We start from the raw sequence: 71856 nt of genomic DNA, 5'->3' as shown, positions 1-71856 counted from the left end.
GGCTCTGCTAGTCCATCACTTGGCCTTGGGTCCTTCGTATGGGAAATCCTAGAAAGGCTGTTACTCTGGACAGTGATAATAATTCCGTATTTGTTGTTCCTTCCCTCTTGCCTCCCCCACAGCCCCTTGTTTTTCTCTGATGGTGAAGTGAATAAATGCTGCTGCTGCTGACGCTCTTTTCCCTCCACCCAGGGGCTCAGGGCGCTGACATGCCCCCTGGGTGTGCCTGTGCGCAAGGCTGGCTCTGAGGCCTTGCCCTAGCCACTCTTTTACCTTCCAGCAGCCTGTTTGATGGGAGAACTGGACTCAGAGCCAGAAGAACGACATTTGAACCTGCCCTTTGCCACTCTCTAGTCACCTGACCTGCAGCAAAAGATCATTGATATTCTCTGAGCCAAACCTGCAGTGGGATGTAAAAGGGGCGGGCCTGTAGGAGGGGCTAATTAATTTGGATGGGCACCCATTCACTCTCCCTACCTCTAGGGCAAGCTCAAGGCTAAGGACTTGCTCCCGTATTTTCTCTTTCCCTGATGCTAAGTTCTACTGTCGCTCTTATCACCCATAGGCTTACCGGTTACTTTTAAAATTTTAATTAATAGACTATATTTTTTAGAGTAGTTCACAGTAAAATTAAGCTGCAAGTACAGAGAATCCCCAACATACCCCTGCCTCCTCCACCAGAATCCACAACGACTTAGTGCATTTGTTGCCATCGATGAGCCTACATTGACACACATTATGCTCCAAAGTCCAGGGTTTACATTAGGGTTCATTCTTGGTGTTATGCATTCTATGGGTTTGACAAATGTTCAATGGCATGTACCTGCCCTTAGAGTACCATAAAGGATAGTTTTGCAGCCTAGAAGTCCTCTGCCTACTCATTTCTCTCCTCCTACCAGAACCCGGGCAACCATTGACCTTTTTACTGCCCCCATAGTTTTGTTTTTTCCAGAATGCCATATTGCTGGAATCATACAATATGCTGTCTTTTTAGATTGACTTCTTTCACTTAGCAGTAATATGCATTTAAGTTTCCTTCATGTCTTGTGGCTTTACTAGCTGATTTCTTTATCTTACTGAATAATATTGTGTTGTATGGATGTACCACAGTTTATCTGCTCACCTCCTGAAGGACATTTGGTTGTTTGCAAGTTTTGGCAATTATGAACAAAGCTATTATAAGCATTCATGTGCAGGTTTTTGTAAGGAAGTAAGTTTTCAACTAATTTGGGTAAATACCAAGGGGTGCACTCACTGAATCATATGGTAAAACTATATTTAGTTTTGTAAGAAACTGCCAAACTGTGTCCCACCCATTATTTTTATGGGTAGAAAACTTATTTTTTTCTCATGATCTACCACATCGTATTTGTACAAAAGGTCACACATGTTCCCTTGGAAACTCCACTCCTTGTCATGTTTGGCTGGGTTGCAGTGTTACCAAGGCAAGGTCAAGATTTCATAAACAGTCAGGAGCCAGAACACCCAACCTATGTTCCTACACTGACTTGTTGAGTCATCTTTCAATAATAAATCAGCTCTTTCCTCAGTAACTCTACTTCCCCATTTAGTCAAAAGGAGACTCTAGCCGCACTCCACCTGTGCTGGAGTTGCACACAAGTTCAGATGAGTGCAAACATAATTTGTGCTAAATAAATATAGCTATTATTATTATTACTCATAAGCCCAAACTTGTAAGACAAACATTAGAAGTTGTACTTGAATGCAACTTGGAGAGTTGGTGTTTGGGTCTTGGGACCCCTCTGAGATTTATAAAAGGTTTCAGTTGTGGATTTGTCTGCCTACCTGGCCACATTGAATTATTCATAAAGATTAACCATTACATCAATTGAGCTTCTGTGTGTGTAAAGAGTCCTTTTGAGATTTTTAAAAATAACTTCACTTGATATTTATTTTACTGGATTGTGACTATATATGGATTCAAAGTTGCTTTCTCCCCTAATGTTGGTGTTACCTTGCATCCTTTAAATAGGACACCACAAACAGTTGCTAGGAATTGGCTACAGAGATAAGCAGGAAGATCTGAGTGGAACAGGAACCTGGTGAGGAACAGCCCCTCACTCCAGCTGCCTTGCCCATCCCCCGCTCTGTGCACCGGCCTCCCAGAAGAAATTCCCCACATGCCAGCGTTGCCCCTCCTTGCCGCTGACTTGCAGCAGCTGTGGTGCAATGGTGAGACCCTCTATTATCACTCTGTTATTATTTTGGTGGTTCTTTTAGAGATAAGCCATTTCAGGGAGAACACAAGTGGGGCAGAACTGAGCACTGTGGGGAAGGGTGTCACTGTTGGAGGTGCCACCCTACAAAATAAGGTAACGTTTGTGTCGCTGGGTTTCTCATTTTCTTACCTCACCTCTGGCATGCTGGCATCGGTATACTTGTGCCCTAATTGTTCATCCTCTCCCTCCCACAAAAGGGACTGCATCCAGCTTTCCTTGTGTCATCCTTCAGAGCCTTTTCTCAAAAGATTCACATGGTGTCTGTGTATTTCAGGGCCCATTCATTCACTCATTGCATTTACTGAGCACTTACTGTGTACCAGGCACTGTCCTTCTAATTAGAGACACACCAGTGAAAAAGACAATGTTTCGACTTCCCCGGAGCATTAGAAAGAGTGATATATAATAACATGTCAAGTAGTCGTAAGGGCTGTTTGATAGGGCAGACTTGGGGGATGTGGTCTTTGAGTGTGTCACCTGAACACGGGCCTGAGGGGCATCATTTATAGGCAGAGGGACAACACGTGCAAATGCCCTGAGGTGGGTACATCCTTAATGTGCTCACAGATTAACAAGGTGGGTGAAGAGCAGGGGTGAGGGACCGGGTCTGATTGGGGGATGGGCACAACATGCCTGACCTCAGTGAATCCATACTCCTCCAGAAAACCACTGAGTGATTGGAGCAGTCTTTACGTAAGCTGGGTGGGAGGAATTCAGGGACCACAGAGCCTTGGAAAGCATTTATAATTAACAGCCATGCTTGAGAATGGTTCTGTCTTTCCCAGAAGATGCCAATCCTGAGAGCAGAAGCTCTCTCTGTTTTGGTTTCCTGTGGCATCAGCTAACACGGTACGTGTCTGACTCAGTAGGTACTTCGGACTTGTGTTGGATTAGGTGGGACTCCGGCAGACACAGCCAATCCCTGGAACTCACTAAATTGACAACAACCATTTCAACTGTTTATAAGCCACCTCAGATGGCAAGCAGTCAATATTTTGGAATTTTGCAGTGGCCCATATTTGAATAATGCAGACGGCTATGAAGCTGGTGTGAAGGAAAGAGGCACGTGGCTCCTGGGGAGTCTGCAGCAGCAATTGTCTGGAAAAACAGCTACAGGGCGAAAGGTCAGGCGAGAGAGTAGAACAGGCACCAGATTTAGAGTGTGAGGCTATGCACAGCAAAATCTGGGCTCCAGATAAGGATACTATTCAGGAAAGTGCTGGATTAGGAATTTGCAAAGATCTCAGAATCCATTTTCTGTGAATGTCAAGGGTCCATTGAATTCGCTTCTCCTACCTGAGAAACTCCTTGTGGACCAGGCGGCCTCACCTCTTCTCTCTTGTGATAGCACTTTGACTGTGCTTACAGGTGACCCTCTAGGACCCTAAGAACTTTATTTTTATCTATGGCTTATCTCATGGATTAAACCAGGTTAATACAAGTGGCTATTATCTTTCTTGGTTTTCTCTGTACTGGGAGGACTGAATGAATATTGTTGATTGAAGGAATAAATTCGGTGAAGCCATCATAAGAAATGAAAAAAGGCTTAATATGATAAGAAGCAGCTAAAATAAATGAAAAGTCCCTACTATAGCATTGGAGCTTTCACACTAATTATCTTTTAAAATAAGCTACTCAGTTCTAAGTTGAAATAACTAAGTTGAGGTTGAAATAACTTGCAGAGCCAGAGAATAAGCTGTTTCTCATATTTCAATACAAGATCTTCATTCATTCACTCAACAGATATTGTTAAGCGCCCTTAGTGTGCCAGGCACTATACTAGATGCTAAGGATACAGCGTAACATGGAGATTACAGTCTACTTGGAGAGACAGACAAGCAATTAGGCCGTTTCACCACGCCACAGGCTCTCCTCAGCAACCACAGCAATATCCAGGCTCTCCCCAAGCTGATGGTTTCAGAGATGTATCTTGTAAGTTCAGGGCCAAAGCCTCATGGGGCTCTCAGAGGGTTTCAGTCTGTTCCCAGACTCATGGCAGTCCTCTGGTGGCTTTTTCTCAATCATGCTTGACAAATGGACACATGCTGTCTTATTGGGGGATGATGACTGCTCCAGGCATCTCTAGTCCTTCCCTGCCAGTTCTGCAGGGGCAGAGGGCTGGCTTTAATGCCCCACTGGCTGGTCGACTCTAAGAAGTGAGTGTGGCTTACTGTCAGACACCCCTTCCTGTGCCCATGTCATGGACATTCCTTGGTTCCTTTAGGGAGCTGGGCCGTTAGATTACATTTCCTGTGTTCCATTCTGTCTCCCCACTATCTATACCCCTGCTATGGACTGAATATAACCCCCACCCCCATTTATATATTGAAACCCTGATCCCCAATGTGGTGGTATTAGGAAGTGGGGCTTTTGGGGAGGGGTTAGGGCATGAGGGGGAGTCCTCATGAAGGGGATCAGTGCCCTTCTAATTAGAAGAGACTCAAGAGAGATGATTTCTCTCTCCACCATGTGAGGACACAGCAAGAAGGGAGCTGCCTGTAAACCAGGAAACAGGCCCTCACCAACAACCCAACCACGCTGCCACCCTGACCTTGGATTTTCTACCTCCAGTGCTGGGAGAAACACATGTTGTTAAAGCTCCCCAGTTCATGATATTCCATTATAGCATCTGGGCTGGACAAAAACACACCCCACACTGCTTGTCGAAAGTTTACACTGGCTTCTCCAGGAGAAAGGTATAAAGAAGGGAGCTAAAGGGCCAGGCAAACACAGCCACTGTGTGATGAGTGCCAGCGTGCCAAGAACCCTGACTGCAGTTTATATACATCGTTCGTGTTCCCTCCAATTGCGCAGTCTGTAGAACCCAGCAGATGGAGATCCGAAGCCCAGCCCTGCCATTTATTAGTGCGACTGCGGGCAAGTGACTCAGCTCTGAGGCCGAAGCTCCCAGCAGAGACGGTGGAGCTGAATGGTCATCGCACGCATCAGACCCAGCTCTGCACTTACGAGCTGTGCGGCTTGGCAAGCTGCTCTTCTGAGAGCTCCCTCTTCTTCTTCCCTGAAGTGTAAATGGTCGTAACAATACCCACAGCAATAAGGGTGGTGGTGAAGGTCAAATGCGTTCATATAAGACACTTTGAGCAGTAACCAGCTTGAGGTAAAAACAAACTATTATTTCACATCTTATTGAATAATTAAAAAAATAACTTCAGCCTTAGCTGGTTTGCTCAGTGGTTAGAGCATCAGCCCTTGGACCGAAGGGTCCTGGGTTCGATTCCAGCCAAGTGCATATACCTTGGGTGAGAATTAAAAAAATAAATTAACTTTAGCACAGTCTTTGGCAAGAAGCACACAGCAGTCCAGTTATTATTGATATATTTTTTTATCATTACTTATTTTGTGCTATTTTAATAATATTATTAGTGTCATTTTTATTATTTCTTATTACTATTATTACTCTTGGAGTTACTTAGGGGTGGCGGACCTGCGATCCTCCCTGCTAAATTACTTGACAAGAGAGCCACGAAGGAAAAGGGCTGTAGCTTCTCGCTCAAAGCACAGTCCAGATGTGAAGCACGGACATCACCTGGGGACTTGGATGAAACACAGAAGCTCAGGCTCCAGCCCAGACCCGTGACTCAGGGCCTGGCTTCACCGACTCCCAGGTGAGCCAGGGGCAAGTCTCAGGCTGGGGAGCACTGATGCAGCGCAGGGGTTCTCCACCCGCCGGAATCACCTTTGAAACAGGCTGATGCCTGGACGCCCACCGCCCTTCTCCTCCAAATCTCCCTGTTAATTGGCTGGAGGGCAGAATGGTGACAGCTCCCTGGCCATGCCCTGCGCAGCCCAGCTGAGAACCCACGGGGAGGGGGGCTGCGGGGCTGGATGGGGGTTCGCTCTCCTCAGACACTGCCGGGCAGAGAGCTGGTTTGTTTCCTTTCTCCTCTGGCCCACTGGAAGTACACAGGGGTATGGAGAGGGCACATTCTTCACCCCCGCCCCCGCCATTCCCCGTCTTCATTCCAGCTCATGGGACACGTGACAAGGCTCTGTGCAGGCCCCTTGGCCAACGTTTCTGTTTCTCTTTGTCTCGGGTCACAGTGTCCAGGCTGTGCTGGGCCGGCGCTGCTTCTCTCACCCACAGTCAGAGGAAACCCAGCCAGAGAGCAGACCTTTCCTGTGCGCCCTTTGGCCCCCGGTGGGAAACTCACAGTGTCGTGTCCCTCCCCTCCCCGGCTCAGGCGGGTCATCTAAGTGAGCATTGCTGTCAGGACGACGCCTCAGGCCCCATCCTGAAGTCAAGGACTCTCCCCAGGCTGCCTACTGTTTTCTGGGAATGAGGGTCCTGGAGTTGTCACTTTCTGAATTTTCAAGAGAAGCTGCACAATTGGAATTTTATTTAAAAATCTTCACATTTTAAAATGTTGGTAAATAGTTCAAAATTTTTATTTATTTATTTATTTATTTATTTACGTATTTATTTTGAATATTTTTTTAAAAATTGATTTCAGAGAGAGGAAGGAAGATGGAGAGAGAGAGAGAAACATCAATGATGAGAGAGAGTCATCAATCGACTGCCTCCTGCACCTCTCCCACTTGGGGTCAAGCCCAAAACCAGGGCATGTGCCCTGACCAGGAATTGAACCTCAATCTCCAGGTTTGTGGGTTGACACTCAACCACTGAGCCATGCTGGCTGAGCAAGTTAAAAAAATTTAAATAAAATATTTCCAGAGGCTAGAGTTGGCCCATTGACCTCAGAGATAGGCCCCCTGTTGCAAAGTTCACCTGGGTTCCATGAGCCCATGGCAGCTAACCTAAATGATTTTGCTCTACATTTGGAGCTCATCAAAAAGGTGAGACACCTCTAAGTCGTGTGGCCAAAGGTTTGTAATTCAGGCTACTTGTTGGTTAGGTGGACCTTCTGCTGAAGGCTCACCCTACATATGCCTAGGCCTAAGCATGGCTGTTTCCAACTCTCACCATTTAAGATCACTGTATGTCCATCTATGGTGACAGTGGACCTCTGCCTGACCTGGGCCAGATGTCATAGGAGTTGTGTAGAGTTTGTCATATTTCCCTAGAACAGCAGATCGGCAGGAAAGAAAGAAGGATTTATAATCTCGGTCTTCTCCCTCTCTACCCCTCCTTCCTCCCTGAATAATAGCCTGGCATTGACAGAGCTCCTTGTTTCCTGCTGCCACATCTGTCCCAGTGACCAAATGTTTCTCCCTCAATGTTCTCTTTATACAGGATGATGTGACTTGTGTTTGTTGCTAATATTAGATTTGCAACAGATGCCCTGACTGCTGGGTTCTGGGTACATGAGGAGCAGACAAATAAAGCGAAGACAGAGGGCTCAGATGCCCAGTGATTTTCACAGCAGAACTTGCTGCAAGGGACAGGGGTGCCACTATGCTAGCAAGGTGATGGCGACAGGCTTGTGAGAGATGTAGGAGATGAGTTCACCATCTACATAACTTTGGAAATGTAGGGAGAACTCTAGGGGGAAGCAGGCAGGGAACATAAAACATCAAGATATGGCATCTTCCCATGGAGACAAACAGTAATATCAAGGTCTGTGGTGAAAATGACAAGTCATCAAGACACCACTGCTGGCCAAAGTCAAGACCCAGGAGAGCCTGAGAGCAAGTCAAGCGGACAGTAGATAGGTCAGTGAACGTGGCTGACGTCATGATTCTTTCTGCTCCTTTCCATTGTTTCTCAATAAAGCCCCTTTTTAGACAAATTAAAGGAGGGTGGTTACATACCATGAACCTCTTGGGTTTTAGTGTGAACCACTGGGACTTTCTTAGCCCCTCTCTCGTCTTCAGAATGCTCTCATCTCACTTCTGCAAGATATTTTAAGAGTGTCTTAATATCTATGTGTTTTCCCCCTCAAAGTTTTATTTAGTTGCCTGAATCCTGTGGAAGTTCATGTGTACAGTAAGATAGAGATTGTCTCTGACTATTGCCTCTTAAACGTGCTACGTCCATTGGTCAAAGCTGACTAATCAAGGATCATCTGGTCTCAGAAAGGTTGTGCTGAAAAGGTTCTGTGCTCTAAGTGTCTTATCTTGATTTGGAATTGAATTTTCAAGTTAAATTCTGCAGCTAACCTGTCTATAAATGGAATTTAATCTTTTTGAAAATAAGACCAGAGCCCTAAAATACCTGTCTTATAAATTCTAGATTTTTATAATTGTGATACCCCCCCCCCCCAAATGAAAGTCTGGCCTCCTACCTATAAAGCAGGGGTGGGGAATGTCCGGCTCGTGGGCTGTACATACAGCCATGAAGTCATTTGGTCTGGCGCTGCCAAGGCAACCGCAGGAGGGACTTGAAATTCAATAAATCTAGGAGCTTTTTTCATAGTTAATTTTTAAGTTGATGATAATTTTTTATGGCCCATGAATGATGTTATAAATATTCAAATGGCCCTTGGCAGAAAAAAGGTTCCCCAGCCCTGCTATAAAGGAACTATATGGAAGAAATGAGCTAGCATTTACTGAGTTTGCTATAGGGTTAAGTGCTTCACATTTGTTATTTCAGTCAATTCTCATATCAACAATACGAGATAGGTGTTATTGTCCCATTTTGCAGATGAGGGATTAAACTCAGAGAGCTCAAACAGCTTGTAAAGAGCAGAGCTCAGGTTTAAACCAAAGTTTCCTGATGCTCCAACCTCTGCTTTTTCCATTTATCTGCACTTTTGGAGCTTCTGTACAATTCCCAGATGCTGTCACATGCACACTGAGACAGACACACACAGACAGAGATAGAATTGAATGTTTTCCTTACATTTTTTCTAGTGATAAAAATAGGCAGAAATTGTTTTAAATTGATAAGTAATTATAATGAGATGGATACTTGGGCAGATGGATTTCCAAAAGTTCCCTGTTGAAAAGAGAGATAACCTGGTAGCTTGGACTGTGAATTCCAGGGCAGCTGAGACCATGTTTTATTCACTCTGTGTCCCAGCAATTTGCCCTGAGCCTGGCCCATGAGGAGCGCTCAGTATTTGTTGAATGAATGAATAACTGTCTCCTCTATCCATATCAGTATTTGGAAGAAAGAGACCATCTTTCTTCTTTGAAACAGACTTTCTTCATCCACTGGGCTGAGCGTTGTCTTCAATAATACTGTCATAGGCTGAATGCTTGTGACTCCCAAAGTTCATATGTTGAAACCCAATGTGTGACTAAGGTGTTTAGAAGTAGAGCCTTTGGGAGGTGGTTAGGTCAGAGAGCAGAGCCCTCATGAAATGGAGCCCTTATCAAAGAGGCCGCAGGAGCTTGCGTGCCCCTTCTGAGGTGTGGAGACACGTGTCTGTGAACCTGGTGGGCTCTCACCAGACACCGATTCTGCTGGCAATTTGATCTTAGACTTCCCAGGACTGTGAGAAATAAACGTTTGTTGTTTATAAGCCACCTACCCAGCCTATGACATTTTATTTCAGCCTGAAAGGACCATGACAAATACTAAACAATATTAATAGGGGTTAGGCAAGAAAGCCAAGCCAAGCAGTTCATCCGTGTCTGGAGAAGATAGATTTTGGGCCTCTTGCTTGACCAGAACCTCCATTTCATGTCTGTGTTATGGGGAAGGATGACTAAGTGCCTCAGTGATCCATGAACAACTAGCAAAAATGAAATCTTCCTGAGAATTTTCCTAAAATTTATACTTACTAAATCTATAATGGTTTCCAGACTTGAACTGAATTTAATGTTATTTGCTTTAAAACAGTATTTTGCTTTTTTCTTTTGTAAGATAGTTTTTCTATATACAATTTTAAATATATAAAAATAGAATAAAGTAATTTTACTTATCATGCAAAGATAATTATTCAACTCTTGTTAGCCTTTTGTTATCCTTTGCATATGTTCACACAGTGTGATCATACCTTGCATAACATTTTTTATTCTACTTTTCCAATTTTCTTTCCACCCCCCACCCTGGAAGGTGTTCTTTGTTTTTTTTCTTTCTTAATACAAAGACAATATATATTCTAGTTAAGTAAAAATATACAGATGAAAAATTTAAAAAAATATTCAAAATAAAGAAAATTTAAATGGCGTAGTTTAAAACAGAATGTTCTGCATTCTCACATTGATATTTTTAAAAGAAACATGCAGTCAGCAAGGAAAAAAAAATAACCGGGGAAGCTCATTCTGATCCTCTTTCTAAATACACAGCATCCACTCATGTCTGCATGTCTATTATCTGAATAAACTCCTTTTGGGACCCAGCAGTGGAGCTGAATTAAGGTTGGTGGGAAGATGCTTGGGAGTCACTCTTTGGACCAGCCTCCAAGGCTCATCTTGCTAAGGCTCTCGTGGCTGAGGGTCTTTTGCTGGCCTCTGGACCTTGCTTCCTCCTGTTCCTCCCCACTGTCTCCTGTTTGTATCCTGTGAGCCACCACTTGACATTTTGGAGCAATAAATAGATTAGATAGATAGATGATAGATAGATGATAGATAGATAGATAGATAGATAGATAGATAGATAGATAGATAATAATCATTGGAGCTCTGGGGCAAAGTCAAGTTTACACAAACTTTATGTTTCTGATAGAGCTCCAAGAACACTGCTGGAAGCAGATGGATCCTGGATCCCCAGCAGGAGCATAAGTCCCTGGTTTCATTTGTACTCTGAGGTGCTTGTGGTTAAAAGGTTTAGGTTTGACACTAGGCAGTTTCAAAGTCTAGCTCTGTCACTCACTACAAATTATGGGAGCTTGAGCAAGTTGACTCACTCTCAGAGCCTCAGATTCCTCATCTGTAAAATGGGATCCTATGCCCACTGCAGATTGCTGTAAGGGCTTAGTAGCTAAAGCCTTAACCCATCTTTTAACAGTGTCCGTCATATGCTCAGGGTTCAATTAGTGATGATTATCATGTTATCTTGATGGCCTCTTTAGAGACCAGCTGGGAAATCAAGTTATTCCTGCCTGAAGTAATCCTCTAACATCTAGACAAATATACAAAGACAGTTAACAACCCTAAGTACCTGGTAGTTCTATGGGCTAGATGCCTGTTTCAGCGCAGACTGACGGAGAGAGATTGTGTATGTGTACACATGTGTGCTGCTTCTGGTGTAACTGGCATTCTCTAATATTACTTTTAGCTGTCATCTAAAGTGTCACTTTGCTAGAAAGAAGACAGCTCTGCCCACAATTTCAGTTGAGCATGACTCAGCCTCCTGTCGGCCTGGGTGTCAACATCCCTTCTGACTCAGAGGCCTTCAGCCTCTCACTAGAGGATATGAGCCAGGCATGCTTTCTTAAATTCAGTCATTACTAGGAAAAGAAATCAGGCATTCTAACCCAAATAGGAGCTACTCCTCGATCCCCTCCCCTCTCTTAGTAATCTAAATGGAGTTAATTTCCTTATTGTGGGTCAATATCTTATAAGTGCTAGACAATCTTCAGAGAGGAGAGCAAAGAAGTAGCTTCAGGGGCTTAGAAGGTAATTATTATTCCAGTTGGTGAGCCATTGTTTCAAGTACCTTACCATAAAGTGTGACTTTTTACTATTCATTGTCTTTCCAGAGCTGCCTCTCCCCAGATTAGCCTAGATGACCCTTCTCTGCCCTCATGACACATAGTACTTCCCTTAAAGAGCAGTCCTCACTCTGTACCATAATTGCTTGTCTGTCTATCTTCCCTACATACTTCACCTGGTGCAAAGGTCTGTGTCAGCTTTGCACTGGAACGGAGCCGGATACCGTGTGAAGTCAATGTGACCCAACTCACTGGCTGCGTGAAAGTTCCCAGCATGGGCCTTCCCCGGTCTAAGGCGGAGCAGCTCACAGAGGTTGCCCATGAGTGCCAGCCACCAGGCTTAACTTTGCTTCCCCTGAGTAACTGGCATTCATCACAATGGCTAGCTCATGGTGGATGTTGTTTAAAAAACACACATTTTGAAAATAAATGAATGAATAAAAGCCTGAGACTCCAAATGAAGTTACATAGAGAAAGGTTTTTTTCTTTCATTCATTCATTTACTCACTGTATTGAATACACTATGTTTACGTCTAAGGGAAAAGGTAGCAATTAGATACAGGGGAAATGCTAGTTTCATAAACACAATTAGAAGGGGCCTTTAACCTCACATAGGGCAGGAGGGGGCGAGGGATGAGGGCGCACTTATTAGGAAGGGGGGAGACTTGAGGAACTAATGCTTATCTGGATTGTGTAAAAAGAAAAAAACAAAAACCTAAAAGTAAATGAAAGAGGTGAGGGGATGAAAGTGTGTGGTGAGAATTCCAGGCCATGGGAAGTAGTTTATGGTGCAAAGGCTCAGGGACTAGAGAGAGCATCGCACATTCGAGGAACTGCGAGAGCACAGAGGGCCCGGTGGGAGTGGCAGGAGATGAGGCTCGAGAGGGGTCTGGGGACCAGGTGCAGAGTCACCCTCCCAAATGAATGGGAGGTGATTGAAGGGTTGTAAGAGTAGGATGACATCATCAGATTTATTTTAGGAAGTCACTGCAGCTGGAAAGTGGATTGGCAGAGATGAAAGAATAAAGCCTGGGTGTGCGAGGCGAAGGTGGCTTGGTCTCAGGTGGTGGTGGTGGTGGAGGGGATGCAGTGGTCATCGGAGCACTGAGGCAGTGAGGGGGTGGGGGTGGAGAAGCACTTCGTTGGCTCATGTTTTCAAACAGCTTGAGATGGAAAAAACCAAACAGCAGAAGTACAAGTAGAATATCATTTTATTCCACATCGGCCATTACTTTTCCTCCTCAGGCCTTTGCTGTTGACAGACATTCGATTGGCATGGACATGAACGAAGAGGCCCAAGAGGATCTGGTTTGAAACCTCCTGCCCCATGAGAACACTGAGTGGAAAAGAAAAGGGACTGGAGGAAAGAGGTAGCAGTGAACCATCAATGGACTATGTGTGGTACATAAAGATGCAGCTAAAGAGTCTTCCCCTGGAATGAGCAGCCTGCAAAAACTAAAATTAGATCAAGGCACTCCTACCCTGTAGTGTGTTCTGGAATCTTGGGGTGAGGACATTTGTAATTTGCAAAACTATGTTCAATATTACAATCATTTTATATTTGGAAGGCAAGCAAACAAAAAGAACCTCTTTTGCTTGGTGCTATAAACTAAAGGTAATAAAGCAGACAAAATCATCCTGTGGTATGTGCAAATGTTCTGCGTGTATATGTGTCAGGGGCCTGGGGGAAAACTGGAACGTGCCCTGGGTTCGGGATGAATGGCAGAGACATTTATGCTTATCCAAGGGTGGGACAGGAATCCAGAAGGTTTGAGAAACAGTGAATTAAAGCAATATAAATACTTTAGTTATAAAGACCAAGAATTTATTTTATTTTATTTTCTGTATTTGTTAAAATATAACATAAGCATCACATTTGACATCTATTATCCAGACTCTATAGCAGCCACTGGGATCTAGAGACAAAGAAGACATCATCCTATCCCCAGGAGCACATAATCTAGCAGAGAAGACAGACACAGGAATTATTAATACCTTAACATTATCAGTACCATAACAGAAGCACTTACAAAGAACACAGGGAGAAGAGGGATTGATTTATAGTTGCTTATATAGTTCTTTATAGTTGACAACATGAATCGACATTGGGGAACATGTATAACCCCATATAATAATATAAATATTAAAAAATGCTATAAAATCTAGAATCCTCACAGCTTCCTAGGAGAGGCATTATCCACAAGAGAGGCCATGACCAAGGTCTACAAGGATGAGATGACTTGGCTGAGATACAAGTACTAGATGGCCAAGTTCATCAACCCCAGATCAAAGGGAACTCCAAGTTTAGCCTCTTCTGTGACATCATATTAAATGTGCCTGGGTGTTGTTGTTTTTTTTGGTGGTGTTGTTTTTTGTTGTTGTTTGTTTTTTAAATGAAGATACAAAGTTAAGTTTCATTTTAGGAACCAAACCTAGTCAACATTTTCAGGAATTGAAGCCTGTATGTAATTTGTTCTTAAGCTTCAAAATATGTTCTTCTGACAATCAGTCTCCTGCTTTGTAGGTTCACCTTACAGATTTGCTGTGACTCAGATGAAAGGCCACGCTTGGGAACCAGACAGACCTGGCTCAAATGTGGCTCAGGACTTGCTGGCTATGCCATCTTAGATAAGCATCAACATACTCTTGTCCTCAGTTCCCCATGTGACACACTGGGGAAATAAGATTAGGTAAGATGTAAGTAAGGGCACCTGGCCCTGAGTAGGTGCTCTGGCTCTACCTCTACCACCGCTGTCATCCGAGCTACCATCCCTCACCTGGATTATTGCAAATGTTTTTCTTCATTCATTCTGGACCACTCCCATCTGCCCATTTCTGCACAGAGAGCAAATGTGATTGTGGCACTACTGTTGAAAGGTGAAAATCCTCAATATGATTTATACTATTTCTTTCCACACTGTAGGTCATGAGCCATGAGTGGGTCATAGAAACAATGTTGTAGATCACCACTGGTGATTTTAAAAAGCAGAATACAATAGAATAGAAATGTCAGGTTGCAATGCCAATCATGAGCGTAAGTATTATTACATGAAACTTATTTCCTCATTGAGGGTCCTGTCAAACATGTTTGAAGGCCTCTGGCCTATGATACCCTGAAGGATATGACCCCGCCTCCTTCTGTAGTCGCATTTCTCATAATCTCCCAGTTCTCTGCTCTAGACCCACGCCAGCCTTTCTTAACTTCTGCAACACATGCTGTTTTACTCTTTGCCCATTTATGTCATCTACTAGGTCTCAGCTCAGACCTCACTTCTTCAGGGCAAAGCCCTAAATCCCTGTGGGGGTCAGGTTCTCACAGATCTATGGTCGGTGTTTAATTATTCCTTGAATAGCATGCTTCTGTGATTAATGACAAGCTTCCCCACGAGGCTGTCGTCCTCACGACAGCAGGACCCCTGTCCTTGTTTATCACCGGGCCCAAGCGAGCACACAGGCCCTTGGTGGGGCGAATGATGCCACGAACCAAGCAGCCTGTGAGCCAACGCGGTTGCTGGGTCTCCATGTTTTGGTACTGGTTTTGTTTCTAAGCCTTGCACCAGATGAACCACAAGAGCTCTACTGTCTATCATTTTAGCCAATTCCTAGAGCAGGATTTCTTATCTCAGATCCCCAGGCTTCTGATCTGCTAAGGCTGCATCGAAGTTGTGTTCCCAGGCAGGCGGTTGAGCCTTCCGTTGGGAGGGGGGAGACTAATTTTCATCGGATCTTTGGGGGGGGGGTCTCTGCCAACCTTCTCCAAAGAGGCACAGTTCTTTGGGCATCTCACACCGCCCCGCTGCCTCCCCAAGGGTCCCCGAGGCGCGCTGGCTCGGGAGGGCTCGAGGCGCGCAGCCTGGGGCCGTCCCCTCCCCGCCCCGTCCACGGGGCCGACCCGCTCGGATCTTCCTGCCTCGGGCGCGCGCGCTCCCGCCGACCGCGGAGACGAGGCGGGGCGGCGACAGGTGCCCTGCGTCTCCGGGCCCCGCTGCAGCCCCGGGGACTTTGTGTGCATGCCCCGAGCCGCGGCCGTGGGCCTCTGCAGCCACCATCTTCAGGGAAGGAGGGTGCTCGGGAGGCGCGGCCTCGGGACGCGGGCCCGCCCCCGCCGCCCCGCCGCGCGCTCGCCCCGCCGCGCCGCGCCCGGCTCCCACTTCCCCTCCGCCCGGCTCGCGGCCTCGCGCTCCCCGCCGGCCCACGGAGCCCGCCCGCGGCCCCCGCGCTCGCAGAGGCCGCCATGGGCCCCGCGCGCTGGCTCGCGCTGGGCAGCCTCCTCGCCCTGGGCGCGCTGCTGGAAGGCCGGCTGGTGGGCGAGGGCGACGCCGGCTTCGGCGAGTGTGACCAGTTCTTCTACGCGGAGACCCCGCCTGCGGGGCTGGCGGCCGAGGGCCACGTGAAGATCTGTCAGCGCTCCGAGGGCGCCGCGCGCTTCGCCACCCTGTACAGCACCCGGGATCGCATCCCCGTGTACTCGGCGTTCCGCGCCCCGCGCCCCGCGCCCGCCGGCGCGGAGCAGCGCTGGCTGGTGGAGCCGCAGGTAAGCGAGGGGGTGGCCCAGCCTCTGCGCGGGGCTGGCCTCCGGGGGCGCCTTGCAGCCGCCTCGGGGGGTTGGACGGAGAAAAGCAGCCCCCGCGCTCTGGGTGGCAAGGTCGGGAAACCGGGGTTTCGGACCCACCCACTGCGCCCTGGGAGTTACTGCCCATCTCTCTCCCGTCATCGCCACCGCGGGAGCTCGGGGATCGTGGTTCGAGCCTCCGCTTTAGCCGAAGGGGCCTCGGAGGTCCCAGGGGGAGGCGGTTCTCGCTACATGTCTGTGTAGACAGCCGCAGTGCTTCATTCATTTCCTGAATAGTGAGGAGCGTGAGACCAAGACCCCGGAGATCCTTCAGATTAGCGGGAAGGCTCGTCTGGGAGCTCACAGGCCTTGGCGCTGGTCATTGTCACAATTTTTAGGGGGTGGATGGGCATTTTCATGCCCATTTTGCAAAAGGGGAGATCAAGGCTCAGGGGCAAGAAGAGATTTGGGGAAGACCACCCAGCCGGTAAGCTAGGGCAGGCCTTTTGGCTAGAAATTCACTGCCTTTCTACTAGGGAAAAGATTCCCCTCTGCAGAGCCCCCCCCCCCCCCCAGCCTGAAAACCCTTCCCTATGCACACAACATCGAGTAAATTCTACCTGAAGTTGTGTTGAGGTAGGACAATAAAATGAAGGTTTAGGTTTTTAGAAATGAATGGGATGGTTACAAATAACGTGGAAACATTGGCTACCTTCAATTAATGCAAAGGACAAACCTGTTTTTCCTGACTCTTTATGTCTGTATTATCAGACCACTTGGAAATCATGTCAGCTCTCAAGGTATTGTGTCATGTTTGGTGAGGGTGACCAAACACTCCGAGAGGCCCTGCTGAGCCTTACGTAGCACGAAGCTGCCCCACCTCAGCTCAGCCAGCCTCCCCTTTGGTCAGTTCTCCATCTCTCACCAGCCTCCCACCTGCCTCTGCACCTGCCCCTGCCCCTGCCCCAGGGGCCGAGTCCACCCTAGCTGGCAGAGGAGCTAGGCCACTTAACCTCCCCATTCATGGTGGCCACAGCTGTGCAGGACCACATGGGTGAACTGGAGACCTGCTTTCAGGTGCTTCATTCAGGACCCGGGGGTGTGATCTCTCTAATTTCATTCAGATATTTCTAGCTCTGAGAGTTTGGCCAGGGCTCAAGCAATCTGCACCTCAGTCTCCTTACCTTTTCCACCTCCATTTCCCCTCCCTCACCTGCTGAAGTCAGAACCTATGAGATCAGGCATGTGCAAAAAGCCTTTGTAAATTGTGCACACTTAAGACATATAGTATGTAAAATTAGTTTGCCCCAGCTGCACCCCGAGCGCTCTGTACTGTCCTCCAGCTCATTAGGCATTGTGATTGTGGGCCTGTGAAGAAAAGAGATGATCTGGCCTTTTCTCCTTGAGGAGCTCATGGACGCCTTGGGAAGACAGAACATACATGTGAGGAGGACACATGCTAAATAAATTTCAGTTCAATTCAATTCAGAACATACTTGGTAATCTCCTACTGTGCACCAGGCACTTAGGGTGCCAGGAGAATAGAGTGTAGCTCTTGAACTCAGAGGCTTTCTGGTCTGCAGGTGAAGCATGCTGGGTGGAGAGGTGGCTTATATGAGTTTTTCCATTGACTAGCTGTAAACTTGGAGATAAGAACAGGATGGCTCTGAGGAATAAACGAGTTACTATAGACAGTGTTCTCTGAGAGGTGCCTGGCACCTGAGTACTAGGTCCTTGTGACATAAGCAAAACCCCATAATTTAATAAAGGTAAACAAAGTCCTATTATAATTAATCTGTCTTGGAGGTGATAGGGGAGAACCTTAGGGTCGGGGTGACATTTGTGCTGTGCCTGGAAGGATGAAAGCAGAATGCAGAAGGGAGACCGGAGGAGGAAGGCGTTAGGAGCGGAGGGAACATCACAGGAGAGAGATGAAGATTAAGGGATTAGTGATTAGTGTAGGGAGTGGTTGGAGCAGCTGTAAAGTGCATGGATTACAGTCTACTCACGTGTTCAGAATGAAGGGGAATAATGGAAGGGAGGGGTCAGGTGTGAAGGAGTAATCAAGGAGGGCGTAGGGAGGCAGCAGTTATTGAAGGAGTCACAAAGGAGCAAGGTTCGGCAGAGAGGAAGCAGACAGACCCTCACCTCGCCCTGAGCCTCTTGGGGGTGGGAGCGGGGAATGAGGAATGGGGACTGAGGAGATAAAAGAGCTTGGGGAAATAGTTGCAAGTGGCAGCCCTAGAGGTGAGACATACAGCAGTTCGGGAAAGTACAGGAGCCAGAGTTCTTAGCTGGGGAGGTCAGAATGATCACAGTGGCTGATGCCTCCCTCTGCAAGATGGACTTGTGTCCCCCTGACCCCCTCCCTTCCCTCCCCACTACAATGTCAGGTGAAGTCGGCCAGGAGCCAAGGGCTATCGGGAGGGGGGAGAAGCTGCAAGATGAGATGCAGGCGGGCTCTGGAGCACACTGCAGCAAACCTGACCGCCCTGCGGCCTGCTCCCCAGGCTGCCTCACTGCCAAGGTCCCCACTGCAGAAAGACGCCCAGGGCTCAGCGTGGACTTCTGGCTGCTTCAAAGCTATTTGAATTCTGAGTCACCTGTGCCCACATCACCTTTTAATGAGGTCAGCGTTACAGAGAGGCTGAGCAGACAGGGGAGGAAAGGCAGAGGCCAAAGGAGCTTTGGGCTTGCCTTTGGTTATGAGTCAGGCAGGGCTGCGCTGGCCCTGGGGCTCCCAAAGCCCGGTTCAGTAGCTTTCATGGCTGTCCTGTAGTTTCTCTTTGAAAAAACAAAAGCCCTAAATTGAAGGATATAGAAACTGAGTCACTCTTATACTTAAAACCTTTAAAGTATTGGCTGCCCCACACCTGCAGGACAAAGTTCACCCTGCAGAATACAGTTTACAAGGCCCCTATGCCCTGTCTCCAGCCCCAGGCTCCTTTCCTGCTCCTCCCCATTCTCACATGTGGACTTCTAACTATCCAGCTGCCTTGAGTGCCCCTCCTAAAGCGTGCTGTGTGTTACATCGTTTCTTTGCTCAGGCTCATTCCTTTGCCCCGTATGCCCTTTCTACACTGCCCGCATCCTGCTCCTCACTTCTTCCTTCCCTACTCCAGCCTGTAAAACTGCCAAGGTGTCACCTCTTCCCGAAAGAATTGCCCACCCGAGTTAGGTCCATCCCTCAGCGCTCCTATAATTTCTCTATTTTTGTACTTCCCACGTTGGTTTATGATTACCTGCTTATGTGTCGGTCTTCCCAACGTGAGCTCCGAGGACTGCACCCTACTCATGCTTGTATTCCGAGTGCCCAGGATGTAGAAAGCACTCAATAAATATTGAATAACATAATTTGATATTAGGGTCAGGCAGGCAGAGAGCGGGTGAGATGTTCAGCTTGGGCTTTCTTGGTGGGGAGCTTACTGCTGCAGCAGCTTGTCCTATAGCTGGCCAGTGGCCACTGCTACAAACATAGCCCATGTGCAGAGCTGGAACCTTCCTCGCAGTCCACCCCATCAGTCCTAGCTCTGTCCCAAGTGATCTGGATCTCTGCTCTGGATAACAGCTCCTTAGTGTCAGACACACGACCCCATGTCTGCCCGTGTTGGGGGAACTTAAATGGACTCTTCTGAGGAATAGAATGAGAGCTTTAAAAGGGAGCAGAGAAAACACAGCTGCTTAGGTTTTCTTGTTGTTAATCTCCACCCAAGGATTTTTTTTCCATTGATTTTTAGAGAGAGTAGAAGGGAGGGAGAAAGAGACAGAGAGACAGAGAAACGTGAGAGAGACACATCGATTGGTTGCCTCCCGCACGCACCCCGATGGGGCTGGCAATCCAACCTGCAACCCAGGTACATGCCCTTGACTAGGAATTGAACCCGCGACCCTTTGGTGTGGTGCTGGAACTCTAACCACTGAGCAACACTGGCCAGGGTGAACTGTCTTAGCTTTTATATGGAATGTGGTCACCTTTAAATTGAGAATGAGGAGAAGGCAGAGAGAGAATATGTGTTCCCATTAGTATGATGCCAGTGAGGTGGAGGTTTCTAGTCATGACTCCAGAGACCTGAGAACTGGGTTCTAGTTTAATACAGGGAGCCTCAAACCATGTAGTTTCTCAACTCCTTTCCACTGATGGAAGAATTTGTGGATGAGGTGCCAGTAATGCCTTTCTGAAGTACATTGTCAATTCATGCTAGAAGCTAACATAATACCCTATCATTTTATAAATGTGAATACTGGAAGGATATGTATGGTTTTATATTCAGCTTATACTTATTTAATCTTGCAAAAATACTGTGAGGTAGATACCATTTACTTCATTGTAGAGGTGAGGAAACTGGCTCAGAGAGGTTAATTGATGTGCCCAAGGTCACACAGCTTGGATTTGGATTCATGACTATTTGCTCCTAGTCCATGCTCTCTCCTTACCATATTCTCTTACCTCACAGTAGATCCACTACATTAGTGGTGGTAGGAATTTAATGCTCATCTTTTATGGGAATCTTAATTTCTACTCCATTTCTGTTTCTCAACAGTTGAATTACAAGTGAGAGCACATACTTGGTCACATTGGTGTTGATGTAGTTTCAGTGGCTCTGCAGTGGAAGGGACATTCTGGTGAACTGCAAAAGCATCCTCCTAAAGCGCCCAGTGAGGTCACATTTCAGATCTGAGTAATTGCATGTGAACAGTTGTCACAACTTAGAACCTTAAGTTCTTGATCTTTAATTTCCACCAGTGTCTATGGCTGTACCACCCTGAACACACCCAATCATGTCTAATTTCCACCAGTGGCTTCTTGCCTACACACCCTAGAACTGTTAGACACACTGTCAAATTTATTCCAACATCAGTCCTTTTCTCATTGTGTCAGAGAACAAATAGATAGTAGACTTCATACACTTAAATTTCTGTGTAAGGGATGCAGCAGATAGGACAATTCTGATTCTTACTCCCTGGTTAAGAGACTCAAGTTCAGGTTCCTGCTTTGCCATTTACTGGCTATGTGATCTTAAATTCTTCCAGTATGATTTTTCCCATCTGTTAATTAAAGGTAGTAAATGTTAATTTCAGAAAGTGATTTTGACAAATAAACAAGATAACACACATAAGCATGTAGCATAGTACCTGAAATATGGTAAGGTCTTAGTAAATACTCACGTATATACTCATGTATGTTAATTAGGTGTTAGATTCACACACACATGAATGTTGGAATAGATAGGCGACTCTTACAATTCTATAAATCTTTTCTAAAATGTAAACTAGCCCTCTGTGTATCTTCTCAAATGCAAGGCCTATGTCCCACATTCAGAAAGTGCATGGTGGAAGATTGAATGAATGGAAAATTGAATGGATAGATTTAGGTAACTGAGAAAACAACAACAACACAGGTGCCAGAAATACCTCTACCCTCCCTGTCCTGATCAACCAAGAGCTGTGTTGTCACAACACATTCAGTGAGCAATTACATTCCAATCTATTATGCTGAGCCTGGCTAAGGCTGGGAAGCACCTGACTGGAAGGGCTGATACCAACGTCAATCGTTCACAGTTTCTTTACTGGAGCGCAAACAGCAAAAACTCGAGTCATGGGGGTTATTCTTCATTGCATTTTCTTCCTTTTCTGGCTTTTTATTTACCTCTAAATTCAGTGTTTCCATTTGATTTGTGGTCAGTCTCAGGAGCAAGTTAAGCTACTTGCCCTATATTGGCAGAACATTTTAGGGACATTTTGTCCTGAAACAGTCTAATGGTGGTGGATCTGTGCGCCATTCTTTCAGTTCAGACTTAAATGTGGACAGTCCAGGAAAGGAACTATCGTTTATTGATCCCATACTACATGCAAAGGTCTTCACAAATTAACTCATTCATACAGTCTAGGTATTATGCTCCATGTTTTATAGTTTAGGAAACTGAGGTTCAGAGTGGTTACATAACTTACCCAAGGTCACACAGCTGCTGGATGGCAAAGCCTGGACTGAAGCTTGTGGCTGCCCACCTCCAAAGCTCTTGCTTTACTTTTCTCCGTAGTATTATTTCTTCTCTGTCCTGCTGTCCTCCAATCACAATATCAGTGTTTTCTCTCCATATTCCAAATTGACTGACTAGATTTGCTACTTTATTTTTGTTTGGATGAATTAATTCAGTTCTTTGGATGATGTATAGCTTTGCTTCTAACACACAATTCTGAAAATTCCACCTCTGGATTGTCATTAGCTCAGCTGTTAGTTCATGCTGATTGAATGGTGCTTTCCTTGAGAAATACAGGTTTTATTCTTGGGGTTTCAGATTTCTCTTCCTTTTATGCTGTCGGCTTGACAAGTGAAAATTTGAGAAAATAAGTCCTCCCACTTGCCAGTAGCTGTCGCTTCCGATGATCTGGTCTTGCTCCTAGAATTACTGTTGGTTCATGAATGTTTTCTCCTTCAAGTTGCATATCATGCCTCCCGATTGGTCACATGCCCTTGTGTTCCATAGAACCTGACATCAATGGCAGCGATAATTCGTCGCCTGCTGATATATCTATTCGGCCACTGAAAGGAAGGAGAAATAAAGAAGAAACTGACTCATAGGGCGAACCAAAAATAGAAGCAGCATTTAGTATTCCAGTCATGCGCTTACTGACCCAGTGCCTACGGAATTGTGGCTCAATCAAAAGGGTCTAGCTGAGGGTGTTTTACATTTTGAATCAAAACTGAAAATAAGGGTCTTTTATTTTGCAGAGTAAATAGTGTTTGAAAATATAAATTAAATTGCATGTTCCCATTGACTTGCACCTTAATTTTAAGGATTACTCTCTCTTGAGTTTTGACTGACGTTCAGTTGGCAGGAATACCTAATGCATTCACAAAACCCTGGGGCCTCCTTTGATTAATTCATCAACAGATATTTATTCCAGCACCTGCTATGTGCCAGGCACTGTCCTAGGCCCTGGGAATACATCAGTGACTCAAAAATCCCTAATCTCATGGAGCTCAGTATCTAATGGAGGACATAGGTGATAAAATAAATAAAAGGCATAGCTTATTAAGTAGTAAAAAGTATTAAGGAGAAAAATAAAGCAAGGTAGAAGGATATGAATTATCAGGGAAAAGGTTAAGTTTCCAGGGAAGATATCACTGAGGCGGTGACTCTGTACAGACCTGAAGGAAGTGACAAAGCCAGTCATGCAGGTACCTGGGGTATGGATGGTTTAGCAGAGGGAACAGTAAGTGCAAAGGCCCTGAAGCATGAGTGTTCCTCCAAGTTTGAAGAAGAGGCCAATGTGGCTAAAGAAGGCCAAGGAGATGAGGTAAGACAGGTGGAGCAGGAGATGGCAGGCCATTTAAAGCCTCCTGGATGATTTGTAGGAAATTTGGTTTTTATTCCATGCAAGACAGGAAGCCATTGTACCAACTTTGAGCAGAGAGTTTTGGTATGATCTGATTTACATTTTAATAGCATTATTTTGGTTGCCGCATTGAGAGCAGACTGTATGGGTTCAAGGACAGAAGCAGAGAGACCGGAGAGGAGATTTCAATAATCCGGTAAGAGACAATGGTGGCTTGGACCAGGGTAGCGGCAGTCTAGTTCTGGATATATTTTAAAGAAAGAGCCAAGAGCCTTTGGGGTGAGAGAAAGGAAGGAGTCACAGATGACTCACGGACTTTGTCCAGAACAACTGGAAGAATGGCATTGCCATGAATAAGATGAAGATACTAAAGGAGAGGCTGGTGTGAGACGTGCTAAGTGTGAGACACCTTCAGGCTTTCAGTGGAGCTGAAGTAGGGGTCTGGAGCTCACTGGGTACTTACCACACACTGGGCACTCTCCTAGACTTTTTTTCCACATGTAATCTCAATCCTCACAACCACCATAGGAAATAGGTGCTGCTGTTATCCTCCTTAGACAGAAGAGGAAACTGAGGCACAGAAAGGTTCAATTATTCCATTTTCATGGAGATAGGAAGTGGGGTTTGAACTTGAGCTGACACAAGGGAACACAGGGAGCTGCTGCCTCTGTTACCAAACCCATCAAGGTATTAGGAGAACGTCTCTTTAACTCTCCTGAATGAAGTTCCTCTTTTGAAAGTTCACACATTCATTTACTAGGATCCTATAGAGCAGAGCGTGTTTCCAGCCCCATAGCCTTGTGCCAGTGAATGTCGGGTGCTCACAGCCTCCGGTGTACCTTCGTGCTGCTTTGGGCTGAGGGTGCTGTTGCCCCCTTTTGCAATTTCGCTCTATTCTCATGGTGGTGGGCACTTCCTATGGTCATTACGCTCACAGACATTCTCCTTAAGGCACCAGATAGGGGTGGAGGGGAATGGATCATCTAGAAACTCTGCCAAGCAACAAGTATTGTTCCCTCGTTCACAGTGAGTGTGGCAGGAATAAGGGAGGGGCCTCATATCTGTGGGGGCGTGGAGCTGTTGCTGCTGGGGGTGGATTGGGCACTGTGCCCGAGCCTTAGGTGAGCCCTGCTCCTGACCCGAAGCCAATTGCCCGAGGGTGAGTATAAACCACACCCTCCAGAGATCCACATCTGGAGCAAAGGTAGAGAGAAGACAGGCTGATCTATCCTTCAGCCCTACTTGGTCAGTTCAGGAGCTCCTCCCATGCACCCAGCCTGGGAGCAAAGCCCAGGGAAGCAAAGCCGGTTGACAGCACATTCTGAAACTTAGCCCCGCAGTGCAGTAAGCCCTGCTTTGGGATCGGAAGAGGGCCTTTGCTCCAACTCAGAACACCGGGTTTCCTGAAAGTGCAGAAACTCTCTTTTCCTCTATGACTGGAAGTAAGCTGAAGTCCGTCCCCTGTGCAGGTCCTTAGGTCTGTCCTCATATCCCAGGTTATCTGGCTTCCACCCGTGCGGTACATGAGCCTCTGCTGTGTGTTTGGGAGATGGCAGTGTTGGTTTCAGAAAATCTCCTGGCCATCACCTTACTATTTATACCTAAGGGAAGACGTCCATCCACATCACATCAGTTTGTTGTTTATTCAGTTCACCAAGACGCATGATTGAATAGGCACCATGTAAGGAAATGGCCACTATTTATGTTTCTGAAACACTGGGCATCCACCATGGTCTGAGGACACACGGAAACACGGGGGAAGGAAAACCAAGTTTATGAACCGTAAAAGATCTTTCCTCGTTCTTGGCTGTCTCTACTGCGTCTGGACCTCGGCACCCATGATAATATCGGACGGCTCCCTTGTGGCTGAGTGGTCCGTTTGGGATGGTTGGTGACTTTGCTTCTGCACCTCGACTGGACAGACTTCACCCCTGTGATCCCCACCTCTGCTCTCTGAGGTCCAGGCTCCCATCGTCTTTGTCTAGGCCTCTCTGCAAAACTGCTCCCTGACTGGTTAATCCCTGCTGCCTGGGTCTCCCCTAGCCTGTCTCCACTCCGAAGCCAGAGAATCCTCTCAAAGCACTAATCCCATCATGTCTTCAGCAGTCTCACCGGCAACCTTTCGGGACTCCCCATTTTTTTTCAGAGAAAGATAAGCCCTTATCATGGTCTCCAGAGCCCTTCCTGCTCTGTCTTGCATTCCCCTCCCAGCCTTATTTGGAGTCACAGACCTCACCAGGCCTTTACCTCGAGCCACTTTGGCTTATTTCTGTGTCTGTTTTTAAAAAAATTTTTTTTTAATTTCCATGTTTTCTTCCATCATAGGGCCTTTGGACCTGCTATTTTTTTGTTTTTGTTTTATTGTCTCCCATGATATTCCCAGCTATGTCAACCACCCAGAATACTCTCTAGGAGCACCTAACATACCTTTTTTTGCTAGGGTGTTACAATTATACATTTATTTACGTGACTAATTGAGTTCCACCCAACTAGACTCTAAGGCCCATGAGGGCAGGGCCCAGGGCTGTTGTTCCCCATTGAATCCTCATTGTCTAGCACAGGGGCCAATAAACTTTTTCTCTAAAGGGCCAACTGGTAAATATTTTAGGCTTTGTGGGCGATATAGTTCTGTATTGCAACTATTCAACTGTGCTGTTTGAGCACAGAAATAACCACAGACAATACATAAATGAATGAGTGTGGCTGTGTTCCAAGGGAGCTCTATTTACGAAAACAGGTGGTAGGCTGGATTTGGCTCACAGGCTGTGGTTTGCCAAGCCCTGGTCTCGCATAATGTCTTCACTTAGTAAGTGGTTAATAAATGTTGAAGGTTGAGCACTCAGCAAATATGGATTGAACAGTGGCAGTGAAATATGAAGGTTTTCAATCCTATTCCTATTATGACGTGGCCGCCCTAGATCTAGACCTATAATTTTCAACTAACCTTCTTAATGTGGTTGTGGTTGTCATTATTTATAATATTTAGGGGTTTTGGGTTATACAAGTAATGTATGCTTATGATAAAAATTTTTTGAGCATTTTGGAAGTATATAAAGAAAAAGATCTCACTTCTCACAGATAATAAATCTTTACAGTTTGTGTGTGTATGCACGCGCATGCTAACATTCCAGAAATGTCTATCATTCAGAGACACATGTATATTTGCATATCCTTTATTCTAGTCAACAAGTTTCAGCACACACTTCTGGACTCTGTGAAGCCACATATAACAAGCTCTCAAACCACCATCACATCCATGGAGTGGGAAGGTGAGGGGGCTCTTTTGATAAATACAAACAAGTTATTTCATTTAGAAATAGAAGACCTAGGCATTTCGAATGCAAAGTCCAGTTTATCACATTTTTCTTTCAAGCTCACATCACATATAACTCATGGACGGCTTAAAATAATCCCACCTTCTTTCCCCTCCCCATGTCCCGAGCAGACATATCCTTTCCTCTTGAAGGAGACAGAGGCCCAGGAGTCACTGCCCAAAGTCACAAGGCCAGTAAGTGGCAGGGCTGACAGATGGCCTCATTTCTAATCTGGTGTTTTAGTTCTAATTCTAAACCCTGCCTCTGTATAGTCCACGTTTACAGGATTTTGAAGAAGAGTAACATTTCAAAAACTCAGGAGAAAAGTCAAAGAAATGGACATGACTTTGCCTGAGGGCAGACTTATTAGCCTCAAGTGAGAGTTATGCTGTGGAAAACGGGCTAAGGGCTAGGTCCCCTTCTCAAATGATATTTATAATGAAGTGTAAGTTTTGCCTGTTGCCTTTGGAGAAAGGCTCTCTCTTATAGCTGTAATCTTGTATGGAGATGGCCTAGGGGCCTGTCCCAGTTTTCAGGTGAGGGTGAGTCCATAATCGAGGTGGCATCTTGCAGGCCGCAGTTCTGTGCCCAGGTAGCTCACTGACCAGGCTCGTTACTGCTGTTGCTTTTGCTGCCGTCAATATTGGGTACCATTCTGTTCCTCCAGTCTGGCCACAGGCCGGGGCCCATGTGTTTTCTCTCATTCATTTACATAATAAATGTGGTTGAAGCCAATCAGAGACAAGAATTTATCATAAATTTGTCCTCTATGAATGAATTGGGTTTAAGAGGTAGGCAGGTGGGCATGGAATTACAGGGATCTTCAGTGACAGAAACAAGCTGACCCTGTTCATTATCTGTTCATTTATTCATTCCTGGTCAGCAGATCTAGAATTTTAGCATAGGAAAAATGAGTAGTAAGACATCCAGCTGCTGACTGATACTTTTATCAGTATTATCATTATCATCAGCAGCAAAACCACTTATTGAGTTCTCAGGACTAAGCCAAGAAATAGAGCCTAAGACATGGTGCTGGAACAAGACCCCGCCCCTGCCTGCAGGTGTCCTGTTACTTAGTGGGGAAGGCAGATTGTGACCAAGAAAAAGTGGTTTATTTGTCTCTTGCTACACTATTAGCCCTGAAGGGGCAAAGACGGAAACAGAGTGGTTAAGAAAACAGGTTTTGTAGAGAGACAAAACTGGCTTGCGTCCCAGCTCTGTCATTTACCAGCTGTGTGGCCTTGGACATGTTACTGAATCTCATGGAGCTCAGTTCCCCATCTATGGCACGGGGCTAATAAGTTGTCCCTGTCCTGCAGAGGAGTTAGGACGATGCGATGTGACAGTGTGTACAAGAGGCACTCTGCACTGTGTCTGAGCACTCAGTGCAAATACATTAAGTATGTTGAATAAATAAGTAACCTTTGCTTCCCAGGTTATGCCTGCCTTGGAGGTCACCAGGATGAGGCTTACCATGGCCCCAGGTCCCACCCAGTATTATTGCTGAAATGGTTCCTTGGTCCATGCTGGGAAAGTGAGAGGTGGCCAAACAGGAGAAGAAGACGGGCTGGGCCAAGCGACAGATGCAATACAACTGGCGCTTTGTCAATGTTATGCCCACCTTTAGCAAAAAGAAGGGCCCCAATGCCAACTCTGAAGACCTTTGTCATCCTGGCTTTGTCTAATAAAGCCACTTAGCCCTGTCAAAACAAAAGAAAAGTCCACATTCCTGCTCCACTGCCACCTTCCCTGTGACTGGTCTCAGTTTTTTCTCTGAGTTCAATTGCTCCTGCACTGTCCTCTATGTTACATTGTCCACTGATACCTTCCCTGAATTTGGTAGAAGTTCTTCTCTCTGTCCCCTGGGGTACCCCCCTGATCTGTTCCCAGACTTCTGGGACCACAGCAGCCTTGTATCTTCATTTGTTCCCGAGATTTAATCCAGGTATCTAGAAGGTTCCACACCTACAAGGTCCCTGCCCCAATTCCCTCAGGGAGCTTAGTGAGTGAGTTCTCATAAGAATAGGACTCCTGATGTTTCAAGCTTGTTGGTGCATGACCCATAAGCTTACCCAAGCTTACTTGGGTGAAGGGTAGGGCTGTTGTAAGAGATCTCTGGTAGAGTTACAGGCGCAGGGACAGAGATACCCAAAGGCCTCAAAGGAATCAGAGCCAAGAAACTTCTACAAACCAAAAGGTCACACTTAATCTTCAGATTCTTTCTCCTACACTCTTTCTTCTACCTGCTTTCCCATAGATCAGCCTGACAACCAGCCCTAAACCATATCTAGCAACTTTCACTCCCTGTTAGTCGCTGGGTTCCTTGGATAGAAAACCCGAGAGACCCATCTGGTTGGTTGCTGGCCAGATTGGCTGTTCCTTGGTTGTGACTGGCAAGGCAAGGGGGTGTGTAGGAGGGGGCCATGCAGTAACAAGTGCTGCTCCTTCAGAGATAGTGTCAGAACTACTCAGCTAAGTCAGAAGTAAAAGTTGACCGTGGCGTATTGATTGACAGGGGCTGGTATACCTGGGGGTTGGCTGGGAGGGCCCAGAGTAAGCAGCCAGATTAGATTAATTGAGGGACCCTCACTACTCAGCAGAACCTGTTCTGTGTACCATCCATGCGTGTCATCCATGCTACCAATGCCCTGAGGTGGCTGTGACCTCCTAGGACTGAGTGAGTTGGGTTCTTGGGAAAGATCTCACTGTAGCTGTATCAACCAGGGTCCTGGCCAGAAATACATGGAACTCTCGAATTAGTTTAACCAACAGAACTGAATGAAGAAATGATTTCTAGAGAATTAAGGGAGTCAACAAGATATGGTGAAGCGCCTAGGACCTAGCCATCACAGGAAGCTGTCACCATCCCTGGTCTTTGGGGTCAGGGGATGCCTGGTGGGAGCCATGAGAAGCTCATCTGGAGCCAGAACTGCAGCAACCAGGTGGGGAGGGAGCAAGGGAATAAGTACTCTGCTCTTTCTCTTTCCTCCCACCGTCCCGTTGGCTGCTCCAGTCAGAAACCAGAGGGCAAGAGAGCTCAGATGATGTGGTCCTTAAAAGTCAGCCTCCTGGGCCACAGAGCAGGGCAGAGAAGAGTGGAGAATGGATCTGGGAAGCCAAAGGGACTGAGCAGCACAAGAGCTATGAGGTCGAAACCCGGCCTTGGCATCCAAGTAGAATGTAAGCAGCAGAGGGGAATGGTGAAGGCGTCCCCAGCCACTGATGCCATGGGCAGTACAGAGAGAAGCGGGGAAGCATTTACATTATAGCCACGTAACTGACATGGCAGGGGACAGGCCTTGGCCTGTTTTGGTTGAATGGAGGAGTTCTGAGAGGACCCCATGAATATGCCAGTTTATCATTAACCAGGATGTTGTTGGATATGTTAGAGTAGTGAGGTATGCTCAAAAGAGTATAAATAGCAAAAAATAGGCTTTTCATTCTGCATGTAAATAAGGCAGGAAATCTATGTTTATACATTTTTATGATCAGGATATTAGCTCCTCTGATAGGTGGAGGACCTGAATGGCTCTTTAATACTTGGCTCTCTCCCCTGTTATCATCACAGCTCTTGCAATTTGGGGATAATACCTGTCATAAAGCATGAATAGTATGTGAATAAATTAAGCCCAGCTGGGGCACTACCAAAGGTGTTTTAAATATTTGCTTTTCAGTGTTTTAAATATTTTGCATCGGTATCACTTGGGGTGGTGGTTGAAAGTGCATTTCTCAACCCCACTCCAGACCTAGTGAATAGACCTCTGGTGTGAAGCACAAGAATCTGCATTTAAAAAAATAAGGACCAGGGTGCTTCTAATACAAATTGAATTTTGAGAACTATTAATTTAAGGACACATTAACTGGTTCCTTCTAATGGCTGTCTAGGCAGGGGCTCAACTCCACCAGACTGATAAATAAGAATGTGATAAAGATCTGGCCCAGCCGGTTCTTAATTTAGAATCATCTGGGGAACATTAAAAGCATCCTGATTCCCAGCCCTGCCCCTACCCCAGAGGTTCTGATTTAATTGTTCTGGGGTAAGGCCTGGAGGTGTTTTTGTTTTTAAGCTTCCAGGTGATTCTGACTGGCAGCCTGGCCTAAGAACCTTGAATCTTGTCTGAACTTGGAAGGTGGAAAAAGTGAGAACTGGAGACAGCTCCACTGAACTGAATTCTGTCCCACGCAGTTACAGGCTAAGAATAATTGCTCTGGAAAAGAAAGCGGAATCCGGGGTGGAAAACAGGCTTCAGTGAGTAATGAGGAAGGAAACCAGAGAAGACCAGGGCTGATGTAACCTGAGAAGGTACTGCAGTTCTGGAAAGGTCTTAAAGGAGTCGGTACCCTTTCTGAGGCTCCCAGGAGTTGGAAACTTGGAGCTTTGTGTGAGAAGAGCAGTCCGAGGCGTCCCATGGGAGTGCGTTTGCCCTCAAGGCCGCAAGCGGGCCTCCTCGAAGGCCTCCCTTGCCTGCAGTATTGCTGGTGTAGGTTTGGTGCATTTTTTTTTAAATCCCTCCACCCCCTTTAAAAAATTTTTTTAATTTTCAAGAAAAAGGAAAGTCTGAAATGGAAGTGGAATATCCTTGCATTCTTTCTCCCGTTCCCTCATCTCCCGACTTAGGAGGAGAGAACTCTTCAGCCATTTGTCTTTGCATCTCTGCAGTTCACCCAACACTTGCAGAGCACCTACTGTGTGCACATCACAGGGAGGGCTGCCAGTGCCTGCTTCTCTCCAAAGGCAGGAAGGTGTGTGAGTGGCCCTGGGAGCCCGGAGGAAGGGTGGTTCACGGGAGGAAGTCAAAGAGGACCTGGAAGCCTGGGTGCTGAAGGGTTGGCCAGGGAAGGAAAAGCTGACATTTCTCTTTCCTTAAGCAAAAGGGGAAAAAAAAGAAAGAAAAATCCCTTCTAATTCTTCTAAAGCCGTCTCTGTCCCCAAAAGGATAAAGAATATTTTAGATGCCAAGGAGGAAGGATTTTTTTTCTTCTTAAATGGGTGGGTCAGAACTCTATTTAATCCTTTCTCGAGCTCAAAGATCTGGTTTGTTCCCCTCAAATGTTCTTCATCAGCTCTGTGGCCCCGGCAGCTTCCACTCTTCTTTTCTGAAAGGCTCTTCCTTGGTGCTGGGGGTTTTCCGTGGTGAGTGGATACTCTTAGGACTCATCCAAGGCCTCAGATCTAGTTCATTCCAATGTGTGTGACTGCAGAGGGCCTGTTTGCACTGTCCAGCACCAGCTCTGATAAGATTATCTGATGCTCCGATTATCAGCTACACTATCCTGTTTCTGGTAAGGAGGGGCCCTCCCACCCACCTAGTGATAGGCAGTGGGGTGATAGCATCTCTGTAATGTTCCTGTATGTATCATAGTTCAAAAAGTTGTGAACAGGAACAAAATTGGAACATGCCCTGTTCAGTTCATCTGACTATTTAACACCTGTTGAAAAATAAAAATAACCCCAAGGGACCTAGCTTCTTTCCCCCAGCAGCATTCTAGGAGCTCACTTGATTGCCCCTTGATCACAGGATCTGGCCTTAATCAAACCTGCATATGCTTGTCTGGCCTCTGCCTAAGATTCCCCAGAGAAGGAAATGCCGCCCTTCCTGAATCATTGCAAAGCTTCATAAGCTTTTTGGTGTGTTTTTCTTGATGACAAGCTTTTCCTCGGGCAGATTTTGGAGCAGGTCTAGAGGACAGCTCAGCCATACTCTCTGGAGCCTGTCTGTTTGCATCTGCACACGAGGGAATCAGATGGGCGTCAGAAATTATTGTGGAGGTCTAATGGGATAATTCAACAAATACTGGTCACTTCCTGGTTGAAGGGCCATCATAACAGGTGCAGGGAGCAGAGATAATCGGCACTGGCTCTGACCCTTCAACTCAGTGGGACAGAGAGATGGACAAATGTAGTTTCTCTGCTTGGAAGACTTCTCCCCACTTTGTCTTTGGTGGTCAGCCTGCCTAACTTGACCATCCACTGGTATCCCACACTCAGCACTGTCTGAATCATGCCAGGTACCCATCAGCAGCAGGGTCACACCTGGCCCTCCACCTGCCATTTGCGGACCCACTGCCCCTTCTCTTCAGTCTTCCCCTCCCCACATCCCCTGAGCCTGTCTGTTCCTCACCTGCACTGGCACCTACTCAGTCTCTTCACACTAGCAGTGCTATTAGCTGTCACCTGTAGCCTTTTCCCTTGCCTGCCTAGACTCTGAGGTCAGGCACTTCAGCTGTTTGCAGTGACAGGGTCCCCACACTTTGCTCCCACCACAGACAGCATGTAGGCCAGTTTGTTCTCTGCACCTGTCCCTGGACTGTAGGTCACTGTTGTGGGTAAAATAAGTACCAAACTACAACCCTGGTGTCAGCAGAGCTGGCCTGCCCCCTTAATCCTGGTTGGCCTTTGTGGAGCCTTCCTTTCTTTTCAGCAGCCTTCCTCTTGTGAATTCCTGGGCACAGTGACCTCAGGAGACTTGCAGACCATCCCTGTTCTCCCTACGTCCTGCCCACCATGCCCCCACTTATGGCAGAGAAGCTGGCCACTGCTGCCCTGAACACTCAGATTGCCAGTTCCTCATGCATTCTCCTCTCTGGCCTTCTCGGAGGAGGTTCCCTCATGCCAGGCCAGCTCTCCTCCACGTGCTCCCAGTGTCATTCCCTTTGCTGACCCCCTCCCCTTTCCCACTGCTGCAGTCACAGCATAGCAATCAGCAAATGCCTGCCAAGAACCCGCCACACACAGGGTCTTTATTGTGAATTAGGTAGACAGAGTACAAGAGATGATCCCAATGTGTGAGCAGCGTACAGTCTGCAAAGATGGAAGGAGTAACCAGGAGCCGCTCTCAGGCACACCGGCTCCCCTGATAACTTTCCTCTTGACTTTTAAACCCCTGGTGGGTCCACTGTGACTGCTCTTTAAGACAAATCTTGGTGAGTAATTATAAACTTCTCCCCACCCAGCCATTCCAGCCCCCTGTAAAGCCTCCTCGAGCTCTGTGTTCTGGGATACTCTGTGACACCCCCACCATGGTCAGGGCTGCCCTCGCTTCCTGGCTCCGTGACACAGTCCCCTGACTGGCCTTGGAGGTCCTAGCTGGGACCTTGCTGAGTTCCTACTCTTCTGGCCCTGTGGGGTTCTTGGTCACGTCAAAACACTTGTGCAGGCTTGGTGCCAGGAAGGGAGTTAGGGGCCTCCCCTGCACCTGCCACGTCTCTGGTCTGTTTCCCAGGAAGCTTGTGCAGTTAGTGTGATTCTGTCCCTGGAGGAGTTGAGAGGAGAGGGAGGGGGACAGAAGAGGAGGCAGAGGAGAGAGCATGTGGCTGAGCAGGGTGTGGCTGGCAGGTGCTGGAGCTTCATGTTTGTGTTGTCCTGCAGATCACTGTCACTTCCAACAAGTAGCTCCTCCTCCCTCCTCAGTGACAAATTCCCCTGTGGCAGAGCCGCACTGGGTCACTGTGGCCCCTGAGGTTTGCAGGGATTTCACAGCCCAGAAACCCTCAGGGACCGGGGCTCTGCTCGGTGGCTCACTGCTCCTCTAGGCCACCGCCTTCTCAGCATCCCCCTGGGATGCCCCCTGGTACAGAGACCTAAGTAGCCCCACCCTCCCAACACCCCCTCTTTCTTGGGCTCTGTGTGGGGGCTAGAAGACAATCTTGTTTGTTTGTTTGTTTGTTTGTTTTGTTAATCTTCATCTGAGGATATTTTTTCCATTGATTTTTAGAGAGTTGGGGGGGGGGAGAGAAACATTGATATGAGAGACACACATCGATTGGTTGCCTCCTGTACTCGCCCCCAACTGGGGCCTGGGATCGAACCTGCAACCCAGGTATGTGCCCTTGACCAGGAATACAACCCGAGACCTTTCGGGTATGAGCGCCAACCTTCTAACCACTGAGCCACACCAGCCAGGGCTGGGAGACAATCTGCTTATCCCTGTAAATCCTGCTCCTCAATCCAGGGCCCTGTTCATCTCCTGTTACCTAAAGACTTCTCGAAGAAGAGGTCTGTTTCTGTACCCTCCTCTTGCCCATATACAGTCACTTCCACCACCTGTCTCCCTTCCAGAGCCTTCTGTGGAAATTGCCCTTTGAAATCTCACTGAGGATTCTTTAATCACGAAAGGCCTTGGCCTTGGTCTCCATCTTCACTTTCCTCTCTGAGGCAGGTAATCCTCTCCTAGCCGAAGTTTTCTCCAATTTTTTGATGCGACACCAGACTGTGGATTGTCCCACGGCTCCCTCTGTGCCTCCCAGCTCCTCCTGCTGCCCTCCAGAGTGACCGCCCGTGTCTCTCTCATCCAGAGGCGGGGCTGCCGATGGCATGTAGCAAGGAGCTTTGGAGTCTAAGATGCTGGGCATAAGCCTCGGCTCTGTCACTTCTGTATTGGATGACCTTGTACATGTCACTTACCTGAGTTTTCATTTTCCCATGTGTCAGGTGTTAAACATGCCTACCTGGTAGGGCTCGGTGCGGAGCAAATGGGATGCAGCAGTGCTGTCTGTAGTCATTTGCAAACCTGCTCTGTAGCTTCCTCCGTGTCCAAGTACTACCTTTACTGCTGTTTATTTGAAATTGGCCTTTACACTGATGTTAAATCAACTCCCTGGAAAACCAATTTAGTCTTGTTCTCAATAATAATATCCACGAGATCGTGCATATGAAACACTGGCTATATTTTCCTAGGACACAGTAAACATAAATTTACAGCAATTAAAATAAAGACGCTCATTTGTGTACTTCTAATTATTCTCTGTAAGTCTCCCGCCACGGTGCCTGACCACAGAAAGTGGGGGAACCAGTTGAGTGTTTGTTGTTAATACACCTCCGTGGCTAACTGCTCATCTGGAATTCCAACCTCGCTTCTGCTCCCAAGCTCCAGCTCTGAATCTCTAGCTGCTATAAAATATTTCTGCCTGTCAGTTTCATCTCATTTAAAAGTCAGCCTGTTTACTTGTCCTCCACTGTCCTTCATCTCCCGGTGACCCCATCTCTGGCCTGTGACATCATCTTTCAGTTTCCACAGACCCTCCCAGGACAGCGCTCACGTCCTCCCGGAGCCTTGCGCATGGCCTTCCTGTTCCATTCCCTCGCCTCCTTTGCGGTCCAGGCTTTCCTGCCCAGGGCAGCCAAGTGGATCTTCCTGAAATGACATGTCCCTAGAGATACTCTGGTCCTTAGACACCGTCAGGGAATTTCCACTGTGTACAGTGGAGCAGAGCAGTCATGCGTTATAGCTGTTGAAGTCAGACCATGTGGGTTTGTGGTCTCACCCTCGCTGACTGTGACACTGGGCACCCTCCTCAGTGTCTGAGCCTAGATTTTTCCTTCTGTAAAGGAAAGTAATAGAGATCCTGTTAGGATTAAAGAAGATACTTTATGTAAAGCACTATCCTGGTGCCTGGAACATAGGGAGTACTCACTGAGTGGTGGTTAATTATTCATCTATAATCTGGTCCCCTGCTGTCCTTTCCAATTAAACCTTTCTCTTTTTCTTACTCAGAATCCTGTTTTCACAGGCTACTTGTCTCTGCCTCCAAGCCTTTGTGTAGAGGTCTTAAGCCTTACTGACCTTTCTATTTCTCTAAATTTATCAAAGTCTTCCACATCCTTCTAATCCTTCCTCAGCTTTTGCTTTCTCCAAGAAGTAAGAAATCTTCCTTGACTCTACCCACTGTGCCCTTCCTCTGAAATCTGATTGTTCTTTTTTCTTTATACCATTTATTTGGCACTTAACATAAACTGCATTACGCTATTGTTTTTTTCTTGGTTTCCAGCGTAACTTCGTATGTATCTGTCTTGTTTTCCTAACTAGAAGATGAGTTTCTTGATGTGAAGGCCTATTTTGAGGCATATCAAGTGTATAAAGCAGCTGTGGTGGGGCTGGGCTTCCTGAGCTCATGCCCTGATGCTACTACTCACTAACTGAGTGACCGTAAGCAAGTTACTTAATCTTGATGTGACTCAGTTTCTTTACTTGTCAACAGGTGATAATAATAGTACCTAGTTTTGTTAGTTCAAATGAGTCAAACTTAGCACAGCCACTGACTGATTTAATGCATGTAAAGTTCTCAGAATAGTTCCTGGCATAAAGTGCTCGATAAATGGTGGTTGTTGCTGTTGTTATTATTATTATTACCACCAATTCTGATGCTTCCTCTTACAGCACTAGTCACAAAAATATATGCTTATAAATATTGTAAATTATTATAAATTAATAAATATTGTTGAATAGGTGAATATTTCCCCTCCAGTACTCATTTTCAATTTTCTATCAGTCTATTTTTTTTTTACATGCATATTAGCAGGAAAACTGAAAGTCTCCTTTTGTTTAATTCCAAAGCAAAAAAGAAATCCCATGGGCTTAAATAGCTTTTCATGTCTGGCAGAAGGAAACAGACCAACTCATGGAGAGAAACTATTTTTTTCTTGGTACTAAATTTGAAAGGAATTTTTTATAAGATTATTTATGGAGCAGGATGCTGGTGGAGGGAGGAGCTCATTTCTCTAAAACCTACTTAACATATTGTGATTAAGGGAAAAAAAGTTTCCATGAACCACAGGAACAATATCAAATGACCCTGGCAGCCCAGGGGGACTAGGTCAGCAGGGAGGAGAGTTACACAGTGAGATCTTTGTACCTGCCCCGACTTCAGAGATTCTGCTGGGAAACCAAAGAATAAGATTAGTGGTGCCTACAAAAGGGCAAGTGTAGCCCAGAAATTGTAATCTGAAATTACCTCTTACATCATAGGTGCATTTTTGTTTTTAGGGAGCAGTGTTGTCAGTAATTTACTGTAATTGCAATAACTGGATCATTAAACTGTACCTGCAGAGAGCATGGAAAAATACATCTGCCCTTTACATGACACTAGTCAAAGAATATATTAGATTTTTAAAATACAATAGTAGTACTACTTTTAATACAGTTTCCCTTACATGCATTAGGTATTTTAGTTGCACACACACTTTGTCGCTCCTTCAGAAAGTGAGAGCCTGCCAAACATACTTGACTGTGGAGTTAAATAAGCATGGTAATGACAGGAAGCTGTTATAGTGATTTTATTTAGCTTTTCAGATGATTCTTTAACAAATGATAATAAAACATTATTCATCTTGGGATCAGAAGAAAGATTTGTCATAGGTTAAAACTGGTTTTAAGACAAAAAGTAGGAATTATAAGGGGCATTTCTCTCAGTGGAGGTCAGTTAGCAGACTATTATAAGGCCCCGGGAATTAATATGGTTTATAAATGATATGGTGAAGTGACTTCATAATGTAATATCTAATTTTTTTTAATCCTCACATGAGAATATGTTTTTATTGATTTTAGAGAGAGAGAGAAGGAGAAACATTGATGTGAGAGAGAAAAATCCATAGGTTGCCTCTTGTACACGTCCTGACCAGGGATCAAACTCACAATGTAAGTATGTGCCCTGACCAGGCATCAAACCTGCAACCTTTTTGGTGCACAGGATGATGCCCCAGCCGCCGAGCCACCATGCAAGGGCATAATATATAATTTTTTGAATGACTCTACATTGCAGAATACAAAATCAATGGAAATAAATTACAGGAAGATGGAAATACCTATGAATGAACAGCGAAAAAATTATAGGTAATAGATAATGCAAAGAAATGGCAAAAAACAAACAGAATCAGATTGTTTTTAAGCTGGTTGATGTGATTTAGAAAAGAGCTGGGAGTCCCTATATCCTATTCTTAGTGAGAAACTTTTAGCTTATGAAGTTCTTGACATCATCAGTAAAGCTGCTGGAAAATACTGTTCTACTTTCACCAAACACTTAACCAGGAGGTGGTCTAAATAGAAAAGAAAAAAAAAAGAGAGATTTAAGCAAGGTAAATAAATTTGGGGGTAATAAATCTGTTGAGTTATAAAAGTAAAGAAGGCATATTTTAGGAGAAACTTTTTAAACCTGAGACAATGAGGAAAACAAAATGCCTGGGCAGATGTGGAATTTCTTTCCTCCCACTGCAATCACATAGAAATATTGGATTTAAATATATATGTGTGTGTGTATACACACACACACACACATATACAAATTCATATTTCAGCAAAAAAGTAAGAAAGAAATTTTCAGATGCCAGAAATATATAAGAAACCAGTGGCCAAAGCTATGTGTGGGAAGCCACATGGATGCTAGGTCTCTAACCTGCGTGGGGACAGGAGTTAAGGTTACATACCCTATTCATGACTTGAAACTGGAACTAGGCTTACCGAGTAAAGCTGAAAGCTAGCAAATTGCAGCAGCATTGATGAACTAGACAGAAAAATTTCCTAAAAGTTGCCCACCCATGTCATGAGCAGAAATACAAACCATCCCAGAAGTAAGTCTAGACTCATCATCTTTCCTTTGTATAGGTTCAAATTTGCACTGATTCCTCCCTGTGGAAACCCTGAGCTGAAAAAATAACTCAGAAACTAGTTCACAATTATCGAACTCTTTAGGGCTCTGGTAGAGGCAACTGCAAAAGTAATCCTATTAACTTTGTTTTTTTTCAACAAAGCACCATGGACCTCTTAAGAAGACAAGCTTACCAGCAAAAAGTGAAAAGCACTTACTATACACACCACCTTGAAGTTAACCAATAGAAGCAGCAAAATAAACCGAAAAACCAAATAACATAGAGAAATCTTAAAGGGACTTTAAGATAAGCATGTCTAAATTATTGAAAGATAAAAAAGAATTTCACAAGAGAAAATAATTAAGGAAAATTTGAAATAGAACCATATAGAAATGCTAGAAAAGAAAAAAGAATCATTGAGATGAAAAAAGGAAACAAACTTCAACAAACAGGTAAACTAGACATAGCTGAAGAGTGATCTAGTGACTTGGAAGATATATCAGAGGAACTCACCTAGTATACAATATAGAGAGTTGATGAGATACAAAATATGAAAAAGAAGATAAGACACAGAAAAGACAGAAAGAGAGGTTTTGAGGTATATCTAATTGGACCCTCAAAGGAGAGAATAAAGTGTTTATAGAAGGTCAACATGTCATCTTATAAGACATTCTTTGTTATTTTTGTCAGAGAGTAATACTAGATTAGATAAACCTTGGGAAATTTATTTTTTATTTCTTGTTTTAATTTTGTTTAGTATTATTCACACTCATTTATCTATATTAGTGTGTTGAACTAAGGCTATGACTAGACAAGATGCCTGACACTTCCGTGGTCTCTGATGGAGGGGAAGCCCTGTGCCATCACCAGAGCTCTTTCTCCAGCACCCAGCCACAGCTGATTGGACAGGGGTGAGCATTTAACTCAAGGATGGCTATTCCATAGGCTTGTCTTGACATGACCTGATATTTAAAGTTGATCTGGGTAAATCGGATCCTGTCTCTTGAGCATTTGAAATAGAAAATTAAGTAACAGAAGTAGCTAAGATTGCAGGTTAATGATATGGTCAGTGGCCAGGGAGGCCATGATGATCCATGTGCAAGCTCGAGTGGTGATGGAACGGAGACCATAGGTCAGCAGAAGGCATGAAGTAGAAAAGAGCTACACAGAAAGAAGTAGGTGAAGAAGCCAGGAGGGAGAGATAGAAAAAGTCCAACAGGTCAAATGTGGCTGAACAATGGCAATCATTAATGTCGAATTAGTCTCAGCCACAGACTCTTGCTGCCAAAATTTCTTAGAGCTGCCTGGAATCCATTTCTGGAATCCAAGCTCCACCACAGTTCTGGGTCTTTGGGAGTCTATTGGTTCAACTTCTCTTGGTTTCTGTGCCTTTCTATCCTTCCAGTGAACCATCCTTACCGGAGGCAACATGAATGAGTGTTCATTGAAAACAGAAAGTCTTAAGGGATACAATCCGGATTCAGTTACTCCATACAGTTTATCCAGGTGACCGTGGCTGTGTAGAGCCCCTTTCCTAACTGTTTCACTCCATTCTGTGCAGCGGGAGTGGAGGAGGCTGTGCTGAGTGGACTGATTTTACAGTTTTTCTCCGGGAAGTTTCGCTGTGCTTGCTGTTCTCTGGTGCCCCTGCTGGTGCAGAGGAATAAAAAGGGAGTAGCCAGCCGAGGAGCTACTGTAACAGGAACGCTGAGCCAGACCGCTGACCGGTTTCTAAGGGTAATAGTAGTCTGGAGACGGCTCTGGCCAGCTGCCCCCTGCCTGTGCTGCCACACCTTTAGACTGTGAAGCTACTGGCTCAGCTGCCATGTGCCCTGGGCAAAGCCAACAAGGAGGCATGAAGGCCAGCCTGCAGATGTGCCCTTCTCCCTTCTCCCTGCCATTCTCTCTAGTCTGGGACTGCAACACCGGGCGTCCAGATAGCAGCTTCTCTCCCTGCAACCTTGAGGAACTTCATTTATCCCATGACACGGAGAGAAAAGGCAATTGCAGCTAGTGCAATACTCTTTCCCAATCTGTGACAGAGAAAACTGGTATCACAGTGTCCTTTAGGACGGGGGAAAGTATGGCTTAGTAATAAAGGATGCATGCTTTAGGAATAAAAAGACCGATTTCAGTTCAAACCCTGTTCCTGCTAATTATTAGGTGACTTTGAGAAGTTACACCATTTTTCTGTGTCCTGTCTTAGGACACTGTAAAATAAGGTAAAATAAGATAAAAATACCTTCCATATAGTGCTATGTTGAAAACAAGTATTGAGTAGTTTAAACTGTATTAGTCCCTGACCCCGCACCTCGTCACTATATAGGTACAGTATGCAGGCCTTCTGTCTTGATTTAAAACATTATATTCTATCTTGTCATCAAACCATAGAGCCAGATATGAAGATCAAAAAAATGTGGATATGGGGCTCTGCAGAAGCAAGGAAAGGGGGAGGGAAGATGTGTTCTCTCCTGCCTATGTATCCACAGCATATAGTTTAATTATTCCTTTTGCCAGGGAGGCCCAGGGCACAGAACCCATTGCAGAAGTAGGCCCTGGCCTTGCCAGCAACCTCGGTGCCATCTGGCCCATTTCCCTTGTACCTTTGAAGTGTGGGCAGGAAAGGATTAACCTGGTTGCCAGGTGCACAGCCACAGCAGAAATTTGAAGCCCCATGAACCCAAGTGGCCTGAGAGGAAGCAGAAGCAACCAGCTATCTCCTCTGACCTTGGCAACTGGGAGGCTATGCTCTAGAGCTTGAGACTCGTCAACCCACAGTCCTGGTTTCTGCCTCTCCTCTCTCTTCTTCTCTCATTCACTGCTCTCCTTTTCTTCCCCCTTTGCCTCTCTCTCTTGCTCCTTCCCTTTCTCATCCAAGAGTCTCTCTTCTCCGCTCCTGTTCCAGGCCTGCCATCCACCCCTGTAGGCACTGTTTCATTCCTGGATGGCCCTTGGGCTGAAAACACACCTGCGTCCTGCCTATGCTCTGTCACCGGGCTACCAATTTAAAAAAATCAGCTCCAGATTTTCCCTAGAGGGGATCAAGAAGTTGTAGGCTAAATGCAGACAGGATGCCTAGTAACCATGGAAACATGTGCATCTTGAAATTCCTGACTTCACACCCAAGACTCCACAATCTTGACTCTGTCATATCTTGATCTCACGATTCAGGAATGAGGCTGATAGTCCCCTGTGGTATATCTTTCAGCCCCAGGAGAGCAGCTGCAGAAGCTTTACAAAATGAATGAGCAGCTTATCTCTGTCCTCTGGGGATCTGATGGGAGTGGAGAACATCTAGGATCATTGCTGATTCTAAGACTGGGGGAAGGGTAAGGCTATGGAGTAATCCATTAGACTTCAGGAAATATTCCTGCTTTCGCATCAATTTGCTCACCCATTGCCCTTGGTAACCGTACACATACTCCCGTGAACATGCCCACATTTGCCATCAAAGAAAGGCATGGTTGGTTTTTCTCCTGTAAAGAGGCACAACACAGTTCGCATGGCCTTGACTTCCTTGGGTTTAGTGATGGATATTAGTGAGTAGCCCTAACTCTACGGAATCAGATATTAAGAATTTACTTATTTTAATTTGTTTCTTTTTTGTTTGTTTCCCTTTGAAAGTAACACATAATATAAATAATGTGTGGGTTGATGTCAGCAGGAGAGGTGGGTAGGAGAGATATAGGGAAAAAACCAAGAAAATAGAGGGAGAAAATCACTAGCATCCCCAGGAATCAAAAAACCATTGCAGACATTTTCTTCTGTTTCCTTCCAAAGTTTTTCTTGCCTGTTTTTAGACTTAAAAAATTGTTTTTATTTAATTTCATATCCTGTCTTTTCCTTTCAGCCTTATAGCATATATTTCCTCATCATTACAAATTCATCATAATTACAAGTGCTTTTTAATGGCTTTGAGATATTTCTCTGATAGATATAACATAGTTTATTTAACTTCCCTTGTTTTTGAAAATGTGGGTTAGTTCAACTTCCTGCTATTATGCCTGTCTGTCATGATGACTATCTCAGGGCATAAAGAGGAATTAGTACCTTGAGATGCTAATGTGTGTCAGTCCTTGGTTGGGTCCTGGGGGAATATACAGGGTCCCTGGTCTGGTTTGAGAGGTAAAAACAGAGTTCTGCGTCGATCCTGAGCTGATTCTTTTTTTCCTTTCAAGTTGGGAAAGTGAAAGTATACATTATACTGCTGAATTAAAAACAACAACAACAAAATCCCCAAGATCTTATACACACACACACACAGTTTGGGGCAAGAGTAGGTTTATTGGTGCATTATTGTTACATATCTAGATTGACCTAGACAGAATTGTTAATAATACTAAATGTCATGGGGAGATTAAGTTCAAACAGCAATTGGTCAAATTATAATTTTTTTTGTTAATCCTCACTTGAGAATATTTTTTTCTTGATTTTTTTTTAGAGAGAGTGGAAGGGAGGGAGGGAGGGGGAGAGAAAGAGAAAGAGAGAGAGAAACATCGATTGGTAGCCTCCTGCACACACCTCAACGGGGCTGGGGATGGAACCTGCAACCCAGGTATGTGCCCCAGGTATGTGCCATTGACTGGGAATTGAACCCACAACCCTTTGGTGTGTGGGCCAATGCTTCAGCCACTGAGCCAAGCCACACCGGCCAGGGCTGTCAAATTTTAGTCTTAGTTTAGCCTGGTAAGTATCTGATAACTACAGTAAGCTATATGTTTTCCCTCATTTGATTTAGATGCTCTGATTAGAGTTGGTTTTTTCATATATCCCAAAGTATATAAACATTCATTAAGAATGTGCTCATTACATTGGTGGCTGATTATCTGAATCACATTTCTGACTCATTTGGGCCTATTGAGATCTACTTTCCTCTTGCTTCATTTTTACAGTCAAGTTGAATCGCATGGAAAAATATTCCAGAAAAGAGCTATGAAATTCATAAATCCACAGCAGATTAGAAATGAACGTCATGATGGTGTATTTGTGGGGGGGGGGGTGAGTATGTGATAGTGCGATGGGGTATTACCGCGGAGCAGGAGTGGCAGAAACACAGAGTAAAATAGGAAACAGCGTGTTTGAAAGATGCTTTCAAACATTGGGATTGGGGGATGTTAGAATGAAGTGTGTGTGCACCAGAAAGCCAAACTCAACCCTGAGTGTAGGAAATGGACTTTTGTTAGAGTCTTGGCAGGGTGGTTCAAGGGCATCCTCACTGCCGAGCACAGATGCATCTGATCACTCCCTCTCTTCTTTCAGATTGATGACCCCAACAGCAGCCTTGACGAGGTGACTCATGAGGCTGACGCCACCACCACTGTGAACAATCTGGGAAGCAAGCAAGCCTTGAATACAGATTACCTGGATTCCGATTACCAGAGAGGACAGCTGTACCCATTCTCCCTCAGCAGTGATTCCCATGTGGCCACATTCACTCTCACAAATGCAGCTCCGATGACCCCGACCTTCCAGGAGCGGTGGTACATGAATCTCAACAGCCTCATGGACCGGGCCTTGACCCCACAGTGCGGCGATGGGGACGACCTATACATCATCACGGGCGCCGTGCCCTCAGACATCAAAGTGAAAGACAAGGTGACCATCCCTAAGTTTGTGTGGCTGGCAGCCTGCTGTGCTGTCCCTGGAGGAGGCTGGGCCATGGGCTTTGTCAAGCACACCAGGGACGGTGATGTCATAGAAGATGTGATGCTGAAAGAGCTGGAGAAACTGCTTCCATCTAACCCTCAGTTGTTCCAGAACAACTGTGGTGAAACAGAGCAGGACACAGAGAAAATGAAAAAGATCCTGGAAATGGTTAACCAAGTCCAGGATGAAGAGCGGATGGCGCAATCTAAAGAAAGCACTAGTCCCCTCCCCAGCACCAGGAGCAAGAGGTCTGCTCTGCTGCCTCCAGAGGCACCTGAGGAAAGGAGCAGCTTTCTGGGGAAACTTGTAGGCTTCATCGCTACGCCGTTCATCAAGCTCTCCCAGTTAATTTGCTACCTTGTGGTAGGAATCCTGAAGAACACTGTGTATATCCTGTGGTATGTCACCAAGCAGGTGATTAATGGCATAGAAGGTTGCCTGTACCACCTGGGTTCAGCCACTGTCTCGTACCTCTTGGCCATTGGGGAAGAGCTGGCAAGCATTCCCTGGAAGGTACTCAAAGTCATAGTCAAAATCATCAGGGCCATTCTCCGGATCCTTTGTTGTCTGCTAAAGCTTGTTTGCCGCATTCTGGGCATCCCTGTCCGAGTCCTTGTGGATGTGGCCACTTTCCCTGTGTACACCATGGGCGCCATTCCCATTGTGTGCAAGGACATTGCAGTGGGCCTTGGTGGTGCCATCTCTCTGCTCTTTGACACTGCTTTTGGTACCATGGGTGGCTTATTTCAGGTTGTATTTAGTGTTTTCAAGCGAATTGGCTACAGGGTTACTTTTGAAAATTCTGGGGAGTTATAGAACTCAAAAAACTAATAGTGGCCAGTCACAGTAAATTTGATTTTTTTCTTTAAATAGAGAAGGCTGGAATACTTTGTCTGTACAGTGGGTTTTTGTTCACTCTCAATTATCATTATTTTTTTGGCCTTTCCTGGGGATGTCTGTATGTTTTGGCAAAGGAAGATGGTACAGTTTAGACTTGACCCTAGAGAAATGTTCAGAGTTATGTGTAGGTCATCTGATGTGAAATGGGCAAACTTCTAAACCATAACCTTCACTTATTTACTGATACAGATGACCAGCTGAGATATTCTGGTGTTCAGTGTGATCAGTAAAAATCACAGAAGAGGGAGGGAAGAATTAGAAAGAGGACAAGTCTAAACCAAAGGGTTTTCTGAGACAATGTAAAAGATACCTTGTTCCTCCCATCACTCTCTGAGACTCAAGGCAAAACTGATAGAAATATTCTTGGCCAATGTGTCTTTTGCTTCTTTCTCCATGACTCAGCTGACCTTGGTGAGGTGCAGACATGCTTCCCTGTTGAAATAGCTTTCTTAGGATATGGAATCTGCTATATCCCTTAGCTTTCCGTGGTTACCAAGGATCTTTAAGATGTTTTTATCTCCAGAGTTGAATTTTGCAGCATTTTTTTTAATGTAATGGTAAGCATTTTATGCCAAATGTGGCATAGTAAATTTTGAATGCAAGGGCAAAGATTGTTTGCCTCTTGAACAATGTAGGACAGTCTTTTGGGGTATAAAGAAGAGGGCACAAGGGTCAGAGCCCAGCTCTGAGTAAGTGCAGTAGGTCCCAGGCCATCCCTAGCCAAGCTTGGATTAACTTGAAATATATTAAATCTCTGGCTGACAAGCTTGATCTCAAAGACCTACATATTAAGCTAATATGAAAATTCAAATTCTGCAGCATACTAGATCATTCTGTCTTATACATCAAGCAAATACCCAATACAGTAAAACATGCTGACTTCTTTCCTTAAAAGATTGTTTTGGTATAAATGTATAGAAAAGAGCCACTGAACAAAAACTATTCTAGCCATCTGGAAAGTTTATATATGTATAAACTTGATTAAGAATTATCTCTTAGGCAATTATTTTTATAGTGTGTTTGAGGCTAGAAAACATAACTCTCCCATTGAAGCAAATTCTGTTTGAGAGCTAATCCCCACTCTTTTGATCAAACACTTGTCATTTTAAATCTTGCACTGAAAATGGTAAGAAGAGGCAACAGAAGCTCCCAAATTTTGCTCTGCCTTCCACAGCTGAGAGTGAGTGGTCTGGATTTTTCTGAGTGCTCTAAAGAGTTGCTGTGAGGTGAAAAAAAAAAGACAAAAAGGGGCCACGTGTAAAGTATTGATCTTGGGGCGCAGGCCACCATTCATCTGAAAGTCGGATGCAAAAACTTGGGGCCCAGAAAGACAACGAGGAGAGAATGATGGTCAGCTATTTGTATTGGGTTGGTGGACGTGAAACATGAGTGTAGTGAGTTACATTTTGCAGAAAAATAATTGACTTGGACCCAGAGTAGAAGAGCAGCCAGCGAGCTGGCATCCTAATCAATCTGTGATGCAAGGTTGGGGCTTATGACCCCAGACTGGTCCGTGATAGGGAGCTGTGAACTGAATTGTAGAATCTTAAGCAGTATTTCACCAACAGTTCTGTGTGTGAGCATTAACATCTGTAATTGGGCTTCCCTTCGTCTCAGCCGTGTGAAGGTACATGGAAGGGCAAGGGTACCGATGGGTCAAGAATCCTGCCGATGAAAGAAAGAAAATCTTAGAAGTGACCAGAGAGACAGTCTGGCCAAACCTTCATTTAACGAGGAGCCTGAGGCGCAGGGAGGCAGCAGGCTTGCCTTCAGTTTCTCGGCTACCTGAGGGCATATCAGGAGCCAGGATCTTTTCCACATGTCCCGTCACACCTGGATGTCGGATATGTGGTGTATGTGGTACTATTCGGCTGCCTCCCTGGACCATGGTGGAGTTTTCTCCATCATCCATCAAACACTCATCCGTTGGATTCATCCTATGTGGTGACACTATTGGCCATCCATGCGCAACATCACGCTTCCTACGTCCCACAGACTCTGTATTCCCACATAGTACGTACATATTTGCAAACTGAAAGGCCCAAACAGGGCATCCATGGCAGCTTGAGCCCCTTGGCACCATGCAAGGAGCAGGGTATCCCAACTGCTCCTTGAGAGCCTTTTGGAAATGTCTTCTGTTTCACGGCTTCTTGTTCAGTGTCTTATTTATTTATTCTTGCATGGCCTTTTTTGAAATCTGGGAAGGGATAGTAAAGCAAAAAAATATCCTTAGGTTTAGGTGGCTGAGACTCTGCACTGGACCACTGGAGATGGCCGTGCCCCCGGTTCACAGGCGCCATGGCCCAGCATGTGGCTGGACTGCTGGTCTGTTGCCAACCAGCTGCTTTGGGTTTTGAGGTGGGAGTTTGGGTCAATACACCCCAGCTCTGGCTTAGAGATTTTTCTGTGGCTCTGTTACGGTCTCAGGTCCTTGGGGAAGTCAGCCACCTCTTCATCTTTAGGGAGCTGGTTTTCTAGTGTGTGGACGAGCCACGCTTGTGGACACTCCTTTTCAAACATCGTGCCTTTTGAACGTTGGCCTCTCGCTCGGCATTAGCACTTCCACCTAAACGCAGACTAGGAGTTTAGAGAGGGAACTAGAGCGAAGCGCTCCTCGTTCATCCAGTCATTCATCCATCCATTATGGGTTTGAACGTCAAGGATGCAGAGATAAACGCGGCACGGATCCCATCTTTGAAGCGTTCAAAAGCCCAGTAGGGAGACCACCTGACACAACTGCATGGTAAGTGCGGCAGCAGAGGTGCTAGCAGGCTGCTCCCTGGGGTGCAGGATGCGAAACCAGAGGAGCATGGGAATTCCGGAGGCCTTTAGAGAGGGTGTGAAAAACATCAGTCTGACATTTTCAAGCTCTGTACAATGCTGTGCACCTAGCAATGCTCAATAAAGTAATTGTTGTTGACAACTCATTAGCCACTTTGTGAAATGTCTGAAGGGGGAGAATGCTAACGGTCGAAGTGAGGTTTTGGGATTATCTGTGATTTTTATTGTTTTCCATTTTCTTCTTGATCCACTCAAGCAGTTCCCACTTACATTGGCCTTTTTTTTTTTTTTTAAATTTTGAATTCGACATGGGAAAATATAGAGAAGTTTAGATCAGTGAAACAGGCCTTAGGACCACTTTTCAGCGTTGTTTTTCTGAGAGCTACTTGGGATGTGAAGTATTTGTGATATGTCCTTCATAAATAAGCACCAAAGGCGTATTGCTTCACTGATCTGAATCACAAAGGAAATGATACCCACACTCAATTATGTGCTTATTCATTAGGAAACTCCCGCAGTGTCAGAGATAACAAGCAGTCTCAGAAGGGGGTGCTGTCTTCTCTGTGGCCTTTGGTAGGGCCCCCCCTCTGGGTGGAGTTGACAGTAATTCTTGGCTACCTCTCCAGTGTGGGCAGGGTCTTATGTGTGACTTGTTCAGCATCTCCCCTAAGCTCACCACACTATAGGCAATTTTTAGAATTTCACTATGAGCAACAGATTGTGGACTCCTTGACTGTCATAAATGGGTTCTCAGATTTCACATTGTCTATTTTTGTAGATATTTTTCTTCCAGATCCTGGCTTGATCTCTAACAATTATGTCCAAAGCAATTACAGTTGGCCCTTGAACAACACGTTTGAACTGTGCGGGTCCGCTTATATGTGGATTTTTTTCAATAAATACCTGTGCTGTTTTTGGTCTGCAGTCAGGAATCCACGATGCGGAGGGCTGATAGTGTGCATTGTTCTGCACCAATTTATTTAGGGGACTTGCGCCTCCGCAGATTTTAATTCACAGGGTCTTCTGGAACCAATCTCCTATGGATACCAAGGGACAGCTTAAGTTTTGGGGGCGTCAAAAATTATGTATGGATTTTCAACTGTGTGGGAGGTCAGCACCCTTAACCCACTTGTTTAAGGGTCAACTGTATTTTTAAGCTTAAATTTCAACAAAGAGAGTGGTCATGACCTCTTGTCCTTGTTTATTGTGTTGAGTGTATGGGAGTCCACTGTGAGGTGCGCTCAGGAGGTGGGCTAAGGTTTCTCCTGGAGGCAGTATCGCCTAATGATTAAGAGCCAAGGGTCTGAAGTCAAAAGCACTTAGGCTCAAATCCTGGCTTTACCAGTTACTAACTGTGTGGTGAAGTGGGCAATTTACTAATCTGGGCAAGTTACCACCCACAGCCTTGACTTCATCTATAAAATGGGGCTAATTATTTGTACCTACTTCAGAGGGTCATTACAAGAATTCAATGAGTTAATGAAGATAAAGCATTTATTACCATGCTTGTCACATGGTAAGTGCTCAGTAAATGTTAACTGTTGTTGCTATAGCTGTTGGTAATAACATCCACACATCTTGGATGAAATTGGCCAGCCTTGGATCTCAGGATGTTTCTAGATTAGAACTGGAAGGGTCAGGGTCTGGGAGTTGAGGTCACGAATGAAAAGGAAGGAATCCAGCGACTCATCAGCGGTGTCAACATACTGAAGAAACAGGTAAGGGTTTGGACCTAGAGCCTAGAAAAAGCAGGCTCCGAGAACAGGAACTCAACCTGTTTCCAGCTCCATTCAGGAAAGAAGGCATGAGCATTTCTGGTCTCTGGAATAGAGAGGCATTTTCCATCCAGGCTTCTTCCTTGCTGAGTTCACAGCCTTATAACAGATTCAGTTTTCCAACAACCCTATTACTTGGAAAAGAGTGAACTAGACAAGAGTATGTACAATTTAGCTGCTGAAAAGAATTATGGCCCCTACTGTAAATAGTCATTTTTCTTTATTCTTCAGCCTCTTATGAGTTAAAGTGTTATGAATTAGTCTTCAAAGACTAATTGATCCTGGTAGACTTGCTGGACCCCCCATGGATAATTGACCTCTAGGCCCTGTGCTAGAATGATGACCCACCTATCCCCCACATTCACTAGGTACAGTCTCCAAGAGCCCTGCCTGTTGTCCTCAGTGCCATCTCTGGGTGAGCTCATCCAACTGTGATACCTCCATCAAAGCAGATGCTCACAACACATTTTGACTCTGCAGACTTGAGCAGGATATAAAGCTGCGTGCTGTCTCTGAAGGTTGCATAATACTTTTTTTAAATAAGAGATTTTTTTTGGTTAATCCTCACCTGAGGATATTTTTTCCGTTGATTTTTTTGAGAGAGTGGAAGGGAGGGAGAGAGGTGGGGAGAGAAAGGGGGGGGAAGAGAGAGAGAGAAATTGGTTGCCTACTGCACATGCCCCTATCGGTGCGGGGGGCCGACACTCTAACGACTGCCAGGGCAGTAAGAGATTATTTTTATAAAGAAGAATCCACACTAATCAGATGAACGGAAAGATAATTAAGAAATAATAATAAGAGGTCTACTTATTTTACGTGTACTATCGTGGCCCACTTACTGGATCGTTCTGGTTCAAACATTAAGAATCATGCTGGCAGATGCTCAGAGCTCCTGGACTTAGCTCCAGAAACACCCTTTTCATTGGCAAGGTCCACTCTCTCCTGGCCTCCTTACTGGGCATCTTCTCTCTGCCTCCCACTCCAACTGATGCATGTATTAGGTGCCTCCTGGCATTCTAAGGTTTGACTCTTCAGGACCAGCTTATTTCTTGAAATAGTTATACCCCAGAAAGATCACTTTTCCAACCCAGAACCCCCTTCCCTATGGACAGCTGCTCAGACAGTCCCCGCCAGGAGAGGTTCTTTCTCCTGGGCACATTAAACACAACCAAAAGGCTCCTGGGTGATGGGGGAGAAGTTTACAATGGTAACAAAAGGATTAAACTTACATGGTTTTAAAAGTATGGAAAAATGTAATTCATGCTTAATGAAAAGGGCTTTGAGAATATATGTAATAATTTCGTGATAGTGGGGTACGTTGATGCCTAATAAAGATGTTTTGAACCAGCTCTCATTAAGATTCTCATTTGTGTCCATAGGCCCTTACTAAATACAAATATAATTTTGGACACTCCTTGCCCATCTGAAAAAGTTTATAGGCTTCTTTTTCATCTGAGGTTGGCAAGCTGACCCACATAGAATCCTAGGGTTTCCAGAAGTACTTTTTCCCACAGGGATTCATCTGATCTTCCCAAACATTGCACAGACCAATGTATCGGCAGGTGCATCCAGTCATCCAGACGTTGTCAGCAGGAGTCTAGGGCTCCTCTCCTCTTTCCTTAGGGAGGATTTGATTCTCTTTTGGGTAGGAAAAGGGTACACTCCCTGAGCTGGACCAATAATATTAGGCATTGAAAAGAAGCCATCAGATGAGTCATAAAACAGTAAGAGCTGAACAAGAAGCAGGTGCCAGAAAGTGGAAAGTCACAGGGGAGTCCCTGAGAACTGGCGGAAGCTGCCCAGACCTCTCCTGGCAGCCTGCAAGCGGAAGGCCAGCCCATGCCTGCCACTGAGTCATCCATCCCCAGGAACACCAGGCAGCAGCGCCTCATACTATGTTTCTGGAGGTTCTCTCAAGTGTGTTTCCTCGAGATATTTATTGATCAGACAAATCCAGGTGTATCCTGTTCACGGCATCTAGAAGTAGAGTTCCAGGGCAGCGGAATTTCCAGAGGTGAGTGCTCCTGGGACCCAGAAAAACCTGAGTTTACTTCCTTTGAGTTACTGCACGCTTTCTGGATGTCATCATTGGTATATTTACAAAACAGGGCCATTTTTTAGGATCTTGCCAAATTGCAGGTAATAAATCTTTGCTTTGGGGCAAGTACTTTTATATCATGAGTCACAGAGATTCTGATCAAGTTTTATCAAGTCATCTCTCCTATTTGAAGGTTACCAAAAGTCAGAGAAATCCCCTGGGACACTATCAGGAAGGACAGTGAACTATCATCAACATCGTCACTGTCATTATCCTGATTATCAGCATTCCTTCCCAGACTTGCCAAATTAATTAGCGGGGTTACCTTCAGGTGGAAGCCAACCTGAGAGCATTTAGGAAATATTCAACTGCTCCTTGCTCCCAAATAATTCCCCCAGCAGACTGCAGTGTTGCTAGAAATTTCACCCTTTGGCTCTCTTCCCTTAAACTGTTTCCTATGAAAATACAAATAGTCTGTGGCGAGTTAGCACATTGTATCAATACTAACTTAAAATAAATGGTCTTACGAAATCCTTCCCAGTCGCTGGAACAGCTACACACATAATAGCTTTGATAGGTGAGAGACGTGGTGGGAAACACTGTGCTGAGTGTTAGGGGTGTCCATCCTAGACCAGCTTCCCATTGGGCCACAGCCTTGCCCAGGCGAGCCCTTTAATGGAAGGCCTGGAGACAAAGAGAGATGCCCTTTAAGAAATAATGCCAAAAATTGCTCTCTGTGTGTCCAGTAGATCAGCCTGTAATGAATCAAAGTAGAAATACACACCTGGAAGAAGTCACGAAGCTGTCGGGCCTGTTGCACTCATAACCAGTGGAGTGCTAGTTAATGAACAACCAGCTTTTGAAGGGGGGGGAGATAAATCTTGATTTGTAGTGTTTGCCAATTTCTCTAGTATAAATACTTCCATCACAGCTGATTTCAAGCTGCCAGTGTGACATCACTGGAAGCAGAGCTGGGAAGAGGTGCACACAATTTGCACTCCTGAGCCGCAGTTGCTGGGAGCCACTCCACCACCTGACCTCCTAATCTGGTTGAGTGCAGTGAGATTTATATAGAAAACATGTTTCCAGCATAAAAGGAGTTGATCAGCTGTAGTATGGCACAGGAAGAAAAATCACGGAGACAGACACTGACCATGCCCATGGGAATACTATCCAGGAGACAGGAAGGCTTGGCAACTTGAATTATGAATATTTCCAATTCCAAAGGCCACATCACCTGCCCTGTAAAATGATTGTATGGGATTATTTTTAGCTCAATGCCATTAAACCTCAATTTACCTAACACCTCTTTTTCCAATCCCGTTCTCCTATCATGAGCTGCCTTCCCATGCTGGTTTATCTCCATGGCAAGATTTCAACCCCCCTTGACAATGCTTTATCACAGCAAATTTTAACAAAGTGGCTTTTGATTATGTTTTGGTTTCCTGTGTAGCTTAAGAACACAATTTATTAAGATACTCATAGAAGTGTTTCAGTCTACACATCGTTTCTATTTTTCAGTGTAAATGAATTAAATATCACTGTGGTGTTGCCCTGAACCTCTCAGGTGTCCTTGTGTGAATGTTTTTTTTCCAGAGCTCATAACTTCTGGGCGTGCATCAGAATCCACATGCATGCTTTCAAATCTGAGAAAATACCTCAGGTTGTGGTGTCAAATCAACACAGAATTCTGTGCAGCCCTGGCTACCTTCCCCTGAAATACTACCACCAAGTTTCTCCCTCTTCTCTCAAGACTCACTGCTTAGCTATGTAACGTCTACCTATGAATCAAATATCATGAGGATGTGTTAAAAATTGATGAAAACTCATCGGCCTCCATTGTATTTCAAGATGGCAACATGTATTCGTCAGGATCCCTTTGGTTGCATACAATAGAAACCCCTTTCAAGCCAGCCTAGTCCCAAATTCACTGGATCACGTAACAAAAGCTGGGCGAGGGCTTGTTGATAGCAGGGACTCACATGACGACAGGATTCTGTCACACTCTCTGTGTTGTCATTCTTCCCTGGAGTCAATGGTCCTTCTGCATACAGCAAGGAGCATGGTCACAGGCTTATGGCCTCATATCCAGAGACAGAGGGAAGCTCTACTGTTAGCTCTGGCTGGGACAATCCCCAGGAAGTTTTCTGTCTCTTTTTCTTTTTCTCCCCCCACCCCCAGTTGAGTACAATCCATCTTGGGCCAATCACTGTGGCCAGGAAGATATGGTAAGATGATTGACCCAGTCTGGGCCACGGCCCCATGTGATGGTGTTAAGTGCCATAGGAGAGACAGCAGAGGGGGTTCAAGGTAGGCAGCTACGATGGTCTCCAATAGAGTCACAGCTCGATTTCCGACGTAGAATGATGCATTTATAAATATAAAGTGCCTAATGATTTATAAAGCCCTTTCACATTTATCAGTGGACTGCATCTGAACTACAGATAGTTTGGTTTTTGACTTCTGTTAAAAAAACAGTTCTCTCCATGTTCTCGTGCGGTGGCTGTTTGCAGGAGGACGTTGTTGCTTCCTGCGAGGGTGGCGGAGGGGATGACGTGCTGTGTGTGACCGCTGCAGGCCACAATGGGCACCCAAAGCTTAAAGGTGGCCCAGCCGGGCGTGGCTCAGCGGTTGAGCGTCGACCTAGGATTCAGGCGATCAGGGTTCGAGTCCCGGTCAGGGCACATGCCCGGGTTGCTGGCTGCAGCCGATCAATGACTCTCTCATCATTGATGTTTCTCTCTCTCTCTCTCTCTCTCTCTCTCTCTCTCTCTCCATCTCCCTTCCTCTCTCTGAAATCAATAAAGATATATTTAAAAAAAGAAACAAAACAAAACAACAAAAAGCTTAAAGGTGGATGGGAAGAGGGTGGCTCAGGAGAGGGCATGCGGCAGTCTTAATGAAAGACAGATGGGTAGCAACGGGATGCTCTCGCGGGGCAGCCACGTGGGGCGCACGTTCCCGGTTCCACCGGAAAGCTAAAGCGGCAGCCGTGCCAGGGCAAGTTTGCCACGCTCCAGCGCATCCCCATGTTTGAGAGCGACTTCATCCGGGTAAACAAAAGGGGAGGAGTGATCGATGCGCACAACAGTGTGCAAATGGTCACTGTGGGCATCACGTACACCGGCACCCACCTCACCATGCCTTATGTCCAGCTGCTGTCAACTGTGCAGTTGGTGCCAGACGTGACCAAGACGCCCAGGGAAGGGGACTCAAGTCAGCGAGGAGCTTGGAGCTGACCAGGCTGCTTCCTTTGAAATCTGTAAATTCTCCATCGACAGTCATGAGAAAAAACAGTTCCACTTGAAGCTTGCCCCCAGCCTCTCTTTTTACCTACAGTTATGCCCCCCTTAGAACAAAAGAAGATGTATTTGCAACCTGGGAAGGCCTGGTGTTCTTTCTGAGGCCGCTGGGGGAGGCTTACCGTGGTACCATGCTGTATCAGCTTTGACATGGTGGACATACCAGTGTTGGAGGCTGACCAGCGGTAAGCTTTTGCAGAGACTCTCAGAGAGGGGGCCTGGGCACTTGAGAAGAGCAACTGAAGGCTCTCAGGCTGCTCCCCTAGGCTGCCTGGGGAAACATTGCATGTGGAAGGGCTCGGGCCAGATGAGCCGCTCTGTGGAGGCCTTGCCACACTGGGGAGGTCCCCAGAGCATCTGAACATCTGAGGCCCCTTAGATGTCAGCTCCTTTGACCTCATAGCCAATGTTGCAATGCTGTCAACAGCATCCTGATGACCACAGTCATTTAAGGGTGATTTTGTGTCTTGCAGTTTTCCATGCTCTATTAGTAACTCATTTTCACTCCCTTCAACCCTGAGGCCCGATTAGCTACTGTGCAGAAACTGTCCATTTAGTCTTCTAGGGCATCGGTCTACAGAGATAACATTGAGCCAACTGAAGGAACAATCGCAAGGAACTCACGGTCGAGTTGACCCCCTGATCCATCAGTTCATCAAGTGCCCTTGCCTCTTAGTTTGTTTACTTACACGTTTCCAGAACAATGTAACCCTGGAGAATTAATCATTTATTACCAGTTGTTGTAAAGAGTGAGAAGGTGGATGAAAAGTGCTTAGCCCATTGCTGGGCACATAGAAAGTGCTTCCCGAATCGCCTCTGTTATGGGCAGTGTGTGAGCCAGCCTGCCTGCCTCCCAACCCCCCGGCAGGCTGTTGGGTGGAGGGTGTGACGATGTTGCAAGTACTCACATGTCACAGCCCCCGGGCCATGTTCTTGCCCAGAGAAGCGCTGGTGCTGCTCTACGCAGGGCTCCGACGCCAAGCTGTTGGGCTGGACGAAGATTATAAGAAAGGTGATCTGATCACTCACACACATCGCTCCCCAGCACTTAGATAGGACTGAACCTCAGAATTACTCATGTGAGAAGTCAGACATTGTTTTGGCATTTCTCCAAATGCTAACATTGTGGGAAGATGCAATATAGCTTTTTTTTTTAGAAGGATGGATAAAAAACTATGTTAGAGGTTGACTTTTACTAAGTCAGTGAAAAGAGCAAAGAAGAAATTATTCAATAATGAAAAACTATGTCCATCCCCACTGGAGGAGACAGTGTTTTGAATATAATGAAAATGTAGCCAGTCAATAAAGAAACTCCCAAACTCTTTTTTTTTTTAATTACTGAAAAATGTAAGCAGATCTTATCCCTGAAAACTATTTTATTCCTGCCCTTTATCACATAAATATTCTTGCCCTTAAGTGAGTATCCTAGTCAAAGAGTCTGTCCCCCTGTCCCAAGAGTACACAGTGGTCCCCCCTCCCCCCAGGAAGAGGTCCCCATGGTCTCTGAAGATCCTGGAAACATTCCTCTCCCTATGCCAATTGTACAGCTCTGCCCTTTTCCCACTGATTTTTCTTTTTTCTTCTGACTTCCTGTATTTTCCTCCAGAGGGAAGTCTGGGTGATTTTGTAGAGGATGTTCTCTCTCTCTAGAGCTGGTTAAACAGATTCTGTCCCCTTTCCCGTGGTGTGAATATATTGTAGCAACAAAAATATGATAAATTGCTAAATAAGAGCCCTGTACTGTGCTTTATATAAACTACAATTGCAGTTATGCAGAGAAACAATATATACAGATAAGTGATAACATTTTCAAATAAGCAAGAAGACAATCAGGAGAAGGGATATGACTTAGGGTTAAAGGCAAACTGTAAGGCAGTGAAGCAAACTTCAGTCTCTTCATGCAAATTGTTGCTGCCCCCAATACCTGAGGGGAATGGCCCTTGCTCCTCAGCAGGTGAGTGAGGCTGGGGAAAAAGGGCCCCATCCATGTGGCTCTGCTCTGGTGGGTCATAGTGTCCTTCTGTTTCTCAAGAGGAGAAGGCAAGAGCTTTCTCAAACATGACACAGAACTCATGTTTACCATTAAAAATAAAAATTCTCACTCCTAGATTTGTGTGAAGCTCGTGGTGTGTAAAACATTTTTAAAGATAATATTCAGAAGCCATAAAACATCGCTGTGGGACACAGCGATGGCTCATAAACTGGCTCATGAACTACTTGCTGTAGTGAACTCAAAGTGAACTCTTCCGGGGTTTTCAAAAACTGGTTTCACCCACCTATTAAAAACCTAGTGTTGCTTGTGAAGTCTGCGAAAGCTTATGCTGGTGATTTTCTCTGCTGTTGTTGTTTGAAATGAACTTGAATTAAAAGTGTCTTTGGCATTTTTTTGAACCTGCACATAATGGGATGAATTTTTTGGTGGTTGTTTTCTTTTGGTTGCTCTAGGAGCTGGGGCCCCAGTGATGAGCAAGACCCAGGCACTACCCTCAGAGAGCCTGCAGGCTGGTGTTCAAGAGCCAGGCAAAGCCCACCTTCCTTGACCAGGGTCAGCTTGAGCAGAGGTGGGTAAATGGATGTGTAAATAGCTGACTTCAGGATATGAAGCAAGATGGGAAAGAACCTAAGAACTGCAACTCAGAATACAAGTTGGTACACAGAAAATATACACCAGAGTTGGCCGACAGGGAAATGACTCACCCCTTCGATCTGGGGAAAATGTGCTCTTCTCTGAAGCTACCACACTGTGCAGAAACTGCTCGTGTGTTTGTCCCTGGCTCTGGACTGTGTTGAAGTCATCTTTGTCAGCACTACCATCCACCACACTTCCTGGCACAGAGCAGGGTTAATAAATAATAGTTGGATTAAATAAACATTCCAGAAGGAATGTCCTCACTGGGTAAGAGGTTGAACTAGAATAATTCCAAGATTCTTTTCTATGCAGAGATTTTATGATCACATAGAGCCTGGCATGTGACAAGTGCTCCCTAAATATGGAATCAAATGATGCCTGCTTAGTATTGGGGTTAGTTGTACCCACGTTTTATCTCCTCATAATTAGCTCACGCTTTTCTACAAGTGTAGTACTATTTACAGGGTATTTTATTAATCAATTTGCATGCATTATCTGATTTAATTTTTCACAACAACCCTGGGAGGTAGTGTTTTGGTTTCTATTGCTGTATAACAAACCACCTCATAACTTAATGACTTAAAACAACAGTTTATTATTATTTGTCAAGGGTTGTGGGTTGAGTAGGCTCAGTGGAGCCATTCTTTTTAGGGTCTCATGGGGTTGCAGTCAGATGTTGGCCGGAGCCACAGGCATCTGAAGTCCCAAAGGGGCTAGACAGCCAAGGTGGCTCACTCACGTGGCTGGAAGTTGATGCTGACTGTTAAGCAGACACCTACACCATGGCCAAAGCTAGGGTTTTTCACAGTGTGGTGACTGAGTTACAACAGAAAACATTACAAGAGACCCAGGCAGAATGACTTAGCCTCATGTGGGCTAGCTTTGGAAGTCCCAGAACATTGCTTCTGTGACATTCTAATAGTCAAGCAAGTCCCTGAGGCCAGCCCAGTTGCAAGGGGACAGGAACTAGACTTTATCGATGGAGGAATGCAAGGCGATTTCAGAAGAGCAGCTGGGATAGGAAGTACAGTTGTAGGCGTTTAAGGGAAATAGCATCTGCCATAAGTATGCACAGTTAACATCCCATTCTACAGGGGAAAAAACTTTGGAACAGTTAGCTAGGTCATATGACTAGCTTGTTTATTTGAGGTGAATCAAACCCATACTCTCTCAGATTTCTTAACTATTCTGCTTCACTGAAGACAGTATTCTAAAACTTTAATAATGAAAGAATCACCCCCTTAAAAGATGCAGTATTTTACAGAATATAAAAACATAAAATCTAGCCACATTTATAAACTAGAAATAAGAGTTCTAGTAGGATTTGAGGTGTTATGCATGAGAAATATTATTGAAGGAAGAACTACCTTTTGCTGAACTGCTTTAGTGGCCCTGGTACTTTTACGTAATATATAAACTCATTTAATCCTCACAAAAATCTTTACCTTCGGATGAAAAGTAAACTTTAGAGAGGTTAAGTAACTTGCCCAAAGTCACTCAGCCACTGAATGAGAGAGCCAGGGTTTAAACACAGGTATGTCCCGGTCCACGTTCCACGCTGTTCCACGTTGTAGTTTGGGCTCAGGAAGCGGACTCTGAGATTAGCGTGAAGGAAGTTCATTGAAGAGCGCTCAGGGGCACCGCTGAGGGGGAAGGGAAAGGCACAGGATCAGGCAAAGAAGGTCGGCTGTGATAGTCAGAACAAAGAACTCAGCAGGCCCTTGGAGAGCTTTGAAGCTGGGATAACCCTCCAGAGTTGTCCTGAATAGGAGCAAGGGGCCTGAACCTTTATTATCAACCCCTCCCCCCCCACCAGGCATCACAGTAAATGGTTGCCATAGAAGCAAATGGATCAAGCAATCAAGATTGAATTATTGAGGGAAGCAGCCAGCCCTAGCTCTGCACCAGGAGGGGCTTTCCTGCAGAATGCTAGACTATTCAGGGCCCTGACTCCCAGGCAGTCCTCAGGAGGAGAAGCCAGATCTCATCTCGAAGCCCAAACAAAGAGCTAAGATGAACACTGCAAGTCCCTCTGTATGACCTGCCCAAGGAGCCCTCAGCTCAGGCTGGTACATGTTGTTGAGTTAGGCATGGCCTCAAGTTGGATCAACTTACAGTATTAAATTTATTTACTCTAGGATTCCAAACTGTGACCACACACCCAATGAGGAGCTCCTAAAAGTAAGTAATTCAAGAGCTATTCACTTATAGAGGCCGGTGGTGGGAGATTATTAGCCGATACGAAGTTAAGAGCCAATCACAATGACAGTCATCTTCAAACGGTGGTGTTCAAGGAGGGAGGAATGAATCAAGGAACCGCAGGTTTCCCCGGCCCATGCCACACGTCTGCCTGATCCGGCCTCGCCTTAGTCTCGGAGCAGAAGGGAGGAGACGCCGGGAGCATTAGAAGTCAGGGGGCAGAGGGAAAGGTGAGCCAGCCTAGGGAAAACAGGGCTGCTTTACTGAATGTTCTCTCACTTAATCCGTATCACAGCCCTGTGAATACCCCCATGACAAGCTTTTCAGGTGAGGACACTGCGATTCCAAAGGGCTAACTGAAATACCATGACGATGGGAAGAAACGGGGGACAGAAGAAATAGGAGGTGAAGGGAAAGAAAGGGGGGAGACTAGAGTTGGGTACATTTATCTGAAAAGGGAACAATTTTTTTTATTGATTTTTAGAGACGGAGAGAGAGAGAAGCATCGATTTGTTGTTCCACTTATTTAGGCATTCATTGGTTGCCCCTTGTATGCGCCCTGACTGGGGATCAAACCCGCAAACTTGGCGTATCGGGACGATGCTCTAACCGACTGAGCACCTGGTCAGGGCCAAGGGGACAATTTTTAAAATGTTGCGAAAACATAGTCATGTTGCCATAATACCATGCTTCCAACCTCTGCACCCAAACTGAGAAACCAAAGGGGAAATCAGTCCCTGAACCCTCAGTCCTCATCTTACCTTCCCTTTCTTTCTAAATATCTCCTGATCCTGAGGAGCCCAGGGAACTCTGATGGACTGTCTCTCCAGAGGTTTTGACATGTGATGATAGGAATCACTTTTCACTTTATTTCTAATACGATTTTCAACAAGAAACAAACTTTCTGAGTATTTCTTATACATCGGGAACTTTCAAAATATGTTATTTCATTTACTCTTCACAACAACCCTGTCAAGATAAAGAATTATTATTTCTTTTTTTAATGGAAGATGAATTTGAAGCTCAGAGACATTGAGTAATAGCTAGTGTAAGAACCAGGATTCTAACCCAGGTTGGAGCCTACACATTTTTCATTTGGTTCTACTGCCGCAAGGTTACTAAGGTCCATGAGTTGTTCATATATTGCCCTGGTCTTGCTTTTGGTTGATCCAAACATTCAGGATCCATCAGGAATTGCAAATTTTGCATGGATCAGTTACCCCAGTCCAGGGCATTTTATTTTTATTTATTTAATTAAATTTATTTGATGACTCTTTGTACATATTTAGCATACAGGCCTCCCTCAAATAAATTAAACTTCCCACCTATACTGAGTCTTTGGCAAGAAGTGGTCACAACCAATGCAAATAGAGGAGTGAAGGAAAGGGGAGAGGTGAGAGAATTTTGTAATGTATGAAGCTATGAGTGTAAGCGCCTCATTTTTGCCTCCCCCCAAATAACCAGCACCCCCAAGCTAATATTAGCCCAAGGAGTCATTCCGTCTGTACTTTTGGTCTGTGGTCCCACAGTGACCCCCCAGCCAGAATCCACACCTATGCATTTGGCAATCACCCTTGGTCTGGGCCTGGCTCTAGCCTGTGTGGACAACTATGGATGCTGTCAATAATTCCTTAAAGGAAGTGGGATAACCATTATCCACTGCACCGTGAGGCTCTGCTTTTCTGCAGAATGGATGGGAGGGCACAGGTCCACCCAGGTCCTGGCAGTGCATTGAGGGAGGGCTGGTGAGCCAGAGCCCAGACTGGTGTCTCTGTGTGTGTGTGTGGGGGGGGGGAGGGCATTCTAGAGGCACACCCAGTGTAGAAGGCAATGATGAGGCAAAGGCCATATGAGTCAGGGCCCCCGAAACAGTCATACTGTGTCCCTAAGTGCTACCAAGGAATCAAGGATGTAAGGCAGGTAAAGAGAGTGGTGGGTGAAGGAAGGAGTGGAGAAGTGATATTACTGGGGCATGTGGAAGAACTGGATGGAGTCAAGCAAATGCCAGCCAAGTTTTAGGCAGAAAGGGAACTGTAAAAATGTCATTAATTCTCAACTCTGGGAAAGAAGAAAAAATATATTCATGTATCTATGTATGTGTGTATATGTACGTATGTATCTGTAATTTCTCTAAAACAGCACTGGGGTTGAGATCCCCTCTGCCACTTACCAATCATGGGAGCTTGAATAAGGTACATAGCCTAACTGCGGGTAACGAGTGCTCTGGACAAGGTCTGCAGACAGGTTCAAGTGCCGGCACATGCTCAGGGCACAGCGAAGTTCCCTTCCCCTGCACGCCCTCGAGTGGTCAGGAAGGTGCTTTGCTTCCTTCCCGGGCAGAGATCTCAAGGAAAAGTGAGGCTTGCGGCTGTCTTCGGAGTTCTCCACGGGAGGCAGCCCTGAGCGTGGAGGGACAGCACCGGGCCCTTGCGGGTGGGGGTGGGGACAAAGGAGCTTTGTTCCCTGGAGGCCTGGCAGGGCCGGGCGCAGACTCCGCCGGGGGCCTGGGTGGGGACAGGTTTGCTCCCCCTGCCGGGAACTCCTCGGGCCCAGCCCGCCGCCACCAACCTCCAACAATAGTTTCGTTCAACAGCAGAAATGCGGGAATAGGACCGGAGACCGTTTATCTCCCCCTGGCGTAGGTAGCGGAGAAAGCCGCTGCTTTTCTTGGGCTGGGCGGAGTCATCCCCGCCCGCGGTGTGGTGGCGGCAGGTTCCGAGGTCCCCAGGGAGGCGGCCAGGTGACCGCGCCGCCCCCTGGCCTCGGCGACCGCGCTCAGCCGCGTTCCTGCAGCGCAGAGAGGAGGCGCTGGAGAGGAGCACTGGCCCCAAGCGGGGAAAAACCGGACCCCGCTCTTCCCTCCTCCAGACTCGGGGCATTGCGCGGGGAGGGGCTCAGCCCCGATAGCAGGCGGCCCTGCTGTTCGACTGCAGGAAAATAAATCTGTATATCGCGCCCACAACAAGGCACCCGGCGCCTCCTTTGGCTGCGCCCGGTGCCCAGGGCCGCGGTGGGGGCTCTCGCTTGGAGTCTGGCGGCTCTGTTTCGGGTTCGCCGCAGCCTGGGCGCCCCTCCTCTGGGCTCGGGCTCGGGCTCGGAGGGGATCCGAGTTTGAAAGAACCTTTCTCCACCGCGATCGCGGGGCGGAGAGTCCGACGGCACCCACCCGCTCCCAGCGTCTTAGGGGACCCTCGCCGCTTCGGGGAGAATGAGCCCAAAGAAGCGGACGGAGGCCCGAGGGGCTGCCAGGCTCCTTCCCGCCCGTCCGGCCTCGCGTCCTCCCTCTCGGCGCCGGGTCTTCCCTTCCTCGCGCTGGGAGCCTGCGGGGCAGGAGGCAGCCCAGACCCCTCCCAGGGGAGTGCACCCTCCGTCCCCGGCTCTCCATCACCCTCTGCGCCTCCCGGGACGCTCGGGAGAACCCCGTGGTCCCTGATCTCACCTGGGAAGGGCGCCCCCCCGGGAGGCTGGAGCGGGGCTCCGGGCCCGACGCCTCTCGCGCTCTCGTTCCCCACCCGGGGGTGCGCGCCTGCGGCCCCCGGCGGCCTCACCCTGTGGCCTGAGCAACCGGGCCGAGGGTCGTTTATTAATTTAGGCCGAGGAAAGGCTGCCGGGGGCCCACCTGTGGCGTGCGTCTTGTCCCGGGGTTCAAGCCCCAGGGGAGGCCGAGCCGGCGAAGGTGCTGGGAGACCGTGAACTCAGAGCGGCCGAGCGGGTGAATCAGACCCCGGTGGCGTCAGGCTCGGACCCTGTGGACCCATCTCAAGGAGACCAGATTCTTCCGTGAGCCCAAAGGGCCCGACCTAACCTAGACCCGCGCCCCGCTTCCTTTTTCTGTGAAGCGCCGCTTCTAAGATGTGGCAATTTCGTGGAGCAGCTCTTCGCACAAACGTCTCCGCGCTCTTCCACCGGGAGCCGGTTCTGAGGGCCACCGGCAGAGGGCAACCTTCTCCAAGGGCTCCCCGGCTCGGCCCCTCTGCCTACCCAACTGGCGAGGTGGGACTTGGGTGCTCCCGTTTCCATTTCCTTCCATGGTGCTCTCTCTCCTTCTCTTGGGGCTTCGGGCATCAGGCGTCCTGCAGCAGATCCAGTAGGTCTGGCCTCTCCCTCACCCGCAGTGAGGCTTAGGGAAGAGGGGCCCAGCCCACTCGCCTCCAGCAGAGCCCGTTTGAGCTGGCTGTGTCCAGGTGACTGTCTTTTTATTCTTTCCTCTGAGAACTGTTTACGTTTTAAGGAGCCACAAAATCTCCAACCTAGGGAAACCGTGTGTGTGTGTGTGTGTGTGTGTGTGTGTGCGCGCGCGCGCGCGAGAGCGCATGGGCACCTGTGCAGGGGTGGGGGGCTGGGCAGTCTCTGATAGAGAGGGAGGGAAGGCTTTCCCTGTTTTCTGGAATCCCCTCAGATTCCAGTTCATTTAGTATACGAAAGCACCTACTCTGTGCTGGGCATCCACTGCACACTGTCTTACTGGAACAAGCTCTGGGTTTGAAACTGTAAGATCCAGCTGGAATTCTGGTTCTCTCCCTATGAATTTCTTCCTATAGCACTACATCTTGTTCATAGCACTTGCCACTATGCAACTATGATCACTTTTTTTTTTTTTTAAATATCTTTATTGATTTCAGAGAGAGAGAAGGAGAGGGATAGAGAGATAGAAACATCAATGATGAGAGAGTCACCGATCGGCCGCCTCCTGCACGCCCCGAATGGGGATCAAGCCCACAACCTGGGCATGTGCCCTGACCGGGAATCGAACCCCTGTCTCCTGGATCCTAGGTCCACGCTCAACAGCTGAGCCACGCCCGGCTGGGCTGTATGATCATTTTATGCATTGAACACATATTTGTAAAGTGCCCACTATGCGCCATTAAATGACCCCTTGCCAAGCTTGTAGTCAGACAGACAACAAGCAATAAATAGAATAACTAAATCATATCTGTTGGAAGGGAGCCGGTTGTATAGGGCTTTGCAGACATTTTATGGACTTTGGCCTTAATGTGAAAGAAACGGGAAGCCATTCATGGGTTTTGAGCAGCCGATGGACTTTCTCAGGGATCACACCGGCTGCAGTGTCGAGCATAGACTGGGGAGGTCATTGAGCAAAATGGAGGCCAAGGTAGTGACCCAGGTGGGAGAGGGGGCTCCGTCAGGCCCCGGGGCAGTGCTGGAGGTGGAGAGAAGTGGCGAGATCCTGGATATGTTTTTCAAAGGAGAATAGAAAAGACTCCTGTTCAACTGTGGGGTCTGAGAGTGAGGGATGGAAGATGACTGCGAGCTGCTGGAAGAATAGAGTCGCTGCTGACGAAGACTGGAGGACTATGGAGAAGAGCTTAACTCTGAGTCTGAGGCATCTATGAGAAAAACTGTGAGAGAGGTAGACTAGGGTGATCTTCATGTCTAGAGAGGGCTGGGCTGGAGGTAAGAAATGTGGGGTTGTCAGGATGCATATGAGCCTGGAGAGAGTGAGTGAGGCAGAGGAGTCTAAGCACTGAGCCTGGGCCGACAACACACACATCACATGTTCCCTCTGCTTAGCTGTAACTCCCATGATATGATCCCCTCTTGTTCATGCCCAGTACTTGCTCAGAGAACATCTATTAGATAAATGGGCCTGACTTCTCTGACTTGCCCTTTCATCACATGTGAGATGATCATAAGCATGATACCTACCTTATATGTTTACTGTCAGGGGAAGTTAAATGAGGTGATGAAAGTGAAAATGGCTTACAAATAATAGACACTCAGTGTATGTTAAAACTATAGGTTTGATGATCTCATTCTCTACTCTTGTGTATAACTCAGGTTTATATGAACTTTATAGCTTATATAACAATGACAGCTTCACATTTCATTCCTGGTGCAAGCAGGGCAAACACTGTTAATAGTATTCTCATTTTATAGGTGAGGAAAGTCGGCTTGGTCAAGGAAAATAGCTTCCTGAAGGCACCCATCTAAGAGCAATACCAGTGGCTGACATATCTGAGCACGTCTGTGTCAGGTGCTGTATTGATGATTTTGCTTGTATCTTGCAACACTCCGAGGTGGATATTATTACCCTCGTTTGCAAATGAGGAACCTGAAGCGTAGAGAGGATGCTTAACTCAGCCAAGGTCACGCGGTGAGTGGGTAGCAGAGCCGGGGGCATGAAGCAGGCATCCTGATCCTGACTTGAATGTCCTTTACCTGACCTTGCAGTGCCCCTTTCTCATTCGCACATCCCAGACTGCTGCCAGGGCTGGGCCTCACCGCAGGTACAGTGAGGGACTGCCTGCTTGCTTTGACGTTGGCAGAATTCTCTCTCCTCACGCTCCCCTCCTCCCAAGCCTGCTTCAGGATCTGAAAGTTCAGTCACCTCTTGAGAATCCTGGAGAGCAAACCAGATCAGAGCATTTGATTCATTGTGTCCCCTCCCTGGGATGTCCTGCCCCATCTTCTCTACTTAGTGAACAACCCCTGTGTGTTTGTCCACATTCTGGTGAACTCTAATGTGTTTTCTAAATCCAGCTGATATGTCACTTCTACTGTGAAGCCTTCCCTGCTTGCACCAGTGTTAGTCACCACTAAGTTCATGTGACACTTTGTTCATACCTCTGTTGTAGCAAGTGTCACAACAAACTGACAGTTTCCTATGGATTTGACTGATGCCATTGTATGATTGTGATTTCCTCTGGGGAAACTCCTTGTTGTTCTCATGTCTTTGTATTGGACATGGTGTGTGCTTCGTGAATATCTACATGAATGAACGACCCATCGATAATCACTATCAAAGCAATATTATGGATATTAATACTGTTTTAGAGATGAAGAAATAGGCTCCAAGAAATGACTTGCCCAAAAGCACTCAGCTAATTAAATATTGGAGTCTGGCTCCAGATTGGTGATGAGGTTGCGCCTCATGAAGTCTCCTGACAACTGATGAAGCCCAACGACTTCCCACTGCTGTTACATTCTTTATCTGCTGCCATCCTGGGTCCTGGAACTCGCCCCAAATGATCCTGCAGGTGGCAACAGAGGCTAAGGAAAGGCCCAGCGTCTGGGTGGGAGCCCCAGTCTGGGTGTGTGTGTAGGAAGGCAGAGCTCCCCGAGGGCAGAGAAAAAAATCCAGGCAAGGGGAAAACATCTTAGGCCTCCATCATTTGTAACTCAGAGGGAAACTGTTGACACTTTCAGTGACAGCTGGAGTGAGGAAAAGACAAAGCAAGTAAAACAAAAGGACATCAAATAACAAACTGAAAACTTTTATTTGGATGGAAAAGCCACACGATCTGTCTCAAGTCATGGAGTTAGAAAGTGGCAGAGGGGAGGGTCAGTGCCAGGGCCCATTGCCTCATGTCACCTGTAGAGCAGGTTTCCCCCTGATGGTTGAGCACAGAGAAACCAGGTGTTGGTACAGGTACATGAGATGGGACTAGGGGGTGTTTGGTCATGGACTGACGGCCACCCGGAAGGTCAAAGCTTCTGGCTTGTGGGGCTCTGTCCCCAACTCTGCCCTAACAAACATTTTTAGCAATAAAAAAGCAGAGGAAAAGCCATTGAGATTGCCAAGTACAGGGAATTCTGAGTATTTAAAAGTGCCCATGCGGAAGAGTGGGGAATTGTACAAATCCAAGCAGTATGGGGAAGGGGGACAAGGTGACATTTGACCCTTGCATCCCACTGTAGAGAGCTCTCATGATCATCGTTTTCCTCTCCAGTCCACAGGGAAGACAGGAAGTGGTTTGAGAGGCCCTTACCAGGTGTCAAGCCCTTTATATGTAGGTATCTGCTTATTGTTGGTCTGCTGTTCTTGGTGAGATAGTGAGTCACTCAAGGGTAGCGACCCTGGGCCATAGACCTCCAAAGTCTATACTGACTTGTGGTGTAAAACGTGCTCAGTGTGTACTTACCAACAGGGCCAAGTTCGTGCAAACTCATGAACTCAATAACTGCAGATTGGAAGCAAAACCATACACTAGTGCTTCCCCCACCCCCACATTTCCTTACCAATCTCCCACACCTCCCAATTCTAGTTTCAAGCATTTTTCAAATCTGAAGCCTTTAGCTCAATTTAAGCCTTGGCTTAAAAATCCATTTTTTACAGAGCTGATTAGGACCTGAATTTGGAAGATGTTGGTTCTTTATTGGCCTTAATTCAAAAAAGTGTTGCTTTATTTGAAAATTAGCTGTAGCACCTTCAAAGGCCTCCTCTTGTGTGTGTTGAACTGAGCCAGATTTGGGCCTTTGAAAGGAATACCAGTTAATCTTGGCCAAGCCCCACTTATTGTTTCTAAGGAGGAAAAAGGCAGGAGGAACACAGATGACTCAGGGCAAAGGACCAGTTGGCCCCAGATGTGATCCGCTTCTGATGCGGAAAGGGCAAGAATCCTGGAAATATATGAATTAGACGCTAAGCTTGGAAAAAGAAAGGGACGAGCGCCAGCTGGGCAACCTTTCAATTTTGCTAACTCCAAAGATTTTTCAAATATTCCCCGCCCTCCTCAGGATTCCTGGCTTCCCCAGCTACTTCTGGCGGTGATGTGCTGAGCAGGGCTCAGCCGAGCAGGGCCGGACTGCCACTCTGGGTCTGCTTGGGAGCCAGCGGTGCCTTCCCGGAGCTCCCTCTTCAAGACTTCCTCTTGCTGCATGGCTGCCTCCAGGAGCTGCCCACGCAGGGAAGGAACCTTCTGGAAGCACCCTGGCTTTTGGAAATTTTTTATTACTTTTTTCTCTTTTTAAATGGAGTCCCTTCCTTTCCGTGGGAAAGGCTGTCATGACAAATAATATGTCTCTTTTTTATCATTAGGCTCCAAACTTCTCTATGGAGGAGAAAATGGCTTTTAAGAAAATTAAATAAACTTAAGAAGCTCTTTATATTCATCAACTTCAAAGAGACTATACTAGGCTCCTTGGACAGGACTCAGAGCAGAATTTCTTAATCGAAAATCAGGAACAGAGAGAAAAGGAGACTGGGACACAGGGATGAATTTTACTGGATTAGTGGTTTTTCCTTAAATGGTCTAGTTTGGTAGGGGGGGAGCAGGGGGAGGGAGTTTGCATGTGTTTGTGCTCCAGGTACTGTGTTGGGAGCTGGGGATGCAGAAATAAATGAAACAATCCTTGGCTTCCCCTGACTGGTAGAGGAGGTGGCCTGAGGCGCCCTGTGCCCAGGGAAGCAGTCTGCGCAGTGGTTAGGAGCACTACCCCCAGGGTCAGAAGGCCTGGTTTGTGCACTGGCTCTGCTGCTTGCTTAGGGCCTGTGTGGCATCAGGCAAGTTACTTAGATTCTCTGTGCCTTACATTTTGCATCCTAAAACGGAGTTTATTATAAATCCTACATTATAGGGTTCCTGTGAGAACTTAATGAATTAAAATAATTTAAGGTACTTAAACACAGTGCTTGGCACTTGTGTTTATTGCTCTCGTTTCGAAGGTGTGGAGGAAGTGTGTGGGAGCACAGAGGAGGTGCAGCTGACTGCCTGGATGTGGCAGGGGAGGCTGCAAAGGGCAGGCGACAGCTGATTGTACCCGGAAAGATGAGTAGGAGTTTGGTAGACAAACATGGTGCTAGTGAATCTGGGGGTGGGGGTGGGGGTGGCAGTGCTGGTCAGAGGCTGGAGAAAAGATGGTGACTGCCCGAGGAACAGAGGCCAGTGTGGCTGCAGCCAAGGACTTGTATCTGGATTGAGGAAGGAGTAAAATCACAAGAAGAGTCTGGAAAGGCAGAGTCAGGCTAGATTGGGAAAGACCTTGAGCTACTTGTAATAGGTCATTAATTCATTCATGAAAATCACCTGACTGTGTCTGATGTACTATAAGTGCTTCATAAATATTAGCACTGTTATTACTACTTTTATTATCAAGTCCTTTGCAGGCATCATCTCATTGAATTCTCGAGACATCCCTGGGTGGTGGGTTCTATTGTCCCCATTCTATAAAACGAAGAAGGCAGGCTGAGCCAGTGGGGGCGGAGCCCAGAGGTAGCACAGCTGGAATTTGAACCTCAGTCTGTCTGACTCCAGAGCCTAAGCTCTTAACCATGACTTTGTGCTTTCTCACAATGTTTAAGGCTGCTTAAGGCTGCTGTCTTAAAATAGTGCTTCCCGTTTGCTTAGTAAATGGGATTGTTTGTGAATACGATACTGTTTACTTTGAAAGATGTAAATGAAAGGAATCCATGAAAGCAGTCTGACAGGGACCTTGGTGAATAAATGCACCCTCAACCTGGGGTGCATTTCAGGCAGCCTGGGCACAGCCATATGACCATATGACCCTCTGGTGCCCTCAGCACAAAGACCACCATGGCAACTCCAGTTAGCATCTCTTTGCAGACTGCTTGGCAGGGCTGAGTGGTACCTGACACCCTCTGGGGTCACTTTGCTTTGAACAAGGACTTGGCTCCCTTAGGGGTCAGTGCAGGCCAGGCCGTGCAGGTCTCCAATTGGACCTGGGCCTGGGATACCTTCTCTTCCACTGTTTCATTGCTGGCTGGGCACTTATGCCCTGGGTCAGTTCCGCAGGTCTTCTCCCTTCCTCTGGGAGATGCTCGTTGGTGGAAGGCACTGAGTCAGTGGGCCCCCAGCACCCATCAGGAAGTAGCTGGGGAGGGAAGAGCCTTCTCCAGTGGGGAGGTGCCAGGGAGTTCCCCTCCTCCAAACACTTCCCTGTTCACTGTGCACTGACTGGTGGCTTCGGTGCCAGAGCTTTGAGAAATCACCAGGGGCTTTTTTTGGGGGTGGGGGGGGAAGGGACCTTTGCTCTGTGCTTGTGGTGTTTGCCTGCAGTCAAGAGTCCAAATAACTTGATTTGGGGACAGAATGGGAGCCTCAGCTTCCTTTTTGGCAGCTGACAGTGCTTTTCTGGTCCCCTATTTGACAGGGAGAGTTGGTAAAGTGAGGATATTATTTTTGGAAGGTAAGTAACTGCCCTGTGGAGTAGAAAAGGGAACAGGAGCACAGAAATGCAAGTTCTCAGGCATAGCCCTAGATCTGCATTAGGAACTGGTAAGCTAGTAGAATGAATGTTCCCTTGGCCAGGTGGCCCATTGACATTGATGAGGAATTACAGAAGGCACCGAGTATGGGCAGGTCTATTAAGACAGTATGGTCCTTGGACCTCGGAGGCCCAGAGAGCTCTTCAGAATCTCTGAAGCGTAAAATGGAAACTAAGATGGTACTTGGCCTTTTTCAATCTCAGAGTTGTTTTTCTAACTGTATAGCTGAATGAACAGAAAGCAGAAGCCCATGAGAACCTAGATGTCCTTTTATTAAAGATCCATCTCTAATGTATTTATATACAAAAAAAGGGAGGAGGGGGGAGGAGTAGGGGAGGAGGGGGGAGAAGAAGA

General features: G+C 46.3%; 1 protein-coding gene across 1 annotated transcript; it reads left to right on the top strand.

The window, feature by feature from the left end:
* Positions 1-15819: 15819 nt before the first annotated feature.
* ENDOD1 (endonuclease domain containing 1) lies at positions 15820-48739 on the top strand. The gene is made up of 2 exons (XM_081153795.1): positions 15820-16235; positions 44526-48739. Exons 1-2 carry the CDS (start codon positions 15936-15938, stop codon positions 45726-45728), a joined length of 1503 nt encoding a protein of 500 aa, XP_081009921.1. The 5' UTR covers positions 15820-15935; the 3' UTR covers positions 45729-48739.
* The last annotated feature ends 23117 nt before the right edge of the window (positions 48740-71856 follow it).

Source organism: Miniopterus schreibersii, assembly GCF_964146895.1.
Source record: "Miniopterus schreibersii genome assembly, chromosome: 12".
Lineage (NCBI taxonomy): Eukaryota > Metazoa > Chordata > Mammalia > Chiroptera > Miniopteridae > Miniopterus > Miniopterus schreibersii.
Note: the sequence above shows the minus strand (reverse complement) of the source record. Positions and strands in the feature narration are given on the sequence as shown.

What these genes read in the sequence shown, in the direction of transcription:
- ENDOD1 (XM_081153795.1), top strand. Translation starts at nt 15,936, where the DNA reads ATGGGCCCCGCGCGCTGGCTCGCGCTGGGCAGCCTCCTCGCCCTGGGC. An exon ending in GCTGGCTGGTGGAGCCGCAG is followed by an intron (nt 16,236 to 44,525) that starts GTAAGCGAGGGG and finishes CTCTTCTTTCAG; the next exon opens with ATTGATGACCCCAACAGCAG.